The 64181-nt window shown below is 53.0% G+C and overlaps 1 protein-coding gene across 5 annotated transcripts; it reads right to left on the reverse strand.

The window, feature by feature from the left end:
• Positions 1-12969: 12969 nt before the first annotated feature.
• TOM1 (target of myb1 membrane trafficking protein) lies at positions 12970-60358 on the reverse strand. Of its 5 annotated transcripts, none has more exons than XM_031938896.1 (16): positions 60223-60358; positions 37735-37819; positions 35408-35486; positions 34458-34607; positions 32502-32636; positions 32158-32304; positions 29962-30078; positions 26810-26943; positions 26261-26294; positions 25318-25432; positions 24411-24531; positions 16938-17013; positions 15686-15739; positions 14104-14163; positions 13719-13758; positions 12970-13259 (listed from the first exon to the last, which is right to left on the reverse strand). In XM_031938896.1, the coding sequence occupies exons 1-16, from the start codon at positions 60272-60274 to the stop codon at positions 13123-13125; spliced, it is 1536 nt and encodes a 511-aa protein (XP_031794756.1). In that variant the 5' UTR covers positions 60275-60358; the 3' UTR covers positions 12970-13122. The 5 variants fall into 5 exon arrangements, with proteins under 5 accessions (XP_031794756.1, XP_031794755.1, XP_031794759.1 ...); XM_031938895.1 differs by having other exon boundaries at positions 13716-13758; XM_031938899.1 differs by lacking the exon at positions 60223-60358 and adding an exon at positions 59542-60145 and having other exon boundaries at positions 13716-13758.
• Between the last annotated feature and the right edge of the window lie 3823 nt (positions 60359-64181).

Here is a 64181-nt window from a genome sequence, read left to right on the forward strand (position 1 = left end):
AGATGTCCCCAATGTCCTCAGCCCTCGAAATGCCCCGGATTTAAAAACTCGGACAATCTCCCTGAGAGCAGGCCTCTGTCCTCGGAGTTTGCGGGTGTCCCCTTTTCACTTGAGGAATTTTCACATGTCCCTTTACCTAAAACAGGTGAAAAACCAAACTTTACTGATAACAAACCATGAGCCCCACCTTCAGTTATGAGACCTCCTATGGGGTCCTGGACCACAGTCGGGAAGCTGGGGAACAGAACTGAATCATGGGTAAATGGCCACTTCTCTGAGGCATTTCCTCCTGTCTGAAACAAGCACATTAAGTCTTGCTCTCGCCTCTTCATGGGATTGTTGGGAATGGAGGAACCACAGAAATATGAATAATCATCATAAGCTTCCTCAGAAAACCTTGCCGTGTTCATGTTCCAAAGAGAACATCCTGACCTCCTCGGCCTCCAGCATGGACCGAGGCCCACTTGACCCTGCCAACCTCCTAAGGGTTTCCCCCAGTCCTCCCCTTCCCAACCTCCCTCAGAAAGCACTCTGGCTGACCTCTCCCCATTCAGGCTGTCCCCGTGTCCAAGGAGGGGGCCCCTCTACTCCAGGAGTTGCCAGGCTGTCCCCTGCTCCCAACTGCAGTGTCCCTCTCATGCCCACACCCGGCCATGGCTAAAGCTGTCGGTGTGCAGTGACCCAGTGGCTCTGAGGCACCAGGAACGGAAGAGGAGGATTGGAAGTAGCTGAAGCTACAGAGAAAGACTCCCACATCCTCCGAAGGTAGCCCTGCTTCCTGACAGCGACCTCAGTTTCTTCATCTGTAATGCGAAGGGGTTGGAATAAATGATCCCCAAGGAACATCTTTGACATTCTCTGTTCTAAACTTTCTCTCATTTCAGACAATTCTTGTTCTAAGCCCCTTTTCAGCTTTGACATCCCCTGTTCTAAGCTCCCTCCCAGCTCTGACATCCCCTGTTCTAAGCTCCCTCCCAGCTCTGACATCCCCTGTTATAAGCTCCCTCCCAGCTCTGACATCCCCTGTTCTAGGATTTATTGGTCCCCAGCTCCTGAAGTCAGGGGCTATTGGTGTTATCCTTAGGAGGAGGCCCTCCATGGGAACAATATTCAAGAACTCAGACTGAGAGGTGCAAGGGCTGCATTGGGGTTCTGGGCTCCCTCTGAACTGCTGAGGGAAGCCTGCCCTGGGGACAGAAGGTTGGAAAGAAGTGGGGGCTGATGGGGCAGAGACTCATGCACACTCATGTTTCTCCCTTCCTTTTAACCCTAGGCTTCAGCCGCTCCCTTTTCCCATATATGATTAGCATCCTAATCCATTTAATGATCTCACCAACTGCAGCCCGAAGGATGGGTGATAAGAGCCCCAGCTCTGACATATGCTGTGTGATCTTGACAAGTCACTGGGTCTCAGTTTCCTCCTCTGTAAAATGAGGCAGTTGGTCTAGGTGATCCCTAAGCTTCCTTCTACCTCTCAGCCCTATGATTCTAAATCACTTCTTGTTGTTCAGATCTCTTTCCTTTCCCATTTTTATTACTTTGGGTCCCAGACTCTGGATAGAACTTGAGACACTAAGTCATAATGCTAACGAGATCAACCAAATCATTTCCAATGGAACAGTAATGAACTGAACCAGCTATGCCCAGAAAAAGAACTCTGGGAGATGACTAAAAACCATTACATTGAATTCCCAATCCCCTATATTTATGCACACCTGCATTTTTGATTTCCTTCACAGGCTAATTGTACAATATTTCAGAGTCTGATTCTTTTTGTACAGCAAAATAACGTTTTGGTCATGTATACTTATTGTGTATCTAATTTATATTTTAATGTATTTAACATCTACTGGTCATCCTGCCATCTGGGGGAGGGGGTGGGGGGGTAAGAGGTAAAAAATTGGAACAAGAGGTTTGGCAATTGTTAATGCTGTAAAGTTACCCATGCATATATCCTGTAAATAAAAGGCTATTAAATAAAAAAAAAAAGTCATAATGCTAGCCCTTAATGACCTATATATGTTAAGAATAAAATCAAAACCTGTCACTCTAGAGTCAGCCAACAAGCATTTATTAAGTGCCTTGTATTTGCCAGGAACTGGACTTGAAGGACCTTTGGTCTGGTCCAACCCCAGTAGAATGGAAGCTCTCTGAGGGCAGGGGCTGTTTTATTCTGTCATTGGGTTTCGAATTGCTTAGCACAGAGCCCGGCGTGTAGTAGGTGTTTAATGGCTGCATATTGAAGTGAAACCTTCATTTTATGGATCCTGTGTTCAAGGGTCACAGAGAAGTGAGCAGGGGTCAGGACCTGGCCCTTTGTCTGGCTCCCAGTCAGTGTTCCTTCCAGCACACAACACTCCTGGGGCTCTCTGGTGCCTGCTGAGTCATTGTTCCAGTTTGGGGAGGAAATGGCATTGTGAAGGGGATTCCTGTTTTCCTTAACTTGCCCCATTGGATCTTGGGACCTTAGGAAGAAGCCTTGGAAATTAATGGGACCTAACCTTGTTACATGCAAGGGTGTCTATATATAGCAAAGCCCCTTTTCAGCTCTGGCCAGAAAGGTCAGGAAATGGGCTGGGCTGGCTGGAAAGACCAAAAGGATCCTGCCTTTGAACTTCCATTCGTCTCTGTGCCTTTTCCGCACCTCTTTACGGGGGGGGGGGGGGGGGGGTAAGGAAGAGGATTAGACTCTGGAGGGAACCCTAATTCCAGAGCTGTGATTGTTTTTGGACAATATCCCTTCTATAAATTATAGCTGAACCTCTAGAATCTGAATGGGACCTGCTCCCCATGGTCCAGCTAGAGTGGAAGTTGAAAGAAATGACTAACGATCTAGCTAAGTACAGGGCCTGGATTCAACAAGATTTGGGTTTAAATTGAGTTTAAGACCCTGGGCAAGTCACTTAACAGCTCTGTACCTTAGTGTCCTCATCTATAAAATGGACATAAAAATCCTCCTGGGGCTTTTGGGGGGAATCAAGTGAAATGATATTTGCAAAGCTGTTTGCAAACCTCTACAATGCTCTATAAACGGTTTGTTGTCGTCGCTGTGAATTTTCTACACGAGAAGTGAGAGATGACATAGCCAAGCCAAAAAAACTGAGATTTCCCTCGACTCTTCCCCTCCTCTCACACTTCCTCTCCTGCCTTTTTGCTGGTTTCAGATAAGGGTTTCTTCCTTTTCCAAAAGAGCTGTGGGGAGAAAACAACAGCAGCAACACAGTAGGGCAACTCTTTCCCTGAAGGACAGATAATCAAGGGCTTCTGTTGAGTCAGCATCTCGAGACAGCTGCGAGCATCCGGGGGGTGCAGAGTGGGGGGTAGCAGAGGAGCCTTCCCAGAAGTCTTCAGCATCCCTTTGAGTGACATTAGGAAAAAGCTATGTGAGCAGGAACAGACCTGGAGGCTGGAGCAGCATTTTGACACCCCAAGATGACATCAGAAGCTCTGCAACGCTAGTGATTTGAGCCTTTCCCCCCATGGGAACACCAGCCTCACACACACACACACACACACACACATACACACACACATGTTCTTGTCACAAGCTCCATAGATGTGCCTTTGTTTTTGTGTATGTGTATTTCAATTTCCTATATTCACATATATATGAATTCTTTATATGTTTTTGTATTTGAATTTCCTGTATCTACATTTGAATTCCCTATATGTGTATTTATATTTATATATATTTGAATTCCCATGTTTGTATTTACATATTTGTGTGAATTCCCTTATGTATATTTTCATATGTATACTGAATTTTCTATATTTGTATCCATATATATGTGAATTCTTCACATGTGTATTTGTATTTGAATTCCCTCTATTTGTACTTATATGTGTATTTGTTTTTCCTATAGGTGCATTTGTATTTATGTATTTGAATTAATTATATTTGTATTTACCTATCTGTATTTGACTTCTCTGTATATGTATTTGTATTTGTGTATTTGTGTCACCTATATTTGTGTTTACCTATCTGTATTTGACTTCTCCGTGTATGCATTTGTATTTGTGTATTTGAGTTGGTTATATTTGTATTTATATATATATATGGGTATGTATGTATGTATGTATTTGCGTTCCCCATATCTATATTTGAGTTCTCTATATTTGTGTTTGTATTGATAGCTTTGAGTTCCAAGTATTTGTATCCATACTTAAAGGACAATATTTGAATGTCACCTTTCTTTTTAAGCCATTCATTGAATGCCTTTGCTTTGGATGAATTATCCTCTGGCTGACTATTAAAGGCAAACACATTGGTAGGGGCTCATAAGCTGTAGTTTTAGGGGATGTGGACAAATAGAACGCTCTGAACTATTGTCTGAGGAAGGGATGAGGGAAAATGCCATCTGACTTTCAGAGGGGGCCCTGAGAGGGGAAGCGCCATCACTTTAATGGCAAATTGGGCCAGAACTGGGGGGACATGGCCCCCGACTCAGAGCTCTTCCTTCAGTACAAAGGTCTCCATGAGCTCAGGCCGGAGAGGGAAGGGATAGGAGACCGGTCCTGCTTTTTGCCCATAGAAAGGCAGATTCAGAACGATTTAGAGGACGTCTTGTCCACAAGGAAACAGACCTAGAGGAGTGCGATAGCTTTGCCCCAAATCACCGAGGCGATGAGTGCCAGAGGGGGAGATGGGATTTGCTCGCTGGAAAAGTGTTCACCAAGTGTCCTCCAAGGGTCAAACGCCGGGAATGCATGGACCACAAGGAGACAATCTATTCACCAGGAGCTTCCATCCCAGTGGGGAAGACAACAGGGACATATGTAGGTCAGCGTATGTGTCTGTCTGTGTATAATAGCTAAGACAATCCATGACAGTATCTCTCCATCGACCTATAGCCACCGATAGATGTGTGTATGAGATTAATACAAGTAGTAATGATAGTAGTAATATGGAGGTATTAATAATACCGTGCAGTCATTTTCCTGGCAAGGACACTGGAGTGGTTGGTCGTTCCCTTCTCCAGCTCATTTTACAGATGGGGAAACTGAGGCAGACAGGGGCAAGTGACTTACCTCAGATCGTACAACTATCAGAGGCAAGGTTGCTCCTAACTACCATTTCACATTTTTAAATAGAATCAGGACAGGCAGAAGATAATGATGAGTTGCTTCTTAAAGGAAGGGAAGTGAGGAAGAAATGGCTTCCAGGCTTGGGGGAGAGGGAGGGCAAAGGCTGTGGAGGGGAGGTAACTTTTCCAGGGTGACAAAGGCTGCTCTGGCTCTCAGGGAGGGGGCCGGGGCACTAATGATCCGCTAGAAGCTAAACCACTTGGTTCACGTGTGTGTTTGGTACCCCTGGGCCTTTTAGTTAGATGCGGTTTCCTTCCTTATCTCATTTAGTTAGATCTTTTCGCTTTCCCTTTGTCTGAGAGCAGAGCTGCTACCCCTGCTTTTTTTTGCTTCAGCTGAAGCATCCTCGATTCTCCCTTCTGGAAACGTCGTTTGGGGCCAGGTTTTGCAGCTGAAAAAATGGAGTTTTTATTTTATTTTATTCTAAAGGCAACAGGGAGCCACAGGCGTCGCTCGAAAAGAACGACACGGGCAGTTTGGGGCGTAGGAGAAGTCCCCTGGTCGGCAGCTTGGGGGGACACTGGAGAGGGGCAAGGTGGAGGCAGGGAGACCGGGAGGAGGCTGCTGTAATAAGATAGGGGAGAACCCCATGTATCCCTGAAGAAATCTTCCTCCGCTCTCCCAGGATCCTGGAGCAAAGGGCTTGGCCACACTTAGAACCGGGAGCCGTTCTGATTTCCATATATCCATAGTCTGAGGACCGGGGAGGGGATGTCTGGGAGGACTAAAAAGCCTATGCTTGCTGCCCTGGCTGCTGACTCCCTGGGCCGCTGCTGACATCTAGTGGCCAAGGAGTCTCAGAGCCTTCAAGAACTGGCTTGGAGGGCCTTTGTAAAAGGAAGAATACACAGCAGGCACTTAATAAGTGCCCATCCGTTTGTTGATTGAAAGAGCTCTTAGACAAATTTAAAACAAAATTTCTTAAGCCGTGGGTGGCCACCCCCTAAGGGATGAATGTGGGGGTTGTGAAATGATTTATTATCTGTAAGTGTTTGATCTGTGTCCCTGTTTTATATCCCCACCCAGCTAGGGGTCCTGAGTGGAAGAGTTTAAGGAGCTCTGCTCTTGAGCAGGGCCCTTCCCCGTTTTGGGTCCTGGATCCCTGTGACCGTAATAAAACCTAGCTCGGGATCCCTTCTCAGAGTCACGCTTTTAACGGCACAAAATGAAATACAAAAGATTATGATGAATATATTATAGTTTAAGAAATCAGGGCCCTCAGGCTGAGGGTCTCCAGGTTAAGCCCCTTCCCTCCGCAGAGAAAGGCTCTCAGGGCCCACAAGGCCGTTGCTGTTCCAAAGCCAGCCCTCCGGCCACAGTTTTCTCTCCCGCCCCCTTGGGATGCTTCCAGAGCCGGGACATGGCGCAGTAGAGGGTTGGAAACTTGAAGGGGGGCCCGGAGGGAAGAGCTGGGGAAGGGGTTGGGGGCTGCAGCAAGCCTGAGCCCCTGGAGCTGGGGCCGTACATGGGGCCAGTCAGAGTCGGGGCCAAAGGCAGGGTGGTGCCGCGGTCATGGTGGAAAAGGCTTTCATATGGAGGCTGGGCCCGGGCCCTTTCAGGCCTCAAGTGTGGTCATTTCTCTGACCCGGAGCCGAGCGTCCAGACCACGGGCTGGGAGGGGAGGCTTGTGGTATGGAAGTGGGACGGCTCCTTGTTTTTCCTGGCAGCCTTGGGAGGCTGGGGGAGAGGTGAGCTAAGGCCTTGGTGGGATCCCAGCAGACTTTGCTCTTTCCCTCCATCTCCCCCCGCCACTTTCCCCGTCCTCCCCCGCCCTTGACCTTCACTCCCTGCTCTCTCTCCTTGAAGGGGCTCCCCCTTCCCCGTCCCAGAATCCCAGCAAAGCATGGATGGGGCGGGGAGGTCTCTGGTTCCTGTGTGATTTCCAGCCTCCCCTCCCTGCTGGGGCCCCTTCCTCAGCTGACCTGCCTCCTCCAGGCTGCAGCCAGGTGCTGGGGGCCTCCCTGCCTAGCTCAGGGTGGCCAAGCAGGCTCCACCAAGCATCTGGTTCTACTTTAGTGTGGAGGGCTGGCTTCCTGTGGGCTGTAAAGTGATCCGTGGGGGGAGGTTGAAAGCGGTCCTGGGCCCCAAACCCGGGAGCCGGCAGGAAACCCGAGCCCCCTCTCCCTCCGCCTGACCCTATGGCTTCCCTCCACTGGCTTGGCTTCCTCCAAACAGGCCAGAACCAGAAGAGAAAGCAGAGACTGGGAGTCATGGGATGGGCCCGATTTAATTCTGGTGAAACCAAACTCCGTCCGAGGTGTTTATTAGACACTTGCCATGCACAAGTCTGCAGGCAGCCTGGCTTAGTGCTTATGGAGACCTGGATTCAAATCCCACGGAGGCCGAGTTTCCCTGATCCCTCAGGCCCTCAGGATATTCTTTGAGCCTAAAAATTGCAGAGGAGAAGCCGGCCTACTTTGGAGGAAGAACTTTCCTCACCTGGGTGTTTCTTATCCTGATGAAATCCCACCTCTGGATCCTATTCCTATGAACAAGACTTGGGTCTCGGTGCCGGACCTCTTTCCCCCATTGTAAAAACTGTCTCCCCATCACAGTGTGGCCCCCAAAGGGCAAGGGCTCTGTTTTTCCTTCCTTGGTCTCCCCAGTGCTAAGGAACAGGGTCTGGCATCTAGTGGATCCTTAATGCTCAGTCACCAATTAGGGATTTTGGGGGGATTAGAATTTAGAACACCCCCATTTATCTGATGGTAAAAATAGTGGAATATCCTGAATATCTTATGAGGATAGTGTAAAAAATGTGATTTGTGAATTTTTTTCCAATCTCTACTCTTTCCTTAATTGAGCTATATTTATTTTGCTTGTAGAAAAGCTTTTAATTTTTATATTAACAAAAGTCTACGTTTTTTTCCCTAAAAATGTGATTTGCATTAAAACACTGATACAAATATCCATTTTTTTTTTTTAAATTAAAGCTACAAATAATTGGAAAAGGCCCCCATATGCCATGGAGAAGAATTGCCCCAAAGCTCACGTACTTTACTCAGTAAGAGAGTCTCTGCTTTTGTTTAGTTGTTTCTGGATTCTTTGTGACCTTATTTGGGGTTTTCTTGGAAGAGCTGATGTGGTGATTTGCCATTTCTTTCTCCAGCTCATTTGACAGATTAGGAAACTGAGGCAAACAGGCTAAAGTGACTTACTCAGGGTCCCACAGCTAAGAAGTGTCTGAGGCTGGATTTGAATTTAGATTTTCTAAAGGCACCCTAGGGTCTTGACCTTTCTGAGCAGGAAGGGACCTTGGAGGTCACTTAACCAGAAGTCTCTCATCTAGGGTCAAGGACATTGAAGACCATGCCCCAAAACAAGAGGGGAGTGAGTGGTAAATCAGGCCTTGGACTCGGGCCTTCCAGTGCACAGGATCTAGGACCCTAAGGGACTGCAGAGACCTTCTGGCCCGGCCCTCTCATTTTACACCTCAGGAAGTCGAGGCCCAGATAATGAGGACTTAATCAGCAGACCGAAGTCAGCTTCTCTTGCTCCCCAGTATTCTTAGGTCACAGAGACACAATCGATATGGACTCCAAATGGCTTGTTTTTGCTGACAGCAAATTCTGTATGGGATGTGAGGAGGTGAGGGAAGAGAAGAGGGGTTTACGTATAGAGAGGCGAGGAGTGTTTGCAAAACCAGCCTATTGATAAATTCGTCAATCGATAAGCATTGATCAGGAGTCTTTTGTGTCAAACACTGCTGGGGCTGGGGACTCCCTCATGAAGCTGGCCTTCTGCCTATGAAGTCTCAGGCCCCTGTCCCAGAGGAGTCGGGAGGCACAATGGGAACAAATATTTTGTGGTCTCCAAGAGTAACGAGTCAGCGGTGCCATAACAAAAAAAACAAAAAAAAACACACGAACGGATGCATGGATTTATAGAGGGAAGTGACAGACCTGTGAGGTCATTCAGTCCAGTTTCCCCCCTTTACAAATGAGAAAACCGAAGCTCCGAGTTTAAATTACTTGCTCGGGGGTCATGTGGCTAACAAGGATCAAAAATAGGATTTGAATTCAGGTCTTCCTGCTCTTCCATAGTCTACTATGCCACAGATGCAAATCTTATTGTATTGAAAGTAATAAGTCACAGTATTGTTAGATCTAACAAGGAAATGAGAGGCTCGGCATCCAGGGTCAGGAGGGGTTAATTGGATTATCCTTCTCTGTCCTGGATGCCATATTCATTTTCATTAGCTTTTTCTTTTCTTTATTTAACCTTATGCATGTATATTCATTTTAAATATATTTCCATGTGTCATGTTTAGAGAGAAAAATCAGAATAAAAGAGAAAAACCACGAGAGAGGAAGAAAAAAACAGAAAAAAAGGCAAAAACAATGTTTTGATCCACATTCAGTCACCATGGTTCTCTCTCTGGGTGTGGTTCGGGTTTTCCATCCAAAATTTATCGGAATTGCCTTGGAGCTCTGATTGCTGAAAAGAATCTATTGCAGCTGATCTGTTGCCCATACAATGTATTCCTGGTTCTGCTTGCTTTCCTCAGCATCAGTTCACAGAAATCTTTCCAGGCTTTTCTAAAATCAGCCCATTCATCATTTTTTATAGAACAATAATATTCCCTTACTTTCACACACCATAACTTATTCAGCCATTTGCTGGGCACTGGACGCCATATTTATTAAGAAGGACTTTGCTGGGGTGGAGGGCCAACTAGGACCATATTACATCAAAGCTGGTTGAAGGAATGAGGATGTGCAGACTGAGAAAGAGAAGATTGGGGGCGGGGGGTAGGGAGAAGAACATGATGATCTTTTCCAAGTATCCAAAGAATGCTGTATAGAAAAGAATTCTGTATCATACCAGGAAGGGATAAAGTAGCAAAGGAAATTTCAGCTTCATCAATGGAAGCCGTCCCCAAGTGAAATGAGCAGCCTCCTCCTCATTAGTCAGCAAAGATTGAATGTTCCTTTGAAGGCTCTGTGGTAGAGGCTGCTCTCATGCAGGCAAGGGATGGATGGGATATTCCCTGAGATCCTTTCCAACTCTTGGGATTCAAAGCCTTCACCCAGCCATTTTAGGGTGAAGAAGACCTTGTCCATCTCAGTGGGCCCTAAGATCATCGCTGTTAAACACAGTCATTACTCATGTCCTTCTTGAGGTCCCCGAGTTGGGAAGGAAAGTGAATAATTTCCAGGAAGCCGTGTTCATCACTAGGATAGGATTGTGCAATATGTTCTTAAGTGTCTATTTCAAACCTAAACATAAAGAACAACTCTGACGTTTGACCCCGAGAGAAAGCAATTTTGATTCAAGCATTAGACGCATGTATACGGGGTTACCTCTAGTTCAATGGCTGCTGCATGAGAAGCTATGAGGGTTTCGCAGTGTCTGCTTCATTGAGAAGGACCCAACTGTAATTGGGAAGCCCTGGATTCAAATCCATCTGACATGATTGCAGTTAGGAAGCCCTGGATTCAGATCTGACTTATCCCGGCTGTGTGGCCCTGGGCAAAGTAGTTGATCTTTTAGGGCCCAGGCTAGCTCTGAAGTCTCAGTCACTGAGAAGGGGTTGATCTGAGGGTATAGAGGGTCCCCACTGGAAGTTCCCTGCAACGATGTAGTCAGAGGCTTGATTTTAAAAAGGGGTCCTCAATTTGTTTTGTATATCTCAGACACTTTGACAGTCTCCCCAGGAGGTTTTTAAATGCACCAAATAAAATACATAGGGTTAGCAAGGAAACCCATGACATGAAAATTCAGGGATCAAAATTAGGATGTCATGTAGATTTGGGGACATCCTGTGTTCAAATGAACAGCTCATTTCTAGATTAAGAACCCTTGATGAGGGGCAGCTAGGGGGCGCAGTGGACAGAGCACCAGCCCTGAAGTCAGGAGGACCTGAGTTCAAATCTGCCCTCAGACACTTAACCCGTCCTGGCTGTGTGACCCCGATTGCCTCAGGGGGAAAAAAAAGAGCCCTTGAGAAGATCCCCAGAACCCTTGTTGGAAATAACTTAGGACCACCTAGCCCAAGCCCTGATTGATAGAGACATCTATGAACAATGGTGGTCCCACCTTTCCCCTCACTCCATGAAGCCCTGAAGGAGACGAGGGCTCTGAGAGAAGGAAGGGCGGCAGCGAAGCTGGGACGGCCACGGACGAGCAGCAGAATGGGAGTCGTGGAGGGACCAGAATGTTGGGGAAGAGTGAAGCCCCATAAATGTGGAGGGGTAAATTGCGGCTGGGCTGTAACCCTAGGGGTAACGGGTGCCCCTGGGGGCTACTGGGTGTGGCAGGGACGTGGTTGCTGTGGGACCAGTCCAGCTCAGAGGTGATGGAGGCCTCGGGGCTGAGAGACACGGACGGGCAGAAATGACAACTGGTCATTGAGCGACTTAGTGTGACCCAGTGTCTTGTGTCTGCTTTGCCGCTAAGCCCTGACGGCCTGGGCAGGGCTGTTCTGGGGGGCCCCCCCCAACAGGAGAGCTCCATGAGAGGGACTTTTCTATTTGTATCCTCAGTGCTCAGCCTAGGGCTTCGCACAATAAGCGCTTAATAAGTGCTTTTCTCCACACAGTATGTCAGTGTTTGTGTGTGTAAGCTTGGGTCACACTCCTTATGGGACCTCGGAGGCTCCTGCCCAGATCAGGAAAGTCCTTCTGTTGTCCCGGGCAGGAACTACCTGCGAGGGCCTCTGGGGACAAGGGGCTCATACCCACACCAGGAAGCTCACCCCACCCTGCACGTAGCCCAGTGGAAGCTACTTAGTGCCTGCCTAGTTCCTTCTGTTCTCTTCTGAGACTCGCACAGAAGGGGCTGGATGTGAAGGTCGGGGTGGGAAGGCAGGGGCGGGCGGCAGTCGGTGCTGGTGGGTGCTGGGTCTGGGCGGGCTCCAAGGCCAGGCCATGGCTGCCAGAGAGCTGGCTGTGGGCCCTAGCTGTGGCCTGTGGAGTCCCGGGCAGGCGGAAGCCCGGCTGGCATCCTTGCTGGGGGCACGCTCCTGCCACGCTTGTGAGGGCCGGGGCCTGGTGGGGCTCTGGGGCAGCCGGAGAGCCTTGTGGGCGATGTCCTGCCCGCTCACCCCCGACTGGCCCAGCCTCGGCCCTGACCTCAGCCAGGCCCCCCGGCAGGGCCAAGGCAACAAGAGCCGGGTGTTGCTTTTCCATCTTTAATGTATGAGATACAAAAGGCCAATCTCCCATTACATGGATCCGGTCCGGCCCAGGTCCTTATTTCTTCCCACATGCGGGTTCTCAGTTGCTGAAGAGGCTGCCCGGCCGTCGGGCCTCCCCCTGGTATTACTCCCCAGGAAGAGGGGACGCGGGTGGGCAGGGAGGGCGGGAGGGGTGACAGGAGTAGGGAGGTCTAAGGCACAGACCTGGCCCGGGGGCCGGGGGGAGCCCAGGCACCCCCTGAAAGTGCGCTTGCTTTGTGGGGATCCCCAGTGCTGGCGGAGCCTCGGCTCTCACCTGTCCTCTGGTACCTGAACTTTGTGCAGCGAGAAAGGGCCCACGTGGGCCCCTCATTCTGTGGTGAAAGGCCCGGCACCGGCCTGGGAAGGGATGGAGGGGGACCTTTGCAGCATTCTGGGGGGCTGGCGGAAAGGGGGGATGATTGTCCAAGGGCCAGATGTTGGAGAAGGGTCACAAACCCAAGGGGGAGCTTGGGGGACCGCGCCGGCCCTTGTGGGGGAGCTGGGGCGGGGATCCTCGGAGGATCGAGAACTCAGACTAAGGGCGGGGGCAGAGGCCACCCTGGAGAGAGGTACGTGGACGAGAGTTGCCCTGAGAGAAGAGGGACCGTAGCGGGTCATCAGAAGTGGTGACTAAGGGTGGAGACTAAGGGGAGCAGCAGCAGGGGCAGCCCGGAGGGGCGGGAGGGAGGAGGGGTGAAAGGCCCGGCACCGGCCTGGGAACGTCCTGGCCCGGCCCAAGCTGCCCCTGGGATAAAAGCTAAGGCACCGTCCCAAAGCAGCCTCAACGCTGAGGGGGAAGGGCAGGCCCCGGGGGCCCATCCCAGCCCCAGCCTAGCAGGTGAAAGGAAGGGGGCCTCCAGTGCCCTCGGACCCGGGGCTCACAAGGCAAAGAGGGAGTCACTCTCTTGGTCTTTCTTCTTCTGGGCGGCGGAGCCGGGCGACCCCTCCGGGGGGCTGGGGAGCGTGGGGAGCCTCTCGGCAGCCTTGGCCCGTTCTTCCAGGAACTTGTCAAATTCTGGGAGGGAGGAGAGAGGGAGTTAGGCGGCCGAGGGCAGGAGACGGAGAGTCCGGTGAGGGGCAGGGCCAGGGTGCTCGGGCCCCAGGGGGTGTTGGGGTCCCAGAGAGTGTAAAGGCCCCAGGGGATCACAGGCCCCAGAGGACATGTGGCTTCTTCCTCCAGCAGAGAGGTGGGGGACCCCAGGTCTGGAACAGGGCATTTGCCGTTAAGAGTGACCCATGTGGGCTTGCTTTTGCCTAACGATTCTTTGTTGCAAGGGAGGCTTCCCTTTGGGGTTGGGGGTGTTAGCAGCAATGGCCCCAAAGCAATCAGAAAATCTTTTTTTTTAAATAAAGGGAGAAGGGGGTAAATCATGCACATGGTAAACCAGAGTTTCCTTCAAAGAAATAGGAAGCTTATGTGGGCGGGCCGAGAAAGGAGAAAGGGGAGGAGAAGAGGGGGAAGGGAGACCACTACCTTCGCTGGTGACGCCTTTGGAATCCTCTCCTTCGTTTCCCTGGGGGAGAAGGAAAAGGATCATGGGATGGCAGCCTGTCAGCAAAGCCCCACCGGCTTCATTCGAGATCCGGGTGCGAAGGGCTGCATTTGCTCGGTTGTGAAGGAAGTGAGGGGCAGGGTGGGCCGGGGTCGCTGGGACCAGACCCTCCCACACGGACGTGGAGAGGAGCTGCTGGGGGCTTCTCCCCACTTCTGCTCCAACCTTCAGCTTTGCTCTAGCAGCCCTGGAAACCCCCTCAGGCTCCCAGTTCTGGGCTCTGTAAATGGAGAGGGGGAGGATCCCTAAGAGAAGATGAGGGTCTTTGCCCCCTCAGGGCATGAGTGACCACTGGGGGCTACTCACCACGTCGGTGGAAAGCCACTGCTCGATGTCCTCCATGAGGGAGGCCTGAGTGACCGGGATCTGGAAGGCGAGGACAGAGACAGACATGAGTGTGAGCTACAGAACCCGGAGGAGGCCCCTTGTCCACGGCATCGTGGGTGGCCCTGGGAGCCCCTTGCGGGGATCAGAACAGGGGAGAGGAGGGGAAACCTGGGCTGGGCCGGGCCCCACTGTGCACCGGCCCCCGGCCCCCGATAAAGGGAACCCCTTCTCCAGCTGTAGGTTGGCCCCTCATCCTCCTGGAGATGGCTCTGATCAGACTGTCTCCGGCCCAGATTGGGCCCCAGGATGACCCGAGGGGGCCCAGGCTGACCAGAAGAGTGAGGAGGTGTGGGAGAGCGAGTAATGCCCTGCTGCAGCCGGGCTGGCACTTCTCTGTGGGTTTTTCATCACCACGGGCCAGGCCATCCCACAGTGGGGACTGGACCTGTCTGTCCTGAGTGACAGGCTAAGGGTCCGGGGAGGGCTCATGAGGGGTCCTTCCTATCGTTCTTTCTTCCACATTGTCATGGGGCGGGGCCTGGCACTAAGTGCTTGGGGGCTTCCCACGGAGAGCTGGGCCTGGCAGCTCAAGCCCAGGGGGGCTGGGGCAAAACCCTCCTGATCCAGGACTGCTGCCCCTGGGGAGAGGGGCTGTTGGCCACGGGGTGCTGGCCCGGCTAGAGCCCCCTGCTGACCGTGGCTCATGCCCAGTGCCCATCCCCTTGCCTGCGGGCTCTCTGATGGGGGCTCCCCAGATTGACCCTCCGGCTTCCCCCATCTGCCTCTGGGGGCTCAGGGCTTCCAATGAAGCCTGGGAAGGGACAGAAGTGTTGCTGCCAAGGAAGACTGGGTGAGTCAGTGGTTACTGCAGGGGTCGTGGCTGACGGAGGGATGACCAAGGGACTGGCAGAGACCTCTCCATAGACCGTGGGTAGGAAATAATGGGGGGAGGGGACCAAGGAGGAGGGGGAAACAGAGGAAGAGGGAGCGAGGGAGATGGAAGAGAGAGACAGGGACAGACACAAAGAATATGGAACGGGACGGGGATGGTAAATGAGGGAAAGGGGAAGGGGAAGGAGGCAGAAGAATGGAAACAGATGCAGAGGGTGAAGGATGGAGATGGAGGATGGAGAGGGGGCAATGGGGGCAGAGAAAGAGAGACAGAGGCAGAGACAGAGACAAAGATGAGAGACAGAGAGAGAGAGAGAGACTGTTCTCAGCCAAGCCCCAATGCCCAGGCCCCCAGCACCGTCCCCTCAGGCTCCGCCACCCTAGCCTGGTTCCAAAGAGCTGCTGGGCAGAAGCACAAAGCGGCAGCAGGGAGGCCCCTGGGGACTGTGGCCCTTGCGGCCCTGCTGTCCTGGACAGCCCAGCCCCGTTCCCCGAGGAAGCACCGGACGCCCAGGGCCGTAGAGGCAGAAGCAGGAGGCAGAGCCGCACCCGCCTTCCCAGGCCAAGGAGCAAGCGGGACGGCCCGGGCAGCCCCAGATGGGGGAGGCTTTGCCCCCAGCTGCTCCCCTGTCCTGGGCTCCCCTGCCCCGAGGGCCTGGCCCGGCCTCACCATTCCCTGACTCGCCATCCAGGTGCTGAGGGCCTCCTCTCCACCGCCTTCCATCTGGTTGAGAGAATGTCAGCCCGGAAGGCTTCGGTAAATAGGGTGGAAAGCACAGCTCCGGGGTCCCCGGAAACCTCAGAGGGAGGACGCCTGATCCTGGACGTGTGCCCATTTTCAAGAAGAGGGGCTCTCCCCCCGCCCCTGCCCCAAGGCCTTCCCCAGCTCCAAGCTCCCGATCCAAGGCTCCAAACGGCTCCAAGACAACAGGCCTCAACGTGGGCCCGTGAGCCTCTGGGGCACAGGATGCGACGCTCTGGGGCTTGTGGGACCCAAGTACAGCCCAGGGGTCATTCTGTCCAGTCTCCTGCTCTAGGGACGGATCTCCTGACAATCCCCATTAGTGGTATGAGCAACCTCCCTGCTTGAATACCGTCAGTGACGGGACGCTCACCACCTTCTGAAGAGCTAATCCCCCGTCCTTGCAACAAAGGGAACACGAGCTTCGTGCAGAGGGGCCCGTTCCATTTCTTAATAGATACAATGACTGGGATCCTTCCTTTTATGGGAACCTGCCATGCCCACGGTGACCTTGCTCTCACCGCCCCCTGACCCCTTATGGTCTGTCCCACACATCCGGGTCCCTGACCCCGTTCAGCTCTGGGCGTTATCTGCTGTGTCTTGCCCGACCGGGTGACCTCGGGCTGGCCAATAACCTTCTCTGAGCCTCAGTTTACTCCTCTGTAAAGTGGAGCTGATACTTGTATGAACCACCCTGGGAGGGCTGCTGGGCATGGACACGGAGCCCTAGCAGGGGGCGGGCTGGCGGGCTGTGAGCAGTGAGCAGCTCGCTGGCCGAGGGGTTGGGGGTCCTGGGGCCCCATCCAGGCTGTGCTCCTGGTCAGACGCCCCCCCCCCCCTCCCCTGGCCAGGGTTGTCCTGTCAGATGGGGCCGTTGCCTCAAAGGTCCCACCCCGAGGACAGGCGGATCACCCGCGGCAGCCAAGGTCAATAAAGGAGGCTCCTGCCTCTTCTGGAGCTTTCTTGCAAACAGTCCCTGCCCCCAAACCCTTGAGCCTTCAGGCCCCAAATGCGCCACACACACACCCACACACACACCCTGTATACACACACACACACACACACCTCCCTATCTACCCAACCCCCCTACCCCCCACCCCCATACTGATGTACCCCCCATACACACCTTCCCACTCCCCATCCGGCCCCCCCTTATCCTTCAGACTATCCCCCGACTTACCGCTCCAGTGCTCTGCTGCCGGGCATCCAGGGCTCCTGCCAGTCCGTCCTTGGCCTGGGGGGCTTCATACTTAACTCTGAAAGAGAGGAACGGGCGGTCGGGATGGGGGTGACCCGCACATGGCAGGGGCTCAGCTCCGGGCCTGCGCCAATGGGCCCACGTGTGGGGTTCCTTTCCTTGAGCCTCATCTGCCTCCTTGGCAGAAGTCCTCAGCACCACTAAGGCCCGAGGCCGGGAATCAGGAAGCCGCCTGCCCCGGGCACAGGGGAGCCGAGACCCAGGCCGGCTTCCTCTTCTGTAAAGTGGGAAGAAAGCCAGTGCCGCCGGCTCCGGGCAGCTGTAGGGGGCGGGGGAGACACCCCCCTCAAGCACTCGTGAGCCTGAAGTGTGGCAGATGTGTGTCCTGTGCGAAAGCCCCTGGGGCTGGCGGGGATGGGGAGACAGATGGAGGGGGCCACCGGCTCCCCCAGAACAAGGCCCCGCCAGCCTGCTGGGGCCTCCCCGTTAAAAGGTGGGCTCCTCGAGGGCAGGCCTGAAAACTGGTTCTAGGTCTCCAGGGCCCAATGGCACATTAATAAGTGCTCATCGTTAAATAATTGGGGTGCAAGCTGCCCCAGAGTCTCACAGTCACCAAAGAAATCACCAGCAAGACATTAGTCCTGGGGAGCCCTGACGTCCAGACCCCAATCCTTCCTGTCAGGGACAAGCACCTTTAAACCATGGAGCTTCCTCTCCAGGGAGGGCACAAACTAGAACCTGATCCAGCCCACTCAGCCTGGAGGAAGCCATGGGGAAGGTGGCTGGCGGTGGCCCCAGAATGGATGCCCATCCACAGAGAGTCTGGAAGGGGAATCATACAGGCTGGGGGGGCAGAGGGGCTGCAATCTGTGCTGAGGGAGGCGTGGATGCTCTCAGAGCTCTGAGTAGAGAACAGGTCATTCAGAGGGGGTGGGCGGTTTGCCCAGGGTCTCACAGGTAAGCAAGGCGTGCCCCTCAGGGAGCCACTGGAGCTCTCTGGGAAGGGAGGATGAAGGATGGGTGAGCAGCAGGGCCTTGGGCCAAGCTTTGGCCTCCTGCACCCCGGCCCCCAACCCTGGCAGTTAGGTCTCATTCTGCACGTTTAGTTACCCCCATTGTGGCTGCCAGGGGGGCCACAGCACCCATGAGCTGGGCCCAGATCAGGAAGAGCTGAGTTCAAGCTCTTGGTAACTACTAGCCATGTGGCTCTAGGCAAGGCGACTCTATTTGCCTCAAGGCTCTGAGAGGCAGGGGCTACTATTATCCCCATTTTACAGATGAGGAAACTGAGGCTGTGGTAAGTGGTCACCTGGCTAGGGAAGTGGGGTTGGGGCAGGGTTCAGCTCAGTACCCGCTGCTGGGCCAGAACGGCTGCTTACGGGCCCTGGGAGATGGACTGGCCTCACTGGGAGTTCTCAAAGATTAGTTTTTCTCTAATCCCTACCGTGGTTCTTATCATGACCCGGTCCCAGCGTGCCAGCGACTCCCATTTCCTCCCTCCACACCCTCCTCAAGTGACTCAGTCCACTTTCTTGGCAGCGTTCGGGTGGGAAGCTGGATCCAAGCCTTTCCAGACCCAGACGGGTCCAGAGAAAGCAACTGAGGCTGAGAAAGGCGGGAGCCTGCGGGAGGCCAGAAGGCAATCCAACGGCCAGGAAGAGGAGGAAAGAGCGGGGTCCGGGGGGGGGGGGGGGGGGGGGGGGGGGGGGGGGGGGGGGCAGGGAGTAACCAGAGAGGGAGAGGAGGCGTCTCGGGGAGCCCTGGGGGCGGGGGAGCAGGACGCGGCTGAGGCTATGGCCTTGGTCCCTTCGCGCTTTGTGCCAGCAGCGGCCCAGTGCTCTGTGAGTGACCCCTGACTTCCAGGGCAAGTCAAACACCAGGCCTCAAGGAAGCCGCACAAGGAAGCGATCCCAGACTCCCAGCCAGCGTCGCTCAAGGCCACCAGGAAAGAGCTCGCCAGAGAAACACCGCGTCCTGGCAGCCGCCCTGGCACCCGGTGCGACTTCCCTCTGGGGTGTCAGGGGGGTCCCAGCCTCTCTGGGCCTCAGAGGAGGGGGCCCTGCCAGAGACGCCAAACCACCGAGGCTCAGCTCGGCTCAGAGCAAAGCGGGGCTGGGCAGGGCCTTCCGAGTTCTTTACTGCACCACCCTGCTTCCAATCCCAATCCAGAAATGGAGACCGCAGACAAGCCCGCAGATGTCCTCGCTAAAGGGGACCGAGGACCGGCCTTTCTTTCAGAAAGGCTAACATCAGGTCACCAAGAAGCAGACCTACTGTGAGCCCTGCACCCCTCACTCTTCACCAAGATGACACCTTCTGTGCATCCGTGCTCCATTCACCATGGGCTATTCACCAAGAGGGAATGATGATTCCCTCCCCACCATCCTCACACCTACCTCTGGTCACCTACGTGAGCTCTGTGCCCCTCTTTACCAATATGTACATCTACCGTGCATCCTGTGCTCTATTCACCAAAAAGAGGGAATGATCCCCTCCCTGCCTTCCTCATTCCTACTGTGCACCTTGCACCTCTGGTCTTCACCAAGATGTATACCTACAATGAGCCCTTGCACCCCTCACTCTTCACCAAGTTGTACACCTACTATGCACCCTACATCCCCGCTGTTCACCAAGAAGCACCCCAACTGCACACCCTTCGCCCCTTGTTGCTCCTGCCCCGTAATGAGCTCTATTTCCCCCGGTCGTTCTCCGGCAGGGGAGGACGCCCATCGTACATACATCACTTCTCGAGGGCGAGGGAGGCCACGGGGCGGGATCCTCAGAGCACGGACAGGCTGCCCTTCTTGCCAATCCTCCTTGGCAGCCCAAGGGGGCGGGGAGGGGGAGAGAAGAGCATCAGATCTTCCCAGTGTGGTTGAAAGCCAAGGGCCTGGGCCATCTACGGTCAAACTTGTCAAAAAAATTCTTGTCGGTGAAGGGGCCGCCGTAGACGATGGCGTGCAGGATGATGAAGAGCGCGGCCACTAGGCCGCTGATGAGGAGGAAGGGCAGGAAGGGCTTCAGGAGCCTCCAGCACTGCTGGGCCGACATGTCAGGGAGAGGCGGCCGGAGGAGCCTCTGCCGCAGCCTCGGGCCGAGTGCAGGGAATAAATAGAAGATGCTCCCTCGGCAGAAAAATCTGCCGGGCCCTACCGGACACACGGGGCACGGGCTTTCTCTCCCAAGCGGCCAGCATGCGGGGGATGGGCCGAGGGGTCAGGTTTCGCCGGGCATCCCTCCGCAGGAGCGGATCGGGCTCTGGGAAGCCGGCCCTACTCCCCCCCTCTGCCCCGGGCCAGCTGCCCCGGCCCAGGCCCTGCAGAGGAGCAGCACTTCCTGCTGCTGCTGCGACCTGGGCAGAGGCACTGGCGGAGGCAGCGGTGAGCCCAGGAGGTGGCTCAGCAATCAGCCGGCCCTACTGTCAACAAGATGAAGGAGTGAAGGGTGGAGCAGGGGGAGGGACCGGGCAGGGAAGGAGAAATCACAGAAAATATCTGGGCCAGGGGTCAGAAATTCGCTGCTCAAGAAAAAGAAAAAAAAAGGGACAAGGTAAGGTGCACCCTGGGAGGGAGAAGCCCTGAGCTGGCAGAGAGTGAGCAGAAAGGGCCCAGCAGGGGGATCCCTGCCAAGGGACTGCCAGCCTTCGGCAGAACTGCCGCACAAGAGGCAACGCGGGGTCCCCCAGCAGCTCCCCGCACGGCAGGGCTTCCCTTCTCTCCGCACTGAAGTGGACTCTTCTTGAGTCCCACCAAGTCTCACTCTGCTATTAACAGATGAGGAAACGGACTCCCAGAGTGATGAAGTCACCTGTCCAGGGTTCCACAGCCAGCATGCGTCAGGCAGGACGTGGACAGCTCTTGCCCATCTCTCCAGCCCTTCTCCCCCAATGCCTTTCTATTCCAGGCCCTGGATCTCTCTGAATGTACCCTAAATCACATCAGTTTTCTGGGGACTGGCCCCAGATCTGAGCCAGTCCAGACCATGGTAAAGAGCAGAGATCCCTCAAATCTGGTCTCAGACGCTTAACCCTTCCTGGCTGTGTGACCCTGGGCAAGTCACTTAACCCCAACTGCCTAAACAAAAAAATAAAGAGAGATCCCATAGGCCTGGGAACAGGCAATTGAACCGAAGGCCCTACCCCCAAGGAATGGCCTTGATTCTGAAATAGGTCAAGAGACTTCTTCCATGATGCCTTCCAGGTCAGTGACTCATGCCCAGGCTCCATGAAAGCAGGGATACCCTCGGGCTGCCCAGCTCTGCTCCCAGGCTGAGGGAGAGATGGTAAGGCGTGGGGAAGGCAGGCTGCCCACACGTGTGCTCAGGGACCCAGGAGTTCTAGTCTCTGTTGGCTTGGCCAGAGCCCTGGGCTAAGGAGGCTGCCTCCGTGGACCCCTGGCTGCTTCTCACTAAATTCCCTACTCTGTGCTCGCTCCCACAGACGGCAGGCCCAGATTCCCCGTGAGTGCCAAGGAGCCGTGCAGATACGCATAGAGGCCCGAGGACAAGGCCATCCCTGCTCCGGCCTCGAGAGCTCCAAAGCCTTTCCTGAAGAATACCCAGAAACACTGACGAGTTTTCCCACTGGCCCAGCAGGCGGAGCTGGGAGGCAGGAGTTGTCTGCGCTTTGTTCCTGAAGAACACCAAAGACGTCACAAAAGGGATGAATGAATGGGACCGAAGTGCGGCAGGGCTGTGCCAGGTCACCTGCCTTACCTTCTCCGCCACAGCCATCTGGGGCCAGTGGCCAGGACGAAGATCAGAACGGCTGCAGATGGCCCTGGACGCAGCGAGAGACCTTGGCCTTTTTAAGCTAAAGTCTAAAATAGATCTCAGTTTGAGTCAATGCCCAATCAGCCATTAAGGTTAGGTAAAAAATGAGGCCAAAAATGGCCTCTTCTACCTACTCAGAAAAAGAAAAATCAATGTGGGAGGGAAAGACTGTCAGGATTTCTGGCCAGAAGAGAAACAATTGCTATTTACATTCACTTTGAGCCAAGTTCTGATATTCCCTTGTTCTAAGGCCCTCCCAGCCCTGACACTCCCTGTTCTAAGCCCCCTCCCAGCCCTGACATCCCCTGTTTTAAGCTCCCTCCCAGCCCTGACACCCCCTGTTCTAAGCCCCCTCCCAGCTCTGACATCCCTTGTTCTAAGCTTCCTTCCAGCCCTGACATCCCCTGTTTTAAGCTCCCTCCTAGCCCTGACCTTCCCTGTTTTAAGGATCCTCCTAACTCAGACATTCTGTTTTCAGTTCTTTCTTCCAGATCCGATATCCTGTAACTCCAGAAGGCATTGTATTAAGTACTAGAGAAACAAAGAGTACAAAGCTGGGGTACCTGCCTTCAGGAGGGTTCAAATCTACCAAAGGAAAAAGATACACATACATTAATAGCCCCACAAGGCTGCAGAATGATCAAGGCAGTCAATGCACTTTAAGGAAGGGTCAGAGGAAGTGGCCTCCCCGCCCTCCCCACTATGGGTACCAACTACAAGAGGAGCAAAGATCAAGCTAAAACTCCATGGAGGAAATGGACAGAGATGGAGAAGGGGCCTAACCCCAGAGACTCAGCTTGGAGAAAGGCATTAGAATTCAATGAATCCAATCCAGAAGGCCCAGAGAGAAGCTGACTAACTTTCCTGCAGACACACAGATTGTAAGGGAATCAGAAATCTGAACCCCAGTCTCCTGACTCCAGATCTCCTTCCATCACACTGAGTTATAGGAGGCTGAAGACTAGGGATGTTTCACCCAACTAAGAAAAGACGTGGAAGGTGACTGGGAGCTAGAATTCGACGGTGATCCTCCAGTATCCGGGGAAGTCACTCTGTGACTCCAGAAGGAAAGACCAAAACCAAGACATGAAAAGTCAGAAGATGGAGGAGGGTGGGAGGTGAAGGAAGGAGAAAGAGTTGTTTCATAGCAGGAAAACGTTCCCCACAGAGAGTGGGATGAGCTCAAAGAACCAAAGATGGAGATCTGGAAAGGGCCTCATGGAGAGCGGGAAAGGGCCGCAGCCATCATTTAACCCTGAGCAGACCTGATGGGACTTGTTTAGCAATGAGGGCCCAGGGGTGGAGGACCCCGAGTCTGGAGCTGGAGGACACTCAGAACTCACCTTGTCTGAACCATGCTCCCCACCCCCGAAGCCTAAGGGACTGCCTGAGGTCACTAGATGAAGAGCTGGCTTGAATGTGGCTTCCATGGGAAGTCCTTGTTTCCAAGGCTGTAGATGAAGCTGCTGGGGATGCTCAGGAGGGCCTGCTACTGGACCACGTCAGGGAGGGAGAGGCTGCGGTCAGTGGCCCGGGTCTGCAGGCAGCACCATGCATTTGCTTATAACCACAGGCGGCTGCCATTTTGGGAGTCAAGCAGATTGGCCCAAGTGGAGGGGCTCAATGGGCCACCCTTGGGAAAGGTCTTTCCTGCCGACTCCCAAAGACCACGGCCCGCATCTCCCCGGGAATTTGATGCCCTGGGCTGGTTGCCGGGGGCCTGGCACATACCATCTGAGCCCGTGGCCTGCCTCTTGGGATAGATCTCCTTCTGGCCCAGAGAGCTTCCTCTCCACTTGAAGGGTCCCACAGGCCATTCACAGCTAGGCCCTGATCCCTCACTGTACCCATGACAAGCCCATCGAGGGCAGCCCCTCTCTGACCAGGGCAGCTGGAGCCAACTTCTGAGCAGAGGAGGGAGGGTGAGGCTAATGCACATTTCTGTTGATGAGACCCCCCCAAACATGATGCCCCAGGGAAGGATCTGAGGGCACGGAACCCAGGCAGAGAGGGCAGGCTCACCCTGGCAGAACAACAGCCCAGATGCTCTTGCGGGGTACTCTAGGTGGAGGCTGGGCCTAAGAGGGGTCCTGGGCTCGGCTCTGCTCTAGTCTCCCTCCCTCCCTCTGAGGGCCAGGGATGAGGACCCTCTCAGGGTTGTGCAGAAGAGTCTCAAGGTGACAGCCTCCTGCCTCCCTGTTTGGTCAGAATTCTCCCTGAGCCACGGGGCTGACTCTGAATGGCGCAACCCTTTGTATTCAGGTAATATATCATGGGTCCTAGCCCTGGAACTGGGGGGTCTGACCCCCTGATCCTACTGAGAAGGAAAGCGGGCTCCAAAGAGGCTGGAGAGGCTCTTAGATGAGGAGCTCCCAGGTCAGCTTGTCCGGCCCCCCCACTTTGGAGGCAGTGGAGGCCCAGGGATAAGATCTGGCAGCCGCTGTGCCTGTGCTGAGGCTCCACCCTCCAAGGCTGCCCTTCCTCATTCCCAGGAGAGCAACAGCTCCGAGGCGTCCCTCTGGGCCCATGGAGACATGGAGTCCCCTTTAGGGAGTGGCAGTGCCCAGGCCCCGGGGCCTCCTGCCAAAGGCCAGACTGGGAGAAGGACTGGACTGTGGGGGCTGAGCACGGGCCCCACAGCCCACGGGGCACCCCCAGCCGCTCCCTCCCGATGCCCCCACTCACTCCTTCCGCTGGTCTGCCAGCGAGCTCCCCCGGGTCAGGGCAAACATGTCAAACTCGTCTTCCAGCTTCCCCGAGGTGTCCAGGGACTGCAGTGCGGCGCTGACGCTGCCGGCGCCCAGGTCTGTGGGAGAAAGGCCACGCGGTCAGAGGGTTCGCATCAGGTGCCTGGGGCCAGGGCCTCCGGGGAGGGACACACGAGGTATGTAAAGACTGCAGGAAGTTCTGGGAGGGGGCGCTGGGATCTCGGGTCCTTGTGTGACCGAGGAAATGGGCCAGGGCTGCTTGTGGGCCGGGACCCAAACACGGCAGTAGGGCCCTGGCAGCCGGGGCCGGGCCCGGCACATGGGAAAGCCTGGCTGCAACTTGGAGGAAGAGGAGATTCCCATGAGGCTGGGGAGGGCTGACGAGGGAGGGCGCTGCAGTAGCCAGGGCACAGGTGGGGAGATGGGAGCGGATGGGGATGGCTGAGGGGGTCTCTCCTTTTTGAGCTAGAAGAGGTGGGAGGGGAAGGGACTACTCTTCTTTCTCCAGTCAGTCCCATGCCCAGGACCCTCCCCTGAGGCCGCCCCAACCCAGCATAAGAACCAGGGCACTGCAGGGCACTTGCAGCTCTCAGGACTCTAACCCCTTGGGGCTCCTTCCCAGGCTCAGCAGGGCCCCTTGCATCCCCGGGCAAAGCGTCACACAGTGGGAAGCAGAGCCTGTGGGCACCAGGTGAGAGGCAGTACTTAATGTCCCTGTTCCTCAGGAGGGCCTGGGCCGCAGAGACTGGGAAAGCAGGGAGATGCGGCCGGCCCGGGGGCTCCGAGCCTGCTTGGGGTTGGCCGTCCGTCCCACAGGAAGGGGGCCAAACCACCCCGGGATCCCAAACCGCTGCTCTGCCCCCGAACGCAGCCTGCTCACTTACTCATGCTGGCCAGCTGGGAGGAGAGGGCGCCGGGGGCTCCAGGCGGGTGCCCCGCGGGGGCAGAACCGGCGCCCAGGTCAATCAGGTTGGCCGCTGGCTCCGCCTCGCTTGGAACCTTCACAAAGGAAGCCCAGATATTCTCATCCCCTGCAGGACACTGGGAGAGCGGGCACGACAACCCCCCCAACCCCCCCGGGCCAGGTGGGGAGGAGCAACGGCTCCTCGGGGCCTGCTCATGTCACAGCCCGCAGACGGACCCGGTCTGGCCCAAAGCTCTTCCCTGGACGCTATCGTTACCTCATGTGTAATGATGCGTTATTATCTCTCCCCCGGAACGAGAGACCCTTGGGGTGTGTGTGTGTGTGTGTGTGTGTGTGTGTGTGTGTGCTTTTTCTCTGTGACCCCAGCACGTGGCCCAGCGCACAGTAGGTGCTTATTCAGTATTTGTCGATTGGCTTATTAGTTATGGCGGCACCAATCAATCCGTCATTATTACCACTTGTTGTGGGGATTACGCCAGCCAGAAATGAGGCAGTTCCTGGTCTCAAGGAGTTTACAACCGAGCAGGAAATAGCCCGTCCAGATGGCAGGACGTGCATATAGAATAAAAACAAGGTAATTTCGCTTGGGGGACGGTGGGAGGAGAGTCACTAACTTTTGGGCGGGGGAGGGGGGGAGAAGAAGGTGTTAGAAAAATACCACACGGAGGAGGTGGCCCCTAAACGGAATTCTGAAAGGGACAAAGACTTTCAAGGGGTCTGAGAGGATAGGAGGGTGCAGACCGAGGCAAGGGGGAGTGCAAAGGCATGGAGGTGGGAAATGGAGGGAGAGTCACGTGGGCATAAAGGTCAGAAAGTCTGCCCGGACCAAAGGGTGGGAAGTCATCCGAGGCTGGGTCAATGGGGTTCCCATGGACTGACCAGGTCTCCCCCCGGTCTCTTACCTTGTTGTGCTGGCCCGTTCGGAACCGCTCAAACCTGTGAGGAAGAAGAGAGGGCTCAGGGCTGGAGCTCCCAGAATCCCAGAACCAGGAGGTCTCAGGACTGGGTTGGGACAGCCTGCATCTCAGCAGGAACTCCCCCGCTCCCACAAGGCAAGCGGCCATTCCACCTTCCCTGGGAGACCTCGGGGGGGAGGGAACCCGCTGCCTCTCGGCCCAGGCCATTTTGGGACAGTTAGGAAAGTATCCCTCACAGAGAACCAGAAGCTGCCCCTGGGGACAAAAGCCCCCCAAGCCTTCCCTGGTCCCACACGGCTCGCAGTCCCCCCGCCATCCTGTCCATTAGGACTGATGCATTAAGGACATGGTCTGGGGGATAGAGGTTCGGGTCTCATCCTACTCTGGATTTCTCCAGGGAGACGTTCTCAACTGCCCCAGGGCAGGGAGGCTCCCAGGAGTCCTGCCTTCCTTCACTCCGAGCCCCCACATCGCTCCTAGCCCGGCCCCTTCCAGGGAGGGAGAGAGAGACCCCGGCGGAGGGGTCAGGGCTACCGTTCGTGGCGCAGGAACACATTGTTGAGGTTGTCGTTGACGAGCAGGAGCTCCTCGGTCAGCTGCTCGTTGAGGACCCGGGGGATCAGCTCGAGGACTCGCTGCTGCATCGCTCGGCATGTCCGGTTCAGCTCCTGACCACATGGGGACAAACAAGCAGATGGTGGGAACCCCACTGAGGGAAGGGAGGAAATCCCTCCAGGAACTCGGAGCCACTGGCCTGGGGAGGTCAGGAGGGGGACAGAGCCGGGCCCTGTCGAGACGGGCTTGGGGCCATCTGGGCTCAGGTTGGTGCCTCCGCAGTCGGGGGCAGGGTGTGGAAGGGATGTGGTAGACAGAGGGGGATCCTGGAGTCAGGAAGAAACTGCCTCGGGCCTTCACTGCAAGCCTGGGCTTGCCCTTTCTGATTCTCAGTTTCCTTTTCTGTAAAATGGGGAGAAAGGGGGCTGGACTCGATGGCCTCTGAGGTCCCCTGCTGTTCTGGAGCCCTTCCTGTCTCCTTCACAGCTGAGGCCTTTCCCTTTGTGTGTTCCCATAGGACTGTTAAGCTCCCTTTTGCCCTTCTGTGTATCCCCAGTGCTCAGCACACAGTGGGCCTGGCACACAGTAGGCCTAAGTCAATGTCACTGAGTTATATATGAGCCCATCGTCCCTGGGGTCTTTCCAGCTTTAATTCCCCTGGCTCTGGTTGCCACAGCTTCACAGAGTTGGGGTTGCAAGGCCAGCTCCCTGGGGCGGTAGTCCATAAAAGCCAACTACCCACCAGCCACCAGGTCAACAGCAAAGATTCCCAGTGGGGGGGCTGGGGCAGGGGGTGGGCCTGCACACTTTTGCAGGCCAAAGCCCAGCTCAGCAGCAGAGTGGGGGGCAGGGGAGAGTGGGCACTTGTGCATTTTGGCAGCAGAGCAGGCCCACACCCCATGGGTCAGGTCCCCTCTCTGGGCACCCCTGCCCTAGAGGATCTTTCCTATGAGTTAGCATATGTGTCCCTGTCTCCTGGGAAATCACCCATCAGCATCTGCTCCTAAATCAGGCTCTTCCCATCTTCAGTCAAGTCCCCAAGTTACCCATCAGCCCTCAGGGCCGGATGCTGGTCAGGTATCCTTGTTCTCTGGCCAACTAGCTCCTTCTTCCCTCTAGACTTTAGTTCCACAGCGTCAGAAAGACTGAAAATGGCCCCCGTAGCCCTTCCTGGCAAAGACACTGGTGCCCTTGGGTCTCTGAGGCGGCCACGAGTCCACCTCAGCCTTTGGGGGCTCCTGCTTTCTTGTATGCCGGCACGGCTGGGGGGCCTCCCACTTCATCCCTGGTTCCAGGCCTCGGTCCCTCCAGTGACCAAACACTTCCTTCTTGGTCTCTTCTGAGGCCGCCTGCCTCACGCCCCTCCCAGCAGCTTGGGCAAGAAGGTCCTTCTCCCCCTCACCCGCAGGCTCAATGTGGCAGGTTGGGTGGGATGGGGAAAGGAGCCGAGTTTGGGGTCAGGCCAGACTTCAAGTCCCCGGTCCACCTGGGAGGCCTTGGCCAAGTCACTGTGCACAGGGCCTTGGTTTCTCCATCTGTAACCAGAGGGGCCTTCAGATCCAGGCCACCACCGAGCGTTGCTGTTTATCTTCCTCATGACAGGCCTTGTATGCTCCCAGCGTGCCGGCTCCAGGCCTGGGAGGGGTCTCCGGGGACAACTCCTTCATTTCACAGAGGAGGAAACCGAACCCCGGGGAGGAGAAGGGACTTAGATCACAGAGACAGGCCGCGGAGTGTGGGCTTTCTTCTCTCTGGCCCTGGCTGAAGTCCCAGACTTCCACCAGCATCACTCCGTTGGAAGGGTCCCGGTGACTTGGCCAGTCTCATACAGTGAGTGCCCAGATAAATCAGTACACAAACGTTTACCAGTCCCCACTATGTGCCGGGTACTGTGCACAGAAAGATGTGCCCTGGAGGAGCTTACCTTCTCTAGGGAGAAACAACGGTCACTGCTACACATAGAATACACCAAAATAAACACCCCGGTTGGGCCGGGAGGAGGTGCGCCCACCCAGGGTAAGGAGAAAAGGCCTCATCCAAGGAAGCGCTTCTGAAGGAAGCTAGGGGGGCTGAGGGGAGCAGCTGATGAGGCTGATGGGATGGGACGTTGTGCATATTAAGAATTCAGATCTCCCACCTTCTCAGGCTGATGCTCCTGTCTCAAAACATGTCTATGAAGCCCCTAATTAACTGAGTCGAGCACCTCACAAGACTCCTTTTCAGAGAATATCGGCCCAGCTCAATATAATCCGAGAAGGAAAACCCTAAGATGGGAAGCCCAAGATCCAAGAGCTAGTAAGCGATAGGGCTTGAACCAGACGTTCTGGCTCTAAATCTTCCATTAAAAGCCTTTAAAGACTCCGTCCCCGTCCCGACACTTTCCCTCCCAGTTTTTGGCCTTAGGAGGGCGTCCTGTGCTACGTGGCCTCTCATTAGCCTCTGCTCGGTTTTCTTTCAGTCCAGAAGCAAACCCCCCGCCACAGCTCCTGCCTCTATTCTCCCCCTCCAACATTCCTCTTCAAGCTCTGGCCTTTTTTTTAGCTCATGAGGAAGTCGAGTTTCAATTTCCTCATCTCTAAAATGGGGATAAAAATCCTGGTTACAATGATCTGCTTCTCAGGAGCCCCTTTTCTCTCTTCTGCAGAGGTGGGGGGGCTATGGGCGGAAGTACTGCATAGGCTAAGACTCAGCTGGCATGTTAGTCAGTTTTACTTTCTCCCCCTCATCTAGAAATTATTCTGTTACAAGGAATAGCTCACCAGGTAACAGAAAAAGAAGAGATCTATTTGGAAAGGTGATTGTAAATTTTTTTTTTAAATATAAAAACCAAACCAACAGTGGATGATGTTAGGACACATTCCCCCAGTGTTTCTACTTCCTCGTCTGCCCCGCATGGTGGTGATGTCCGTCACCAGGAAGTAAACAAGCAGGGATATCAAGAGCCCTCGCCCAGGTCCAGGGCACTGATCCTTGCACCCTCTTCTCGAAGCTGAATGCCAACCTGGCTGCCGCAACTGAGTATGAGTCAGCTGATAATCTTTCCGGCTCCCTCCCATAACCTCTAGGGCACTTTCATGAGCCGGGAAGAAGCACCTAGAAAAGGAGAGGTGAAGGGGAGCGGGGACTCTTACCTGAAGCAGCTCCAGGTCCGAGGGTTCGGCCTGCCCGGGGACCAGCTCGGTTAGCATCTCTGACATCACCTTCACATTCCCATTCACCACCTCCAGCTCGCTGCGGAGTTTCCCAATCTGAAACATACATTTATTTATTTATTTTAAGATAATGCCCTTTTATTTTCCAAATGCATGCAAAGATCGTTTTCGATGACGTTCACCCTTGCAAAACCTTGGGTTTGAAATTTTTCTCCCTCCTCACTCTCCACTAGCCTGGATTGAGGGGAACCTTACTCCCCGTTCTCCTACACAGCAAGTAATCCAATATGTGTTAAACTATATGCGATTCTTCTATACATATGACATTTATGTTTGGTCTGGCCAGGGTTGGTGAGCAGGGTGATAAAGCCCCAAGGCCGTACATAGCCAGCCCCAAGCTTAGCTAGGTCCTTTCCGCAAGAGCTCAAAGGCCCATCCCAGCAAGCCATTCTCCAGTGGGGATATGCTCTCCTCCCATCACCCTCCCACCCCCAAGCTCTATCTCTAGCCCCTCAGACCTGGTGGCCCTTTCCAAACATACCATTTCCAAGCCAACGGCACAGCTGGGAAAGGAGGAAAGCAAGGTCAGAACGGCTGTAGCCAAAGTGTGCTGATGGCAGAATTACAGCATCTTCCCCGGGGCCTAAGATAGCTGGTAACAAGGCTACTGAGACCCTTGGGCTCCTCCCTTCTGAGGCAGGGGGTAGGGTGGGGGGAGGGAATGGGCAGGGCCAGGTCTCTGCTCTTAGGCACAGAAGGGCTGCCACCTGCCTAGTCTATCAAAAGTTGGGAATCCTGGGGGTGGTCGTGTAGGAGCAGAGTGTACGTGTGTGTGGGAGGCAGGGAAGTAGAGGGAAGAGTAGTGCAAACACACATGTTCTGGGCTTCTCTGGAAAATCCCCCGTGCTTGCCACCCCAAGGAAGGATCGCCATTAGGGGATGCGGGAAGAGTCTGAGCCCCCTCATACAGCATCGGGACGGCTCCAGAGCCTCCTTGGAGGAAGGGAGCTCCGGCCAGTTTTGGGACTTCTCCAGGTTCTCCTTCATGCCCCTAGCCGAGTACCTTCTCCCCTTACCTCCTGCCAGTATGCTGGCTTCCCCTTTTAGACTGTAAGTTCCTCGAGGGCAGGGACTTTGTTTTCATTTGTATTTGTGCCACCAGCACTTAGCACAGTGCCGGGTACTTAGTAAGGGCTTAAATTTGTTTATTGCTAACCGATACTTAAAAGTGGCCAGGCCTGGTGCTTCTTGGACAGGCCATTGACTTGTTGGGACTAGGCCGGACCCTCTCTCTCCCAGGCCAGACTGGTGTCTCCTTGGCACTTGAGAGTCTCAGAGATAGCCCGGGGCATAGAAGGGTGCCCATGGCCTGCCCTGGGTCACACAGGCAGCACAGGCAGACTCCAGTTTAGATACTCTTTATCTGTCGGACCATATTGCCTCTCAGGTGACCCCAATTTTCCAAAGCACCATTCCCGATTCTCACCAAGCAAGGGCACGGCACGGCTTCCAATCCTCCTTTAAGGATGAGGGATGGGAGGCTCAGAAAGGTGGGTACCTTGTCCTTGGTTTCCCAGGACTCAGGAGCTTCTCTCGCACCCAGCCAGTTAGCTGAGGCACTAACAATATGGCCTTGGATTTTTTTGGTCTGAATCTGAGATTTCATTGGTATGGGGAACTCCCAGGTGAGGAAAGTCATCTACTAGGACAGATCAGCCCCTTCTCTGCACCTTTTTGTTTAATGAGCTGCCGGGAGCACAGAGAGGTTCAGGGACCTGACTAGGGTCACAGAGCTGACATGGATTAGAGGTAGGTACTGAACTTAGGACCTCTGACTCAGCCTGGTACTCCACCCAGAAAGAAACATAGTCTCTTGTTTATGATATTTATGCTCCAGGATTTTAAAAAAGTTGGATCTTTTGGTACCAGAGAAATACAAATTGTCTCCTAGACAGAGATCTACATGTGGTTGGCACATAGCTCAAGGGAATTCTTATTGATACACTTTTTCATTGGGGAAAACTGAGGGACAGAGGGAGAGACTCCACAGGTTGGCAGGAGATCCTTCCCCAAATGCCAGTGACTGATTCTCCCAACCCGTGTCCTGCAGCAGTGGCCAGAAGGGATCCTTGCTCACTCAGCCTCCTTCCCCGCCGGGGCCCGGCCGCTCTTTACCTGCTCCGGCGTTGGCGTCACAGGCACGTCGTCGGGGGCGGACGGCACGTTCGGCAGGGGCGCGGCTTGCTGCTGGGAGTTTGTGCGCTGGGCGGACTGCGGAACTGAGGAATTCTGTCCTGGCTGGGGCTCGGAGCCGTACACGGACTAGGGACAAAAAGCGAATCAGAGAGGAAGGAGCAAGAGTTGGCTAGAGAAAGGCAGGAGTCCCACCGCTCAGCAGCTGGCCAAGCTCTGCTCTGTCTCTTTCCAGCCTTCTCGCCTCTCGGCTTGGTCCGCACAGGGGATGGAGACGGGCCTGCCCTGGCCTGATGGGGGGCATGAGGGATGGTGAGCCTCCTTACCCTCTGGGGCGTGTGGATGGGGGACAGCATGTCCAGGTCCGTCATGGGAAACTCCAGACCCTTCCTCCGGAGATCTTCATAGACAGCCACGACTCCCGTCAGGTCGGGCGAGCTTCGGAAGGCGTCTGCCCAGGACTGTGAAAGGAACAGAGGGGACAGACCTGGCCGGTCATTGCGCTGACCTTTCCTCCCTGGCCTTCTCGCTCACTCCTGGTGACTGGGCTCCTTACAGCTAGAAGGTGGCTTGGACACGAGGAAAACCAGGGATGCTCTGGGAAGACCCAGAGAGGGGCTCTGGAAGCCAGCGAAAAGGCACTACATTGAGAGGGAGAGGATCCGGGTTCAATTCTCATTCGTGCTACATCATGGAGCAAACCAGGCAACCCGTGTGGCCCACAGTTTCCTTATCTACAGAATGGGGGCTACAGCAGAGGGCTACTACGAGCATCTTTTCTACTGCTCAGTCCATGGCCCCAGACTTATCAGACCAGGTCTTTAGCCTCTTACATTTTTCAGAGCCCCCACAAGGCTTCGAGACCTGGACTCCAGGGCCTCCCTCAAGGCCTGACTGCGTGGCCGGGCAGGCTTCCATACTCCCCTCTCCCTTCCCCAGTGAGACGGCTTTTGCTTGTCTGCCGCATCCCTCACCACTATGAACTCCCTGAAAAGGCCCTTCTCCTGATTCTTTGCAGAGGTGGGGGCCTGGGCCACACAACAAACTCCACTCTGCGTGGCTGGGTGTGTGTGTGTGTGTGTGTGTGTGCGCGCGTGCGTATGTGAGCTTTTAGCTGAAATCTTTGTGGTTTTCTTTTTTATTCTTTGCTACAAGGAGATCTCTGGAGAGGGAAGAGAGGAGTGACATATTTGGAGAACAAGATGGCGGTCCATTTATAAAAGACTGGAAACTCTTGAAGGCAGAAATGATTTCTCATTTTCTGTCTCCACCCCTTCTAGCACCTGCACAGCACCTCACACAGATGTTTACGGAACTGATTCCATACTAGTTTCTTTATCTCTTCAATGATCAGCATCGTCCCTTTCTATCATGTGGTGCTTTCTAGCCTGAGAGGACTTTCCCCCTCTGGAAATGCTACCCTACAATCTTGTGTCACCCTCTCAAGAGCTAGGGAAATCCTTCTTCTTCCCATTTTGCAGATAGAGAAACTGAGGGAAGGGGAGGTCAAGGACTTCCTCAGGGCCTCACAGACAGTCCCCTACATCTCACCCCAGAGAATCTTGCCTAGGACAAGCAGCTGGTGGCTAACTCCAGTGCTAGTACCCTCCCCTTGCACCTAGCAGGACCTCGGCGCACCGAGGCAACAGGGTGAAGCAGTGGATAAACAGAGCATGGGATTTAGGGTTCAGGGAGACCCGGGTTCAACTGGACTCTGACACAAGCCAAGTCATTTAACCACTCTGGGCCTCAGTTTCTCCATTTGTACAACAGGGATAATAAAGGGATTGTGGTGAGGGTCATTGTGAGGATAAAATGAGAAATAGTTGTAGACCTAAAGAGCAATGAAGATGATGAGGAGGTTGTAGGCCAGTGGTCAACAGCTTTGACCCTGAAAGTGACCAAGCTGAACACAGACATGCTGGGAAAGATTGCCCTCCCACTTGGGCCGGGCTCAAGAGTCTCGGGGCCATGCAGCTGGGGCTGGGATGGGGAGCTCAGACCCCTATAACGAGCGGACCAAAAAGGCCATTGGGTCCAACTCATTTTATAGGAGAGGGAACTGAGTCCAAGGGAAGATTTGAATTCAGATACCAATCTACTGATTTTTCCTGCAGGTCTGGCATTGTGGGGATTTTGGCATTCTCTCTTCTTTGGGGGGGGGGAGAGGGAAACGTGGGTTCCAGGCCCATGTGCCTCCTTCTCTGGGGACCCCATTTCCCCCTGGGGATCCCTGCTCTTCCCCGGAGCTCCCATGACCCTGCCCCTTGCCTGGCGCTCACCTGGATGAGCATCAGCACCTTGTCGCTGACGGTGGTGGGCGGGTTGTTCTTTGGCAAGATGGTCCTCACCAGGACGCCTTCCACGAAGTCCTGGCTGGCCACCAGGACGTGGAAGCGGTGGCCACAGTTTTTAACGCAGGTTTCCAGGACCTAAAGGGCCCGAGAAGGAGTGGTGAGAATTCTGAGCAGGAAAGCGCCTGTGAAGAGGCTCTTACTCTTTTCAAACAGGAGATCATTTTGTCAGAGAAAGTCCGGTTCTCTGCTGTGGGGCTATGCGGAGACAAGGCCTCAAATATAAGTCTTTGTCAGAGAAGACCCAAGGTGGGGAGAAATAATAGCCCCGGGGGAAGAGGAAGCTCTAGTAGGTAAAGCTCAAACTGCCCCGGCCCTTTCCCTGCCATTATGGCAAACCTCCTTCAATCACCGCCATTACTAACACCTTCCCCTGCTCCGTTCCCCTTCCCCCACTTTGTTGCCCAGAATGTTGCCCAGCCCCTAGAACCTTGTCCCCTTCTCTGGATACAAGACTTGGTGGAAGGAGATCCCCCCTATCCTCTGGCCGAGGGACCGAGGGCTGGAGAGGGCTCTGTCCCTTATCCCCCACCAGCCATGACTGCCTGGACGCCAAGAGGCCAGTCTGGAGGGGACTAATCCACGTTGCCCTCGAGTCAGTCTCCCACATGGGCTGAGATTTCTGGGTCTCGGGGTTCTAGAACTCCCCAGGTGAAGTGGCAGGGCTGGGGACCATGGCTCGAGGGTCTGGCTCTTCCTGCCATTTTTCTGATTCCCCTTAGCCTGTCCCAGGCTGGGCCCCAGACCCTTCCCCTTTCCTGCCTCCATGACACGGAGGTGAGACAACACGCACATGTGTGGATGTGTGAAGGCTCGGGGGAGAGGCAGATGCAGAAGAGCCCAGGGCGTCGGCGGGTTGGGGGGGGGGGGTCACTCACCGTGAGCGCCAGCATCACCTCGTGGAAGTTTTTATTTCCCACGATCCTCTTCTTCAGGGCACGTAAGGCATCTTTGGGGCTGTGGGAAATGAGAGGGCCTGGCTGCAGCACAGAGGCTGAGGGAGAACCCAAAGGGGGGTGGGGAGGAGAGACACGCCACAGGAAACACAAGCTCTCGGAGCCTTCTTTCTATGAGGAGTGTTAGAAAGAAGGTGGAAGCAGGGGGTGTTCTGGGAACCCTCAGGGCTGAACTGCGGCCCAAAAGCTTCAGTCAGATCACAGATCTGGACAAGGAAGGGCCCCGAGGGCCCCTGAGTCTAAGCTCATTGTACAGAAAAGGAACCTGCGCCCCAGAGAGGGTGGGAGTTCTAGGCCAGAAGAGGCTGGCAAGTCTCTCATTTTACTGATGAGCCAGGTGACCCAGAGAGAGACTCACAGGTGGGAAGTGTCAGGGGTGGGATTCGAACTCAGGTCTCCTGGTCTGGCCCTCCATCTAGTACCCCATGTCACCATGAATCTTGTGGGGGTTCTTGGCAGGTTAAGCGAGTCGGCGATTACTCCCCACTTCCTTTGAAGCCTGGAGTGGCTCAGCACTAATGTTGGGGGCCCAGGTGACAGTCCCTACCACCATCAGCTGGGGGTTCTGGTCTCTCATCTCAGACCAGGCTCACCTGCCTCAGCCTCAGCCGCTGCCCTGACCTGCAGAAGGGGACCCAGCAGGCCGGTCTCTCTCTTAAACACTTACTGTACACTCAATACCAGGGAACCCCAAAGTTGAGGTCACTCAGATAACTAAAATGCAAGTGGACACCTGGGTGTTTTGGAGAAGAGCAAATAATTAAGTGCGGTCCAATGGCTTCAAGCAGGGGGCGCCTGAATTGGGCTTTCAAAGTTGAGGAGGGGTCAACAAGAGAAGGGAGGAATCAGAAAAAAAGGGAGGACCCCACGTTGGGCACATTTTGTGGTGGATTCCTGCCTGGCCGCAGCTCCTGAGTTCCCAGGAACAAAACATGGAGTAAAGGGGGGATCTTGAGGGTCTGACCATGTCATTTTACTGATAAGGAGACTGAGGCAGAGAAGGGCACTGAGGGAGGCTGTTCTAGACAGGAAAGTGCTGGGGAAGTGGCCGTCCAACCTGGCCAGGCAGGAAGCTTGTGCAGGTGAGACTGGGGCAGGGAAGTGGGGATAGACCTTGTTAGACATGGACATACATGGACTGGTTTGACTCAACTATCTCTCTCTGTGTCTCTCTTTTCTCTTTTTCTCTCTCTCTCTCCCTCCCTCTCTGTCTCTTTCTCTTCCCCTTCCCTCTCTTTCTCTGTTTCTTCTCTCTCTCTGTCTCTCTCCCATCTGTCTGTCTCTATTTCTCTCTCTGTGTCTATTTTTCTGTCTCTAATCTCTCTCTGTCTCTTTGTTTCTCTGTCTTTTTCTCTCTTCCATCTCTCTGTCTCTGTCTCTTTCTCTCTTGTTGAGACAATTGAGGTTAAGGGGCTTAGCTCAAGGTCACATGGGTTAGTAAATGTCAAGTGTCTGAGGCTGGATTTGAACTCAGGTCTTCCAGACTGGTGCTCCACCCATCACCCAGCTGCCCTGTTCAACTATCTTAGCTTGTTCCAAGGGAAGGCTTTGTTTCTCCCTGGGGCGGGGGAGTGTTTACAAGGGGGTAAGTGAAGGTTCAGCCACAGTAAGATTTTAAGGAGACAAAACCCGGCCCGATGAAGTAACCAGGACAAGCCCAGGGAAGCCCCGGCCAGGCACCCAGGCCAGGCTTAGTCAACACTAACAACCCGCGTGGGAGATGGAGGCCCCAGTGTCAGGCACAAGGCACACCTTTCTGTGTGGATACATCCCTTCTCGTTGGGTTTTGGACAAGCTCCTAATGTGGACACACGAGAAGTCAGCAAAGCAAGGGGAGGCTGTTTTGGAGGGGATGGGGGTGAATCCCGGGTGAGGGAGTCAGGGCTTGGGTGGGAGGGCCCTAGGGAGGCCAGTATGGGGGAGTGAGGAAAGGCAGCCCCCGGGGAAGGGAGAGGACGCAGTTATGAGAGAAGGCCAGTGGCAGGGAGGGTCTGGCCTGCTGATGGATGCAAGGCATGTTACCGGCACCCAAGGGACCCCCTGCCGCGAGGACTAATTTGGCTGTGGTGGTCCCAGGAGTGGAGTCATTCCCAGAGCAGCCACATGCAGGGAGCCAGGTTACGGCAGGCCTTGGCTCGGGGGGCGAGGGCATGGCTGCCTACACCCGCTGCCCCAGTGGGGTGCTCTCGGCCTCCGCTCCCCAACACGAGTGCGCAGCTTTCCTCCAAGGGCCCCGCCAGCCCCCTTACCCCTCCTCTGTCTCGTTGATGATGTCACAGATCTCCATGTTGAGGGACCAGTCCTCGCTCTGCAGGGATCCATCGGTGGCTCGCTCTGGGGCAAAGAGACCAGAGTCAAAAGGGCCATTTTGGGACTTGGTGACCGAGAATGTGACCAAATACATGGTGGGGTTACTGCTCGTGTCTCCGCTCTGGTGTGCTTGTAACCTACCCCACCTTCACCTCATCCTCGCCTTCATCTCATCCTCATCTCCATTTTCACCTTTGTCTCCATCCTTGCCTCATCCTCACCCCCATCCTCACTTCATCCTCACCTCCATCCACTCCAGTTTCTTACCTGCAGAGTGAAACCTCCCCTGAGCATTCCTCACCCCACATCCCTCCTTTATCCCTCTCTCTAAGTCTCAATCTACTCTTTCTCAAGCAATCAATAAACCCACATTTATCATGCGTACCTACGATGCATCAGGCTACAGGAATACCAAGAAAAACCAACACAATCGCAGGTATCAGGGAGCTTGGGTCATTATCCACTTATGGACATCTGGGGGACCTGGACGCAACACCTGGGGAGGGACTGGGGATGACCCTCAGAAAAGATTCGGGGTCTCAGAGCAAAGGGGGCAGCTGGAGGTGACCAGAAAGCCCACTCCTCTCGGGGGTGAACCCTGTGGGAAAGGAACGGATAGAAGCCAGGGCCAAGGGATCTTGATCACAACACAAGAGGCAGCAGAAGGTGGGCACTCAGTTCTCTCGTTTTCAAAGCTGCCTGACTTCTATCTGCAGAGTGGGCCACGGCTCAGAGCAATGAACACCACTTAGGGCAAATAAACAATTAAGGCCGCACTCAAGCCTGCCTTAATTGGGTTCAAAAAGCTTCCCTTTTACCACTAGTTTGGGGGCCAAAGTCCTTCTCCACTTGCTCTTCTGCTCACCCTTTTAATACTGTTGAAGCCAGGAGCTCTGGCTGCCTTGCTGGTCCTCTGTTTCCCCAGGCCTTTTCTTTGTCTGTCATCTCCCCTGCCTCCCATCTCCCCACCCCACACCGCCCCTGCCCCTGCCCCTACCCAGAGTGCTCTTCCCATGTCCCAGCCTTCTCCAAGTCTCAGCTAAAATCCCACCTTAGCAAGAAGCTTTTTCTGCACTCCCCTTCAACACCAGTGCTGCCTATTTACCCTGGATGTCTTTTCTCCCTCTCTCTTTTACTTAATAGTATTTTATTTTTCAATATTTTGTTTTCAATATTTATCTCTGTAAGATTTTGTGTTCCAAATTTTTCTCCCTCCTCCCCAACCAGTAAGCAACCGATACAGATTCTAGATACACAATCATGTTAAATATATTTCCACATTAATCATGTCATGAAAGAAGAATCGGAACAAAAGGGAAAAAGCCTGAGAAAGGAAAAACAAAAAACAAGTGGAAACAGCGTGCTTCAAGCTGCATTCAGACTCCATAGTTCTTCTCTGGATGCGGGGAGTATTTTCCATCGTGGATCTTTTGGAATTGCCCTAGATCGTTGTGTTGCTGAGAAGAGCTCACTCTATCATCACCGATCAATGGCTGTTACTGTGCACGATGTTCTCCCGGTCCTGCTCACTTCACTTTGTGTCCGTTCATCTAAGTCTTTCCAGGTTTATCTGACACCCCCCTGCTCGTTATTCCTTACGGAGCGACAGCATTCTCTTTCCCACACAGCCTGTACGCCTTTTCTGTGTGGAGCTTTTTGCATGTTGTCTCCCCTCACACAGTGCGCTTCCTTGTGGCACAGTGCCTGGCATACAGTAGGTAGCTAATAAATGTACTGACTTCACACTCTGTTCTAGAGGGTTTCAGGCCAGGGAGGCGATGTAGCCCCTGTACTGGGGAGACGGGTACTAGCAGCCAACCAAGAGACAAAGACAAAGAAGCCAGTGAAGCCGGCCCCAGCCCTCAGAGACTTCGGCTTTACTGGGAAGGTGCAGCCCACGCAGGGAGAGCGCTTCCCTCTCCCTGACCCGCTCTCCGTCCCACACACTGGTGCGCTGCGTGGAGAAAGCACTGAATCGGGGGGTAGGGGACCCAGGTTCAAGCCCAGCTCCATACTTCCACCTCAGTTTCTTCTTCTGTAAACTGGGGGGCAGGGGAGGCCTCCCACGGTTCCATGCTACCCATTCAGTTGCCAAGTGACACTGAGTTTGGCTCTCCCTGTCCCACACTCCCCCAGGCCCTCGCCACTCCTCTCACTGTAGTAGCTGCCTAAGCACGCCCAGGCAGACCGGGGCACCGCAGCACACACGGGCAGGGCCAGTAGTCAGGAAGACCCGAGTTCAGATCTGGCCTCACCCACCCAGGCTGCCTCAGGTCCCTCATCTGTGAAATGGGGATAATAAGTGTATCTGCCTCCCAAGGTGGTGAGGACCACGTATTTGTAAAGCGGCCAGTGCAGTGTTTGGTGCACAGGAGCACCATGTGAGCGCTCGCTCTTCTGACTGCTATCACTATGACACTACCACGACTACCACTGGTGGTACTACTACTATCACTACCACGACTACCACTGTTACCACCCCCCCCCCCCCCCCCCCCCCCATTAACCGTTCCATGTGTCCCGTCCAGGTGCTCTCTGCTCTGACGCCCTCCACACCACTGGGACGCCTGACCCTCTCTGACAACCCTCCTCCTTCAGGCCCCTCCCTTACAGTCCCGCCGGCCTGGAAGCCTTCCCTGTCCAGGCCCCTGTACGCCCCGCGGGCTGTCTGCCCCTGGAGTCCAGAACGGGCTCCTCCCCCGCCTCTGCCTCCCAGTCTCCCCCAAAGTCTGGCTCCGAGGCCTTTTCTGGCCTTACAGCAGAAGGCAAAGCTGAACCACAAGCCCCAGAAGGAAGACAGACGAGGAAGCCCTCCAGGCCCTGCGGTTCAATGGCGCCATTTCCCGCTGGTTTTACGAGGCAGGCCCCTAGGAACCCCACAAACAACAGCTCTGGCGGAGACCCAGAGGCTGGTGCTGAGCACCCGGCCCCCAGCCGGTGGATTCCCGCTGCATCGGTCTGGGGTGACTGAACAGCCCACGGGACCTTGCTGAGCTGCAGAACTGTCACCTGGAAATTTAAGGGGCCTGGACCGCACGAGCCAGACTTGCCCAATGGGGAAGGGGGGGGGCAGGAATCCGCCCTGGGCAGCCCTTGGGGTGGAAAACACAAAGGAGTCGGCAGTGGGAGGGTCTCCGTTCCTGCCTGCTGCCTACCACCTGCTTCCCTTCCTCCTCTGTAAAATGTAGGGGCTGCCAAGGACGGAGGTGATGAAGTGCCTGGGGGGGAGGGGGCATGCCACCCAGCGAGTGGCACCGGTCATTACTCTACCCACTCTGAGAACAGACGTGGGATTAGGAGGGAGAGGGTGAGCGTGGCTCCTCCCCCTGGGCATCTACCCAGGGAAGTCAAACACCTCACCAATGCCCAGACACAGGGTGGCGTCTCCTGGAGGAATGGAGCCCCAGCCCCGGTGGGGAGGCGGGCTCTGAACGGTCGGGCCCAGGACTCCAAGAAGGGCCCGTAGCCTTGGCCAGACGGCCTGCCAGGGGGCAAGGACCCAAAGGGCGAAGGAGCTCTGCTGCAGGTGAGACACAGACCGCCCACTCAAGGCTGTGACCCTCTCCACGTGGGTGTGTTGGGGACACTTGGTCGGCAGCGCCCAGGCCTGGGCAGGCTGTCCCTGTCTACTCTAAAATAAGCTTGACCTCTGTGCCACCCATTCTCTCCAGCATCAAAGAGAGAGGGCGCTGGAAGCGGGCCAGGAGGCTCAGACGGAGAGGTGCCGGCCTAACCTCGGACTCGCTCCGTAGCCAGCAGAGCTTGTGTTGGAGACACAAGACGAGGAGACAAGAGGGCAAGAGCACGACTCCCCAGGGGCAGCCGGGGCTCTCCCGGAAGCTCGGGCCTGGCTGCCAGCCCTGAAGTCTCTGCCCACAAAGCGCTCCATGAGCATGGGTCTGAGACACCCGTGGAAAGGGGGCACATGATAGCTGTCTTGATTGGTGAATAAATACAAACTCACCTCTCTCACTCTAGGTCAGCTCACCCCAATGATTCACATCTCAGCATCCTGCCATTTGAGCCCTGCTCTGTCCCTACATACCGGCCCCACTTCTTTATCTTTGGGAACAGCAATCGAATGGACACTGACGGTGTTTCTGGATAGGACACATGGATCGGTTAATGACCTTATGGAGTAATAACTCACCATTCCTGAGACTCTCTAAGCCCAGTCCTATAAATCTCTTTCCTAGACAACACGTCCGTGTACTTTCCCCCATTAGAACGAAAGCTTCTTGTGGGTAGGGCCCAGCTAACCTTGGTTGACTTAGCACAGTGCCCGGTACTCAGTAGGCACTTACCATGGATTCATTCCCTCGTTCACTTGCTCAGACACTGCAGTGGTTTGGCCATTTCCTTCTCGAGCTCATTTGACTGCTGAGGAAACCGAGGCAAATGGGGTTAAGTGACTTGCCCAGGGTCACATAGCTAGGAAGTCTAAGTGTCTGAGGCCAGATTTGAACTCAGGTCCTCCTGACTTCAGGGCTTGTGCTCTAACGACTTTGTCACTTAGCTGCTCCCACTTCCCTTCTTTTCTTTGGGTACCAAGTGATAAAGTCTCAGGATTGCACTTACACAGCTCCATAACAGCTGAATATCATCAGATTGCCTTGAAAAGAAGCTTTTAAAACATTTATTCCAGGCTTATCAAACACCCCTCCCCAAAGAGGTGTTTTTTTCTGTAGAAAAGGGGCCTTGGGGAGCCTGGGACCCAGCCCTTCTCCCCCTTTCCCACCCAGCGCACCAGATCACATGTACAGGCTCCACCTCTGCAGAGGGAGACATGGATTTCATGTCCTCCAAGCCATCATGGACAGTAACGGCACTACCCGAACGGGGAGCCCTACAAAGTATGTCTGCGTTGGCCATTTTCTCTTCTTGTAGGAGAAATAAAAAGCACAGTAGTCTCTCTGGTTGTTTTGGAGAGACACAACCCCCAGAGGAGGCCACGGGGATTTATTTATACATAATTATCATCATTAGTGATGAACATTCCTGGGCCTGTGGGAGCGGCCGAGCCCAGGCCGTGGGGCCTCCAGTCTGTGTCCTCAAGAACAGGAGGCAGCTCTCTCTCGGCCTGGAGGGGGGCAGAAAGAACCCCACATTTGGGGTCAGAGCACATCGGGCTCAGTCGCTTACTTCTTGGGAATCCTTGGGCAAAACACTTCCTTTATCTGATCTTGGCTTCCTGGTGAATAAAACAACAGGGGGGCAAGTAAAGTAGCTTCTTCTGAGTTTGGAGAAGAGTTCCAGTCCCCTTCAGACACTGCTTTAGCAAATTTGGGGAACCTGACCTTCCGTGGTCTGAATTTCTTCATCTGTAACGTGATGATATTATCTTCAGTGTCCTCTGAAACCACTTCTGGCTTCTAGACTATAATGTGAAGGCCTCGTAGGTCTCCTCTGAAAATGGTGGGCGGCAGAGTAGGGGTATGTCTGTGGGGAAAGTAGGAGTACGTCTGGGGGGAAAGTAGGGATACGTTTTGGGGAAACGGGTACCCGCTGGCTCTGGACTCTGTGGTCTTGTAAGAACAATGTGTGTGGGAGGTGGGACGGGGTAGAGGAGGGCTAGGGCATCCATGGAGAGGCCGGGACTGAAGAAAGGGAAAGAGGAAAATGGGGCAGGAAGAGGGAGGTTAGGAAGAACTAATCCATAGAATAGCAAGAGAAAAAAAGGAAAGAGGCCGTTGGAGGGGGGGGGTGGGTAGGGCTGGAAGGAGGCGGCGAGCAGCGGGCAGACTCACCCCGAGGGAGGGACTCGAGCATCCGCTCTGACAACTGCTGAGTCCTGCTCAACTCCCGGGCAGCATCTCCTGCCCCCGCAGCCAGCAGGTGGCCCAAGTGGATCACAGAGTATTAGGGCAGGGTAGGGGCTCCGAGCAGACCCCCTTGGATTTACACAGCCTGGCACCCCAAATACTGTCCAGCTGCTTGTGTTTGGGGGAGAAGCCGACAGAGAAAACAAGGCAATGGAGAGGGCAAGAGACAGCTGAGCCCCAAGTCTTGGGGTGGCTGCCGTGCCAACCTGTGTCCCCCACTTACCGGCTGACTAACCTTAGTTTTCTCACCTGTAAAATGGGGTAATAATAGGTCCTACTTCTCAGGTTGGGAGGATCAAATGAAACCTAATACATACCTGAGGCACATTGTCAACCTTAAAGTGCTATATGTTAGCTATTGTTAATTAGTAATTAGTTTGTAAAACTGACAACAATAATTCCCGGGATAAAGGAAACACTGTCTTGTGTAGCAGTGCTCTGATCCTGGAATGTTCCACTTGGACACTTGCTAGTCATGTGACTCTGGGCAATTCAATGAGCCTTCCTCATCTGTAAAATGGGGGTAATCACACTTTATTAATTAGCTCTCAGGGTTGTGGCTTTGCGAGCTTTGGACTATGAAATAAACGTCAATTGTTATGACTAATTCCGGACTGTCGCTCATACTGAAGGAAAGACAGAAAGCAAAGACCTTGGAAACTCTGCCAGATCCCTGGCTTAATTAGGTTTTCTCTGAACTGGGCAGACTCTAGACACTCCAGGTCTGAGACTAGATCCATGCCAGTGCCATAGAGAGCCACACATTTCTGTCCCGGGTCCTGCCAGCTTGATCTTGTGGCTCCTACAAGGTCACCTGGAAGGGCCACTGTCTGGATTGGTGAAACGTCACCATCTCCAGTTGAGGAATGGCTGCAAAGGTGGCCAACGGAACGGGGAGAAGGGCCCACAAGGCCTTTGGTGGGAGGCAGGCTGGGAGCCTCATCTTAAATTCCTGAAGGATTCTGGGCAATTGCCAAGGATGAATGAACTTGAAACTCATTAATTAGGAATTAAGAACTACAATGAAGGTCTTCCTGGGGGTATTATCTCTTCGGAGGTTTTCTTCTGTCTTCAAGATTATCTCAAGCATATTCGTTCTATAACTTTTGTCCTTATGTCACCCTCCTTTCTAGAAAGATCTCACTCCCTCCTCAGTGGAATATTCCTAACAAGACAGATTAAAGGGGACAACTAGATATGGCACAGTGAGTCGAGCACCGGTCCTGGAGTCAGGAAGAGAGCAAGACTCTTAACACTTTCCAGCTGTGTGACCCTGGGCAAGTTAACCCCAACTGCCTGGCTAAAAAATAAATAAACTAAAAAATGAAATGAAGATTTGCACTTTGGCAAAACCAGCCAACATGCTTTGTGTTTATGACACCTTTATTTATTTAAAGGTGAGACACTAAAGCCAGAGAAGGGGCAGGCTTTAAGATAAACCTCATGACCCAGTCGGGCCCAGAGACGGGTCCCACTCACTCCCCCTGGGACTCTCCCCAGTTCCCAAGTCCCTCTCCCAACGGAACCTGTTTGACCCAGATGACATCACTACCTCCTGTTTCAACAGCCCCTGTGGAAGCCAGTGCTGCCAGCCCCAAGGCCAGCACTCTCTGCCGTGCCGCCTCCTATCTGGAGGAAACTGGGTTCACAGCCTATCTCATGACCCTCACACGTCTCTTGGCAGGGGTCAGATGGCCTCTACAATCTCGCTCTCAAGCGTCTCAGCATCTCAAAAGCCTCAACTGGCTTTTGAAAAGGTTATTTTTAGAAACCGAGAAACAAATCCAGAGGTCAGATGACCAGAATTCCATTTTCACATGGTCCTCGGAGGATGACCAACCCAGGGCGGGCCTTCCTCTCCGAGGCCCCTGGTATTTACTCTCTGGGTATTCTGGCACATTCGGGCAGCCTCCCCTCAGAGCCTCAGTTTCCTTGTCTGTAAAATGGGTCTTGTCATTTTTGGTGAGCTCTCTGGGGGCAGCGGTGGTGAGTTCTGCCTTTCTCTGAAGCCACAGTGCTTAGCAGAGTGCCTGGCATACAGCAGGCACTTAATCAGTGCCCGCTGATTTGATGGACTGGACCACCCGGCCTGGTTAAGGACAGCTCTAGGTCCTTATCTCAGATATGATCCCATTTCATTAACACATGAAAAACTCATGATGAGCAGGAGGAAACAAGCCATCACCAGAGAGAACAGGCCTCTCTTGAGCTCTAATTTCTACTAAATCCCAGAAAGTCCAGAAGGCCTGGCAGAGGGTAAACGTGGCCCAGCTCTTCCCTCTAAATAGTCAAGACTCACAAACCCAGAAAGAACTGAGCCTCCGTTTCCCCCTCTGTAAAATAAAGCTAATGAGACTCAAATCACCTCCTTCCCAGACGCATGAGACTAAGTACTTTGTAGATCTTCAGAAGTGACCTAACGAGTATTATTGTTGGCCATTATTCTGGGGTGCTGTAGAGGAGGAGACTTCTAGGGTCTCTCGTCTCTAGTTACCAGCCCACCTACCAGTGACCCCTCAATCCTTCAGTTAAACTCCAAGGGGAAGGGATGATAATATATACTTAACGGAGGCAGTCGCCAATTTTTGTGTGTCTTCTGGACTCCATCGGCAGTCTGCCGAAACCTCTGGACCTCTCAGAAAGTATGTTTTTATCTACAGTTATTTTCAATGGGATTTCTCTTTCTGTCTCTTGCTGCTAGATTTTGTTGGTAACATACAGAAATGTCGATGATTTGTGTGGGTTTATATTATATCCTGCAACTTCACTGAAGGTGTTAATTGTTTCTAGCAATTTTTTAGTTGATTCTCTAAATGTGCCATCATGATGATCCAACCATTCTGGAGAAGAATTGGAAACTATGCTCAAAGGGCTATAAAATTGAACACACCCTTTGATCCAGAAGGGTCACTATTGGGTCTGTATCCCAGAGAGATCATAAAGAAGGGAAAAGGACCCACATGTGCAAAAATGTTTGTAGCAGGCCTTTTTGTGGTAGGAAAGAACTGGAAAATGAGTAGATGCCCATCGGTTGGGAATGGCTGAATAAGTTAGGTTATATAAAAGTCATGGAACATTATAGTTCCATGAAAAATGTTGAACAAGCTCATTTTAGAAAGCTCTGGAAAGATTTACATGAACTGCTGAGTGAAACAAGCAGAATCAAGAAAACATCAACAGTGAGATTGTGCAATGATCAACTATGAAAGGCTTGGTTCTTCTCAGTGGTTCAGTAGCCAAGGCAATCCCAACAAACTTTGGATGGAAAATGCCATTTACATTCAGAGTGAGAACTGTGGAGACTGAATATAAATCAACACATGGTAGGTTCACTTTTTTTCCCCTTCTTCTGTTCTTTTCTTTTGTTCTGATTCTTTTCTACCAACATGATTCATAAGAAAATACGCAAAAAAGGATGTACATATATGACCCTGAAAAAAATGTATTTTTTTTTTACATTTAACTAGGGAAAATAAAAATGAAAAAATGTAAATAAGGAAAAAAATGCCATCATATTAATTGGAAAGAGTGATAGTTTTGTTTCCTTATAGCCTACTCTAATTTTTTCAATTCGTTTTTCTTCTCTTACTGCTACAATTTCTAATAAGATATTGAAGAGATAATGGAGATAATGGGTAACCTTGTTTCATTCCTGATCTTGTTGGGAATGCTTCTACTTATCCCTATGACATATAATGAAAAGCATGTTTTTAAATCTCTAAAATAAAATGGATGGGATTACCAAAAACATCCATCATATTGAACTAGAAAATATCATATAATTTCAATAATACACAAAAAATATGAAAAACAACAATCAACCCAACAAGCTCACATACTCCAGGCTCAATAGAAGCTAATTTGGTAGTGATTAAGAAACCAAATTCTGCTGACCGACACCAGGGCCAATTTTGGGATATGGTCTGGGCAGACAGAATGAGTCAGAAACACAGGTGGGACTCAGTGAATCCCGACCAACAATCCTTTGGGATGACACAATGACAGGGCCATTCTAAGGAGGAGGAGCTTTCAGGCTCCTCCTCCCCCCTGGACTACAGCAAGGAATCATTGGAGAGAGATCCTCCAACTGGTGGCCCAGGCTCACTGACCTCCGATTCCTTCTGTCTAACACAGGCCTGGAGCCATAGAGCTGAGGGCAGGGGCAGCTCTCCCACAAGCATACATCAACACCCTTACTTGGAGTCTCTCCAGAAACAGGCCACAGAGCCCGAATGGGGAGACAAAAGACTGAGCTCTCAGTCCATCACAGATCATGGGAGCACAAGCTACTCCATCTTCTTGAGGCTCAATGCCGCCATTTTCCAACTTCCCAGGGTTACTCTGGGGAAAGGGATTTGTAAATTGAAGCAATGGGGAAACGATGATGATGATGAACTGACTGGGCTCACAGATGTCAAACCCTGGATACTGGTCACTAGTTGGTTAGAACATGGAGACGCCAACAGTTCCCACATCATTGGGTTTCATAACTGTCCAGGCCCATGAGTGTTACTTTCTTGAAGACCAGAGACTATAAGAAGAACACTCATAGTGGAGCCAGAGGATCTGAGTTCAAATCTCCTGATATCTTACTACCTAATGTGACCTTGAACCATTAGATTCCCTTGGCCTCCATTCCCTGCATTCCAAACTTGAGGCTCCTTTTGAACAGAAATCTGGGCTTTTCTGAACCTGGTCCCCTAAGTGTAGACATCCAGCCTCCATCTAATGACTGCTAGTGACCAGGAAGGGGGGGAGGGGGATAACTGGGGAAAGTAAGGAAGAATCAGGTCTAGACCTTCCTCATATTGAACCCCAAAGCTGCCGAGCTGCCAGCTGTTGGTCCAAGTCTAATTCCTACTTCCACCTGATATTTGAAAAGGGATTAAAATCTCTCCCAAATCTTCTCTTTTCCAAGCTAATTGGTCTTTTGACCAGGTCTCTTTACACAACAAGGGCAGCTAGATGGTTTAGTGGATAGAATGCTAGATATCAGGGAGACCTGAGTCCAAATCTGGCCTGAGACATTTACTAGTGACCATGGACAGGTCATTTCACTGTTTGCCTCAGTTTCCTCATCTGTAAAATGAGCTTAAGCTTAGAAATGGCCAACCACTCTAGTACCTTTGCAAGAAGACCCCAAACGGGATCACGAAGAGTAAGACATGACTGAAAAACTACTGAACAAACAAACCACAGCATGATTTCTAGACCAATTCATATTGCTTATTCTCTAGATTTCTTCTAGAACCCATCAATACCTTCATTAAAATCTTCTGGAACCCAACAACCTCATTAAAGTCTTTTAGAACGCAACACTCTCATTAAAACCCACTAGCACCCAACACCCTCATTAAAGTCCTCTAGAACTTTTTAGAACTCATCAACAACCCTTATTAATATTGCAGCACCCTGACATCCTATTCTGTTCATCCTCTCTGGGTGGTAGGCCTAGGGAGATCTTCTGGCTGCAGCCTCCTAGAGTGAGTTGGCCATGTTGAACTCTGGCCCCCTCCTTTATTATAATACCCCAGAATAAAGGCCAGCAGTAGAGATTAGGTCACTCTTGAAGGTTTACAAAGCCTTTATCTCATGTGGTCTTTATAACCATCCCCAGGGGGATGTGATTTAAGCATTATTATCTTTATCTTACAGATGAGGAAACTGAGGCTCATTCCTTCCTGTTTTGGGAGGCTTGGCTGTTTATAGGGAAGGGCAGGGCCAAGTTAACCTCAGATGGCAGATCTTGTTCTTAAACTTCAAAGCCCGGCAGCCTTAGGTACCTTCTGGGACAATGGCAGGCTTAGAAAAAGGGTCACATGTTTAGAAGCAGTTTTCCTTAAGCCTCTGTACTTGCTTAGGACATAGTTTCCAAATGATTAATTCTCAGGGAGTTGAGGCTCGGTGCAGTGTGAGCTGTAGTCTTAGTCTCCTGGCTGCCACTCCCTGAGCCAGATGCCCCGCCCTGCCCTGTCCTGCCTCCCTTAACCCAGCTGGGAACCACAAGGGAAATCACATTATGCTTTCACAGTAGAGGAAAGCACTCCTTTCTCTCCCACATCCCCAAATGGGCGGCATTAGATTTGCAATTGAAACTTCCCATGTGTGTAGTGTCTTCCATGAGAATAAAAGAAGAGGGACCATCTAACTTTTCTACTTGTATCCCCAGGGCTTAATAAATGCTTATCCATCCATCCCTTCTTTCATCCATCCATCTACCCACTCGCCCACCCATCTATCCATCCATCCACCTACCCATCAATCCATCTACCCATCCTCTACCACCCACCCACTCATCCATCCATCCATGCAGGGTGGCTAACCAGGGGCTAAAGGCAAGAAGGATTCTGGGAAGATGGCAGAGTAGGTCAGAATGGCCACGGGAGGCTGTTAAGACAGAGGGTGAACCCTGTGTGACAACACCAGAGGCTACCTTAGCCATTGAGGTGATTTTAGGAAGGGCTCGGGAGGTGAGGAGTTAACCTTTCCTAATCCAGGGGCTCCGGCATGCTAAGGGACTTTGGATAATAGACGATCACAAGGAAAGGCAGAGAAAATCCTGGATTTGCTCCTTTCTCTGCCCCAATGGGGAAGAACAAAGCCTATTCACTCAGTTTTACTCAAGGCAGATGCCAAGACCCAGATTCCCAAGATGGGATTAGTCTTGGAAGCTGCTTGATCTCACGGTGTGAAACCCAAGCCCTGTGTGAATCTGGGTGCAAGACAGCTTGGGCTCTCTCGGCACAGGGAAAGCTTTGCAGGCATTGGACAAAGAATCAAAGAGACCCTTGCTGAGACTCGGTTTCCTCATCTGCAAAATACCTGTCACAGCCTTGTTCTGAGGGTCAGGCATGATGTTTGTAAAGCTCTTTAAACACCAGCAGCAGCCATGGCACCTCAGGGGTCACTCCCAAATGACAAACTTTGGTTATTCCCAGGTTTCAAAGGCAAAAGATTGTAGCTGATTTGGATCAGGCAGTGTGGCCTGATGGAAAGAGCACTGGATTAGAATCCTGACTTTAAAGCTGCCTCATCTAGGATCATTCGACTCTGGCCCTGCTTCTTTCAGGCCTCAGTTTCCCTTCCTGTAAAATGAGGAGGGTGGCCGCAAATAATTTCTGAAGGTCGCTCCAAACTCTAAAAATCCATAGTTTCTTCTATTTCTTGAAAACCAATTGTGATTTTCATTCTGAACTTAAGGTGAGACTCCTTCCGACCCCAAGCAGCAGAGTGGTCCGCGGCAGTGCCGTGACGCCTGCTCCTTCCTGCATGCTCACCCTGGGGAGGTTTCTGGGAGCTCTCCCCAAGTACTCCCGTCAGCTCAGTCCATCCACTAACCCCACAGGCCCCCAGCACTGGATGTGCAGCAGGAACTTTCCTACAGTCAGCGGTCTACGAGGCCGGGCCCTCCCCTCCAGCCCTGGGATTGCTGGAACAGCATGATTCATTCTCTTTGGAAGCCGCAGGAAGGGCCCTAGCACACCATAATCACAGGACTCAACAAATGAGATCATCTCCTCTTCTTCTTGCTACTCTCCCCCCCCCCCCCCCCCCATGACAGTTCTGGGGCTGAAGATAATGTCTCACTGGGTGTTCCCTCGATACACTTAAGTGCCCAATGAGCAGTGACCTCATTCAACCAGAATAAGAAGCCTATCTGGTAGTTATCTAGCTTCTTGGATACCTCCACTGAGGGGGACCTCACTACCTTTCAGAGGCAGCTGACTGCCCTTTCAAATAGCTGTCATTTTTAGGAACTCTTCCCTGACATCAAGGCTACCTTTGGCTCCACGCCTCTCATCCGCCAGCCCCGGGTTCTGCCCTCTGGGGCTGGGCCCAAGCTGAGTGGCTCCTTCCCCAAGATGACCCTTCCAAACTCAAACACGGCCCAGACTCGCTGCCTCTTTCCAAATCCTCACTCCTCCTCTGAGACGCAGAGGTCTCCTAGAGGGAGAGGCTGGAAAGTTACCGGACAACAAGCTCTGAACCAAATCTGGAAGAGGGAGGACCTCCGCGGAGCCACAAAGAGGAACTGCGGACTCGGCCACAGGCTGGGCTCATTGAACTAGGAGAGCTCTGGGGAAACGGTGGCTGAGAAAGGATGACCCGGAGGTTTCAAATACGGCAACAGCTCTCTCCAGAGAGGGTTCAAAAGCCTGGGTTCGTGTCTTTGCTTTCATTCAGTACCTATGGGACTTCAATGAAAAGCCCTTCTCTGAACCTCAGTTGTCTCATCTGTAAAATCTATAACACCAGAACCACTGAAGTCCCAGGATAGAAATGAGCCATATGTAAGTGTGGTTTCCATCGAAGGGCAATTTCCTAATAACGCTGGGTTGTGCTGAGCATCCTGGGAGAAATCCTGGGGCAGCTCTCATTTGGAAGGAGAACCTGGGATCTGTCTGGCACAGTTCAAGTATTCATACCAAAAGCCACCATCACTTTTTAAAATAGCGCTTCCCTCAAAGCTTCATGATGTCAGGAGAAAGGAAGGAAGGCCCTTCTCCCCTATGACATGTCGCCACTTCCAACTTGTGGTAGGACATGGACAAGAGAGGCACTGAATGGCAGCCTGGGATGGGGGGAAGTCTGTGTTGGTGGAGGGAAGCAGCTTACAGATCCACTGGAGAATCCCTACAATGTTCCTCGCAACTCAACATTTAAAAAATGAAGGCCCCAAATGAATAAGTAAAAAACTGTTTTGCATAACCACGAGTATAAGTGATATCCTGGTGCTTCATTTCTCAATGAGCAGGGAGAGCTGCAGGGAGGGGGAGAATCTGAGCTCAAAGGTTTAAAAAAAAAGGATGCCCTAAATAAATGAATTAAAAAAAAAAAAAAAAAAAAAAAAAAGGAAACAGTAAATTAACAATGTGCCTGGAAGTGCAACCATCAGAAAGGGAACACCCAGGGACATGAGATGATTTGCCATAATCTGCTAGGAATGGGTGAGGAGGCCTCACACCCAGGTTGCCCCAAATCCAAGAACTGTGTCCTTTCTACAAAACTACAACTCCTTCCTCCCTTCAAATATCCTGTTTCCACCTGTTTTCATAAGACTTCCTGGGCCCCTTAATTCCTGTCTTTATACAATCTGCCCCCCTCTCCTCTCTGTATCTCTTCTTTCCCTCCCTCCCTCCCTCCCTGTTTCTTTCTGTCCTTGTCTTTTTTCTCTCCTTCCCTCCCTCTCCCTTTCTGTCCCTCCTCTCTTTCTCTCTCCCTCCCATTCTGTCTCTCCTTTCTCTCTCTCTGTCCCTGCCTCTCCTTCCCTTTCTGTCTCTCCTCTCTGCTTCCTGTCTCTCTCCCTCCTCCCTCCCTCTCTTTCTCTCTCCCTCCCTCTGTCTCTCCTCTCTGCTTCCTGTCTCTCTCCCTCCCTCCCTTTCTCTCTCTCTCTCCTTCTGTGTCTCCGATTTTGACTTTCTCTGCACCTGGACAGTTCTCTGGGTGGGACTGCTTTGAAACGCCCAGCCCCAGCCCCCCTTCCCCTGCCTTTCAGCCCTGTCCCAGTTTGCCCTACCTTTCCAGGCCCCGCTCTAGAAGGGCCCTCATTTCGTTCAGCCAGCACTCACTGAACGCCTCTCACGTGCCTCCTTTGGGCTGACTCCAGTCCCACTGGCCTTTTCACAGCCATTATTCCCCTCAGTTCTGTGATACTCTCGGGTGGGTGGGGCAGGGATTCTATCTGTTTCAATGTTGGGTTGAGACAAGAGACATTCAGTAACTTGTGTCAGACCATGGGGAACCCACCAGGCTGTCTTTACTACAGAATCTCACTGGGTTAAGAATTGGGGGAGAGGCAGTTAGGTGGTGCAGTGGACAGAGCACCAGCCCTGAAATCAGAATGTCCTGAGTTCAAATCTGACCTCACTTAACAAGTCCAAGCTGTGTGACCCTGGGCAAGTCACTTAACCCAATTGCCTCAGCAGAAAAAAAAAAAAGGAAGAAGAATGGCGGGGACTTGTAAGAGATACCTGCTCTGGTTCTCTTCTGCTTTATGATACGACCTTTACTACCAGGCTGTTTAATGTGGTGTACGGTCTAGCATGCTTGTTGAAAGCTAATTTCTGCCAGATGATTTTCCTGTTTTTCTAGGAGTTCATGTCAAGTAGGGCATTCTCCAGGTAAATTTCTTTTTTTTAGGGGAAAGAAAGAGTTAACAAACTCTGGGTTCTTGAGTGCAATTGTTCCCCATTCTTTGCTGGTTGTTCCGTCCCAGCGATCCGCTTCTAATTGTTGCTATAGAATACAAAGACCAGAAGTGAGCTTCCTACTTTTTGTCATTGTTGCTCTTGATATTTTAGATCTTTTCCTCCTTCAAATGAATTTTGTTATCATTTTGTCTAGTTCTCAAGATATTCCCTCGCTAGTGTAGTTGGGAATGTCTCTGCAGGGAAGGACCCAGAAGCCATCTACTTCATCCTCCAGCACACCAGGAATCTCTTTGCTAAGATTCCAGCCTGAGGAGCTGAAAAACCAGCTCTTCTTATCTTCTCTGTTCCACTTCAGTAAAATCCACCTTCTCCTACTTCCCCCTATCTATATTCCTGCCCTCTGGGGTCAAAAAGAATTAATCTCACTCCTAAATGGTGGCCCTTCAAATTCTTGGAAGAAATCTATCAGATCCCACCTATGTTTTATCCAAATGAGACACTGGGCCTACAAAGGCAGCTAACAAATATAGAACAACTGCAACTGGATGCTACAAAAATACAGGCCTGAATTCAAAGAAGATATATGAGAAGACATCTCCCCTTGTTCCCTCCCATCTGCCCCAACTCTGGGGACTGTAGGTGTGGAATACTGAGCAGAACAGTAGGTGTTTTGGATGTGTGGATTGCTTTTGCTGAATATTTTTTCTTTCTCTTTTTTTGGGGGGCGGGGGGCTGTCCCCTTTTCCCTCTCTTTCTGTCTGTCTCTTTTGGGTGAAGCAATTATGGTTAAGTGACATGGTGAAAGTCACACAGCCAGTAAGTGTTTTGCAGATTAGCACTCAGATTCTCCTGACTTCAGACTTTATCCTGTGCCATCTAGCTGCACCCCTTTCCATATTAAAATTGTTTTAAGCTACGTCTCTCTGGGAGGGGAAAGAAAGGGACACAGGAGGAAATCTCAATGACAGAAAAACAGTCTATTATTATTTTAAAAGTCTAGATTGCTTATGATTCCCTTAACTAGCTTTGCCTGTTCTGTTCCAGTTGTCGATGTCCCCTCCACCCAGCCAGCTTCTTCTAGTTCCTTAACTCCCAATTTCATCCTTCTAGATTAAAAAAAAAAAATGGCAGTCCTTCCCCAAAGGAACTGGAAGATCATTCCCAAATCTTCATTTCCACCTTTCCATTTGCTCAGGGGAAAAGACTCCTTCACTGTCCCACTAATCAGAAACTAAACATTCCCAAGCTGGAGCTCCAACCCTTTTCCATTGACACATTCCCCAAAGGCTCCGTCATCCTTCCATCTAAACATTCCTCCCAAAGGCGACACTATCCTTCCGTTTAAGCAGGTATGTCTTGTTTCCCGAATCCTATCAATGATCCGATCTACCCAAACCAGGCTGGCAAGACCAGAAACCATTTTTGTCCTTCTCCTTCCCACTCAACCATTAGGGGAAAATGGAAGGACTATAATTGGATGCGTAGGATTCACGGGGAGTTAATCTTGGAGAAGGAAATTAACGACCAAGAAAATGTTTATTAAGCATTTAGTGTGCTAGGGATTTTTTTTTTAAAAATGAGACAGTTCCTTCCTTCATGGTGCTTACTTTCTATGACTTGGAGAAGGCAGGGGATTAGAGATATATTTTCCAGTCCTGGAAGGACTGTATGGGAGAGGGTATCGAATGTTGAAACTCTAGAGAAGCTGATTTCAGAGGGAGAGAAAACTTGAATCATTTAAGTTCTCAACAGCACAACAGGCCAACTCAGGCAGGAGTCAGTGAGTGAGTCCCTCTTTACAAGGCAGAGACTGCAGGACGCCACATTAGGGATTCACGACTGGGGGAGAGGCTGGATAAGATGGTCTCCAGAAGAGATCTCTGCCAGCTGTAAATATGATACAAAATCCCACAACTGCCTCCGGTGAACTCTGCTTTTATGAATGTCTCACTTTGCACAAAAGATTTCTCCAGAATATCCTTTTCCTTTCATCTAGAAACGCGGTGAAGAAATGACCATTTCCTTGTTGCTGTTGGGAAATGTCCCTAGGTAGCACAATGGCTAAGCTCAGGGAGCTCTGACTTTAAGTCTGACCTAGCTGTTTATCCTTGGTCAAGTCACTTAACCTGTTTGCCTCAGTTTCCTCAAGTGGAAAAAGGGGATCCTAACAGTACGTACCTCCCAGGGTCGTGAGGATCAAATAATTTAATATTTGTAAAGTGTTTGGCACAGTACCTGGTATGTAGTAGGTGCTTAATAAATACTTATTCCCTTATCTACTTCTTTAAGCATGGTATTAAAAACCCATATATATATATATATATATGAAGTTTCCCTATAGGTTTTTTTTAAGGAGAAGGCAGGCAAAGACAATCTGTGACTCAGTCAGTTTGGGTGGAGTCTTCCAGATGTGGGAGTCTAATGGCTGCTGGAGTACTGGCTTCAGAAATAGGTGGGAGCTGCCAGGAGGGTACCTCAAGACTATGGCAGCGGGCCAAGTGAGGGAAGGAATTCCGGAGCTGGACTTTTCTTTGAGGCAAGACGGTGGGGACAGTGGGCTGTGAGGTCAGGTACCAGTGCCAGATGGAGTAACCTTGTTAGCCTAGGAAGTCTGAGCTGACCATGGGGTTCAGAGCTCCCAAGATGGAAGGGGTGTCCGACCCCCTTATTAGGTAAATGAAGGAGAGCTGGTCCACAGAGTGCCGTGTCCGAGATCACACAAGCAGAGGCAGAAGCTGAATTTGAACTCGGGGCCTCTAACTCCAGACACAATATTCTTTCCATTGCATTATGCTGTACCCCAGGAATTATTTAGTATGAGATTTCTCTACTCTGTAATCTGAGTTTTTCTTTTGCTTCCCACACTTATCTTAAACAAGTCCACTGAGTAACCTACCTTCTGTCTAAGAGGAGAGGGGAAGAAGGGACATTTAGATCAGTGAGGAACTGGTGGCAGTGACGGGGGCCACAGTTCAATATGGCAAGCAGTAAGAATAGCTGGCATTTATATAGCTCTTTAGTGTCTGCAAAGTGCTTTACAAATATTTCGTTTGAGCCTCATAACAACTCTGAGAGATGCTTTTATTAGGCCCATTTCACAGATGAGGAAACTGAGGCACAGAGAGGCAAGTGATTTGCCCAATGTTACACAGGCAGGAGGCAGAACAGAATGAAAGCTGGGTGGAAGCTCCAAATCTTATTTATTCTGCCCCTGAAATTCTCCAGGAGGTCCCATAGCTGGGAAACAGGATTCCTGTACTGCAGTCTGTCTCTTAGCCCTGTGTTTTGGTGCTAGCAGGACCTGTTTTTGGACAGTATTCAGAAAATGCTTAGATGACCACCAGATGTAACCACAAGGGATTACTGATTAATCTGGAAACCTTTCCCCGCCGGCTGTTGCCTTGGTGAAGGGACCCGTGGATGGAGGAACAATATGCGCCAGGAAGGTTAGCATTAACTAAATTATATTTGCCAGCCTGCAGAGATGGGGAATTCAGGGATCATGTGCATCCCATGGGCTGGAAGAGAGTCATCTGCTAGAGAAGAGGATATTTAACTCTGCCTGTTTGGGCCAGTAAATGAAAATAAAATAAACATTTTATTTTAACACAATTATTATTATTGAATCGCAAAAAGTACTGTTATTGCTATTATTGTTATTGAATTACAAAAAATAAAACAAGTGTTAAAAAAAAATCTGAAATGGATACAAGTATCCTTGTTCCATGATCAGCACAGACCCAAGGACTCATTAGTAGTAGTCCTGGGCCCAAAGAAGATGGCCTTGGGCCAACAGGGATCTGGGGTGAACATAGGTTAGTGCTCATTCTTCCTCCAAGAGAAATACCGGAATGACTGGACTATTCAACAAATGTTTCTCAGGGGCCACTGAGTACAGGCTCATGGGCCTACTGTGTGCAGAACACTGCAACACTATATACTTAAGGGCCTACAATGTGCAAACCACCAGATTGGTGAGAGTTTATGAGACTAATGGGTTTATTAAGTGCAGAACACTAGGCTAATATGGACTTATAGATCTACTATGTGCACAACACTACATTGGCATGGACTTCCAGGCCTACTATGTGCAGACCACTGGATTAATAAGGGCTCATGGGCCTATTATGGGCAGTTCACTGGACTAGTAAGGACTTGTGAGCTTATGTGTGAGCACACTGGGCTAATAAGGACTTCCCAGCCCACTATGTTCAGAACACTGGGTTAGTACAGATTTCACGTGCTCTGTGCTTTTAGATTTGGGGCCCTGGCCACCATCTAACTACTGAGTGTCGGTGGCCTTCCCTATGAAATGGGCACGACAATAACTGGATTCTCTAGCCCATGAGGCCATTGTGAATCTCAGAGGGTTAAATAAACTCAAGTCACATCTTTCCTGAGTCCCTCTGAGTTCTGGGTCAATGTCAAAGGCAGTGGCTGATCTGGGGGCCTGTCTAAGTCACTGTTTCCCTCCTGTGCGCCCGTGATTACTAAGGGACCTGCCAGGCTCCTTCTAATACTACTGAGATGCTCTGGGGGCTGGGAAAGAAGAGGAACAGCTCAAGCTAACAAGAGGAGCTCACTAGCCTTTTTGAACCTTCTGGTGAACGCCGCATTCTAGACAGACCCCCGGGAAAACCCGTCACATCCAAGAACATTGTGGCACAAGTAAGGGCGCTGACCGTGGGGCGAGGGGAGAGCTGGGTTTGAGTCCTGCCTCGGATACTACGTGATGCTGAGGAAATGATTTCTTTTTAGGCCTGAGGTCACTCATCTGTAAAACGGAGACAATGTCTCTAAGACTTCTTGGAAGGGCCATCGCGCCTGCAGGCGGCTCATTCTCCTCCACACTGTCCGGCCCTAGCGGGGCCTGTCTCCCCAGTCCGGCCTTTCCCCTGGCTGCCCCTCCGGCCTGCCTGGCCGTCCCTGCTCGCTCCTGGGAGCGCTTTCTCTGGGCGCTGGCAGCCAGACACCTGGCGCGGAGAGGAGGCCCTTGAAGGGCGCCAGCCCCGAGGGCCGGTTCCCCGAAAGCCCGGGCAGACGGCTCCGTCAGCACAAAGGGCCAGGGATCACACCCCCGCCGCTCCTGGCCGGAGCTCGCTCTCCCCAGGCCCGAGGGTGACTCACAGTCAGATGGCCCTCCCGGAGTGCGGGAGGAACCGGGCCCAGAGCCCTTCAGAACCAAGGCTGGAGGCCCAGAACCGGGCCATGAGCTGGGAAGGAAGTCAGGCCCCGGGGCCGGGGCTGCCGGGGGGCCGGGGCTGCCGGGGGGCCGGGGCTGCCGGGGGGCCGGAGCTGCCGGGGGGCCGGGGCTGCCGGGGGGCCGGGGCTGCCGGGGGGCCGGGGCTGCCGGGGGGCCGGGGCTGCCGGGGGGCCGGGGCCGCCCCGCGGCAGAACCCGAGTTTCTCTGGGACTAAGCTCCGCACCCCCTTCACTCACTGGCAGGGCCCTGGGAGAGGAGAGAAGGGGGACCATCACAACTCTGGGGGCTCGGGGCTGTTGTTCCTACTTCCCAGCTGAGGAAACCGAGGCAGGCCTGGCTGTGACTGTCTCACCTAGAAAAATGCTCAGCCAGGAGCAGACTCCAGCTTTGCACCTGCTCTCACCCGGCCCTCGCTCACCGCAGTGCCCACGTTAAAAGCTCTGTCCCCTGCCCTCAGTAAGCCCCGGGGGCTGCGGCAGTCCCCCTGCCCCCCCCCCCCCCCCCGGGGGCTGCGTCAGTCCCCCTGCCCCCCCCTCCCCCCCCTCCGGAGTCTGTCCGGACTTCCCTAACCCCAGGGCGGAGCACACAGTAGGCGCTTCACGTCTGCTTCTCCTCCGGAGGGCGGCTGAAGAGGAGGGGGCTCCCAGCCTGGCTGCGCGGCCCCGGCGCGGCGCTAAGCGGCTTGCACCCGGCCCCGGCCAGCTGCTGAGCGCCCGGGACTCTGGCACCGCCGCCCCTGGCCGGGCGCCCGCGCGGCAGGCGCTCAGGGAGCGAGGACCCCGAGGCTCAGAGCGCGCGCCGGCCCGGGGTTCCGAGCTCGGGTCCTCCGCCTCCCGAGGCGCTTCCCCTCAGATCACGCCGCCTGACGGTCCCTTCCGCGCCGGGCCTCCCGCTCCCGCCCGGGTCCCGGTGCCGGGCGCTCCGACGCCCCGTCCTAGGGGCAGACCCCCGGGAAGGGCGCCGCGGGCCCTTTAAGGGAGAAAACTTTCTGCCCGGCTCCGGCTACCTTTTCCGGCACCGATTGGATAAGCCGCGGCCTCTGGAGCCCGCCCCCACGCAGCCTATAGGCCGCAACTCCCGCCAGTCATCACGGTGCCGCTTCCTATTGGCTGACAGGCCTTGTCATTCTGCGCTCTCGGGAGGGCGAGGGGGGAGGGTCCCCCGAGTCCCCGAGAGCTGGGGATTCGGACCCGAAGGGTCCCGGGGGGCGGAGGCCGGCGTTGGGGAGGCCGGGACGCGCGAGGCACTCACCGATGCGCTGCCCCACGGGGGAGCTGAACGGGTTCCCTAGGAGAAAATCCATGGTCGCCGCTGCCACACCTCCGAGCCCGAGGGATCGGCTGACAGCAACTGCCACGGCCGCGGAGCCGTCACGTGACCGGCCTCCTTCTGGAGCCGCCGGCCGGGGGCGTGGCCGCAGGCCCCGCCCCGTTACGTGCCAATCACCGACGCCACTCGGGAGGCGGCGGGAAGGGGAGGCCCTTTCAGCTGGAGCGTCAGCATGATGACGTCACTGCGCTCTTTTCTGCCGGGGGGGGGGCCCTTACCCCTCACCCTCCTCCCCTGATTATCAGAGATCAGCGAGGTCAGCCCCCTCCCTCCCCTCCTCTCCCCAAAACGCGGCCTGTAGGGGCCGCCCTTCTCATCTAGCTCCACCCTCTGCTGAGGTCCGGAAGGGGGGCGGGGCTTGCCCGAAGCCACAAAGGAGTTTGGCCAGATGCTCCCTATGGGCTCTTCTTGCCTTAGTTTCTCCATAAGACGAAAAGGATGGGGTGGGGGAGGGGCACCCAGGTTCTATCATTCCTTACTGGTCTGTGGGTCAGTGTGCATTTATTAAGCACCTACTATTTGCCAGGCACGGTGTGGATACTCAAGGAGCTCCCGATCAAATGCTGAGACAACAACCTGCAGACGACTGTGACCCGTAGGACCCTGTGCCGCCCCCTCTGCACCCCCGCATCTGGGGTCCTGGAAGCTTGGTATATAACAGGCACTCGATAAACGCGGGGCTCCAGAGGGCTGCATTCTCTGCCTGACCTGGGGGGGTTCTCTCCCCACCCCTGCCCCCTGGCCAATCCCCTGGTCTCAGTGTCTGCCTTAGGGGCGCCCCTACCTCTCCCCGCCGGGGAAGCGGTCCTAGTGACCCACCCTTCCGCTAACTTGCTGTGCGACCTTAAGCAGGTCCGTCTCCCCCTGGTTTCTGTCTGTAAAAGGAGAGGAGAGGTGAATAATTCAGGCGGCTCACTCCTGTTGCTGTCGGCCCTGGTAAAATTACACGAAGGCTCCGGCGGTGAAGTCATCCTCCCCCAGCTTCCTCTCTGGCCAGGACTGGCCCAATCAGACCACTCACTGTCCTCCCCCGCGGCCCTCGCGTCTTCCGGCCGGGCCCTTTCCAGCAAGCCTAGCTGTCTGCTCCCGCAAAAGAAGGAAGAGCCGGGAACTGGAAGTCCCTGGGGATGGGGGCCGCTGGCAAGAGGCTAACCTTTCCAGAGCGACATCGGGTGGGCGGGCTCCCGGCTATGACCTGTCTGACCTCCCTGTGCCGCGTTCCTCATCTGTGAAATGGAGCTAATGAGCGTTTTATAGCCTGTCTCACAGTGATTAGCAAGATGCGATAAACCCAAAGTCATAAAAATGAAAGTTTTCTTTATTGTTATTAGGTGTGAAGTATCCATCGATTACAATCATGTGATTTTTGAAGACTTAAGTAGAAGTTGAAATCTGTTCAGGCCTCAGAGGAAACCTTAAAAGTGCTTAAAAAAGTGTTAGTTACTGTGATGGTTCAATTCGACAAGCATTTATTAAACACCTGCTGTGTGCCAGGTCCCGGGGATACAAAGTCAAGTCAAAATGGAAGCATTCTGTGCCCTCAAGGGGCTTCCATTCTACTGGGAGAGAGGAAAAGGGAGAGAAGGTACACTGATGAGGGAATGAAAATATATACAAAGTTATTGGGGGAATCAGGAACGACCTGACGTAGGGTGCTAGGGCCTTACATTTGCATAGACCTTGGAATTTTCAGTGCTTTTCCATTCAGATCTGATGCCCACAACAGCCATTAAAGGGGAGTTAGTAATGATGTGGCTGCTCTGCTAGATGTGAGCCCGGACGAATGATAATCCTCCTCTGCCTCATCTGTGAAATGGGTATAATACTTGCGCTAACTTGGAGAGTCATTGTCAGGAAAGTACTTTGTCATCCTTAATGTGCTATTAGGTTTGAGATGTTGAGAGCTTTGAGTGAGGTCTCTATGCCCTTAATTTACAAATGAGGACCCTGAAGTTGGGAGGTTGCCGAAAGTCGCCCAGTTAGCTGAGAAGCAAAGAGGAGACTCAAGTTCAAATCTTCTGACTCTCATGTAAGGACTCTTTCCATAATACTATACGTTTAACCCCATGAGGTAGGGAGACATTATTAGAAGGGGAACCGAAGCCCAGAGATGAATGAATGAACGTTCTAGGGCTGTAGAGAGAAAAATAAGTCACGTTCTAACTAGGGGCACGGCTAAGTCATTGGCCCAAGTCCTTTTCTGGCTTGGAAGGAATCACAGAGCACATTTTCACACCACGTCGGGGCTGCCTTCTCGCTTCTGTCTGGTTTGGGGGAAGATGGAGGAACAGTGTGCAAAAGATAGTTTCAGAGACTGAAAATAAAAACAAGAGAACGTGCCTCCCTCAAGAGGACGATGTAGGGCAGTGGAGAGAGCTCCTCTTCTGGCTTCACAGGTCCTGAGTTCAAGTCCTGCCTCTGATGCCCATTATCTGTGGCTCCAGACAAATCATTTCTCTTGGCTTGAAGGGCCCGCACTAGAAGCTTTGCCTCTGAGGCCCCTGATCCCACAGACTGGCGGTTGGCAAATTATGGCCCAGGGGCCCCAAACCATTCTTAGCTCTGTAAAAAACGGGCCCCGGTTTGCCAACCTATCTTCTAGATGAGGAAAATGATGATTATAAAGAGATGGTCAAGCTGGCATCCTTACAATTAATTCCACCCTGCTGTTTGCTGATCGCGGGCACTGGGTTTACAACAAGGAGGCTCAGCGTCATTGGCTCTGTTTGCAGGAGTTTTGTGTTCTCTCTCTCTCTTTCCACCCATTGTTCTTTGGGCTCCTGCTCTTTGCATCTTTTCTTATGGGGAAGCCATACTCCTGTCTAATCACATCCTACAACTTTTTAGCCATCCCCCACGGGCCCTTGGGTGACTGCTAGTTTTCTTCCGTTCTGGGGAGAAGGTCAGAGGATTTGCTGAAGGTCCCACCGCTAGTTCGTGGTGGTCAGGACTTGAACCCAGATCTCCCAGCTCTTGGCTCTCTCCATCTCCATGTCATGACTCAACTGAAGGGCAGTTTGGGATTCAAGGCTGCTCTTCCCTTTCTAAGCTCGATGTCTTCCAATACCTAAGTAGATCTGGCTCTTGTCAGTCTGGGTACTCCTTTCACTGTTAAGACTGAAACTTTTTTTCTTTTAAACATGTTGGGCAATTAATTACATTGTAAGCTCCTTGAGGGCAGAAACTGTTCTTTGCCTTTTCTGTATCCCCAGGGCTCAGGACAGGATCTGGCATACAGTAGGCACTTAATAATTGGTTGACAGAATTCTTGCTTCTGTCTCTCCACAAGTCCTTCAGTGGGAGTGACCAAATGGATGAAAGGCCCTCCTTTAAAAATTCTGGAAGCGCCAGGGCCATGCTGTGGGGTCTGCCTTCGGTTACCCCTCATTCTCACTAAGTGACTGGCTCTGTTTCCCTATTTCTCTGCTCACTCACAAAACAGCCACTCAAATGTCACCAAATGTCTTTAAGGAGATGAGGATGTGGGAAGGGGCATTTTTAGATGACCTTTGGAGATGACCCCAGGCAAAGCATCCACTTGTAAGCTATGGGTGGATGGGTGGGCAGGACCAGGTGGTAGATGAGACAATCAGAAGGCCTTCAATAGGTTCGCAATGATCCAGGCACTCGCTGTGCTCGGGGTTCAGGATACAGAGACAGAGGAGCATAGGTTCTCATGCGGCAGGGAGGCAGGGAAGACACAACACGGATTCACATGCACATGTGCAGGGCACACACAAGATGAACATGAGGTCCCTGGGGGAGTGGGCAGACTGGCAGCGGGGGGCAGCAGCTAAGGCTTCCCAGCCGCCACACAGAGCTAAGTTCAGAAGGAAACCAGGATTCCACCAGAGGTCAAGTCAACAAGCATGGAGAGTCTG

The sequence above is a fragment of the Sarcophilus harrisii genome, chromosome 5 (genome assembly GCF_902635505.1).
Source record: "Sarcophilus harrisii chromosome 5, mSarHar1.11, whole genome shotgun sequence".
Classification (NCBI taxonomy): Eukaryota; Metazoa; Chordata; class Mammalia; order Dasyuromorphia; family Dasyuridae; genus Sarcophilus; species Sarcophilus harrisii.

Bases quoted from the DNA above. Each gene is read 5' to 3' on its own strand.
- TOM1 (XM_031938895.1), bottom strand. From the start codon at position 60,274: ATGGATTTTCTCCTAGGGAACCCGTTCAGCTCCCCCGTGGGGCAGCGC. The intron at 37,820-60,222 runs GTGAGTGCCTCG...TCTTTGCCCCAG, and splicing joins CCCCGTGGGGCAGCGCATCG to AGCGAGCCACCGATGGATCC. The intron at 34,608-35,407 runs GTGAGTGACCCC...CGGGCCCTTTAG, and splicing joins AGGTGATGCTGGCGCTCACG to GTCCTGGAAACCTGCGTTAA.